This window comes from Malurus melanocephalus, unplaced genomic scaffold (assembly GCF_030028575.1).
Source record: "Malurus melanocephalus ecotype Western Australia unplaced genomic scaffold, MMel_1.1 scaffold_226, whole genome shotgun sequence".
NCBI lineage: Eukaryota > Metazoa > Chordata > Aves > Passeriformes > Maluridae > Malurus > Malurus melanocephalus.
This window is the reverse complement of record NW_026623458.1, coordinates 1,057,927-1,129,319: the sequence shown is the minus strand read 5'-3', so window position 1 is coordinate 1,129,319 and position 71,393 is coordinate 1,057,927. Positions and strand designations below refer to the sequence as shown.

Here is a 71,393-nt window from a genome sequence, read left to right as displayed (position 1 = left end):
ACACTTCTCCATCATCAGAAGTGCCAGGGGGATTCCAAACAGCCACCAGCAGTGCCAACCTGTAGAATGGGAAGGAGGTAATGTCCCAAATGRATGTGCTTGGGATGGCCCAGAAAATGGCAATTTTTGTGGTGGTGCAGCAGCTCAGGTGACTCTGCAGCAGCCACCCCTCCCAGCCCCTGTGTGTCACAGGACACTGCTCTGGGCCATAATTCAGCTCACCACGGACCCTCTCACTGCTGGGCTCATGGCACAGTGGGGATCTGAYTTCAGCAGCTGCCAATYCCTGCTTCTCCTGCCCTAAATCCWGGGAAWCTCTGCTCTGGGACAGCATCACCAGTGGAACAGACAGGCTTGACAAAGAGAAACAGCGTGAGAAGTCCTGACAGAGATCAGGGGACAAAACAAACTCCATCCCCAGAATCAGTTAACTCCCACGATGTTTTCCAGTATCAATTTCCTACATTCCAGGGTTTCCCACTGATGAAAGCTGCAGAATTCCTCCTCATGGTGTTTCCCAGTGCCAGCCAGGATGGGGCCACCAGCACTCAGGTGTTTGCAGCATAATGACCCCAAACTCAGCTCTGGGCATCAATGGGAGACCTCACTGCCAAAGAGAAAACACAACTCAAAGCACCTGTGGTGGTGCCCTGCATCCCTTTGTCCTTTATGGGTTTGTTGAAGTGTTCCTGCATCCACAGGGACCACATGGGGGATGGCTGAGTGTAAGGGCTGGCACTTCAGAGAGCTGGCCTTGTCCTAAGAATACTTAAAACCCCMAAAATATCMCAAAAATATACAATCCTAAGTATGCAAGCCAAGTCAGCCTCATGTCACTCTGCTGTTCTTCAGGTAGGAATAAAAAAATCTGTCAAGACCATCAAATCTGCATAGGAAGGTGACCAGCTGGCCCCTCACAGACCCTTGGGCAAGCACAGGAGAGCTCGAGGTTGCCTCATTCCTAAATTACTTGCTCTTCCCTCACTGTGAGGAAAATCTGAGCAGCAGCTGCCTGCAATGTCTCCACCATTGCTCCCCAGCAGATCCAGTTTAACATCTGAACGCTGCTGCTGAGAATCCAACGAAGATTTTGCTCTCATCCTTCAAGGTTTGGGAGGRAGGTTGTGCAAGAGCTTTAAAGACCCCAGCCCAGCCTGCAGCTCAGGAGGGCACTGACCAAAAAAAAACCATTTAACTCTCTCTAGAAGAGCAGGACATTGCTGTTGTTTTGATTTGTGATATGACTGGACTGCAGCACAGGCTGTGCATCCACCCATTAGTGCAAAATGTTCATCTTCTTCTGGCGTGAGGATGGGTCTCATCATTTTGGCCTCAGGACACCATCAACAGCCAAGGCAAACTGAGGAAGACCAATGAGTCATTTGCTTCTCTGTTATCCAGGAACTTTTTAACTTTTTTTTCTTTTTTTTCTTTTTTTTCTTTTTTTTCTTTTTTTTTCCATCTGAATTGAAGCATTATGATTCTTACTGCAAGATAACCAAATGGGACCAGCAGAGAAATTAGGGAACATGATGTAACAGTCCTTTAGGATATGATCTAAAAGCCTTTTCTCGCCACAAAATCCAAGGCAGCCAAACCACAGGACAAAAACAGCTCAGAGCCTATTGTCTACTTTTCTTACACTGACAAGATGCTGATGATCTTCTCTCTGTGGAAAAACAACTCCAGAGGGTTGCCCCTCAAGCATGCTTTTTATATTCCATTTTCCAAATTTCTATATTCATTTCCCCAAGTATGTCCTAAAAAACATCTACTCATGTACCACACTGCMATGGAAGCAATTGGTTTTAGAAATTAACCACAATGCACATTTAAATCTATATTGCACTTGTGTCCAAATCATCACCACGTTGTTATGGTCATATTATTTATTATGATTTAACTGCTACCAGCCTGCTTAGAAGGAAAACAACTCTTGCAGAGGACCCAAACATTCCTTAAGTCATACTTGTAGTTTCCTTCCTGTGAGTGAAACAGCTGCAGCATAGCTCAATGTCAGACATGAGGCTCTTATATGCAAGAACAGAGTTAAAAAAAGGAGTTCAAAAACCTCAAAGTGACATTTCCAGGCAAGACATTGTTACCTCTGACATCATCTTTATCAGGATGAATGTGTGTCCTCCAAGACGTGTGCCAGGTAAATCTGGTGCTTCTCAAAGCTGACAAAGATGGAAGGATTTTTTTCATTATCTACACAGSTGTTCAGAAGTCTGCTCGAAATCTCAGGTCTGGTTGGAAGGCAATAGCAGTCGTGGTTTCCCTGAACAAAATCTCCAACAAGAATTTCACTTACAAAAGTGCTGTGGTGGATGGACAGCACTGATGGGAACAAGTGGCATCTCCAGCAAAGCAGCTGCCTAGGAACCAGAAAAAAAAAAWGGGTGAGAAAATGCATAATCAATATCTGCTATCAGCATTTGGGCAGCAACTCTTCAACAAGAACCTTCCTCTCCTCTACAGACCTTTTGTAAGAAATAAAACAATAGGACTGTCTGATCCTACCTCTACAGAACTTTTGTAAGAAATAAAACAATAAAAACCAGTGGTGAAAGCTGCTAGATCAGCCCCACACACACAGTAAGAATCACAGCATTTTCCCTGCACTCTGAAAACCCCCCAAGAATTTTGATGCAGACCCAGCCCATTCCCTTGTACCTTTTCCACACACTCCCACGAGTCTCACAGACATCCTGCAGTTGAAATTCTGTAYAACAGGAGCTGATGCAGAAATAAAAGATTGTCTTGATGTGGAACAAAAGTATTAAAAGAATATGCTAAAGTTAATCACATCTCATCCAGGGATAAAGAAAATAGATCACAGGTCAAACACTGCACTCTCGTGCTCTTCTGCAGTCCTGAACTCAAAGTCTCAATAGAAATAACACTCCAGGTTTTGGTTTCAGACCCCAGTTTTTCTGACAAAACACTGGCCAGCAAGCAGACCATGTTTTCTCCAAATTCACTAMGTTTGTTTCCAGAGAAAAACTGCAGCTGTCACTTGTTTGTATTGAAACATTTTCAGCTCCTCTCTCTATGAGAGGGGTAAAATTCATTTAGCCAGTTATACCAATCCCATCAGTGGCCTTTAAATCAAACCTGTCTRCTAATTTCTCATGTTCTGTTCAGTAATGACCACGTCTGACACAAGAAAATGTGTAAAACAACACATTACAACTACAAAACAAAGAGCCAATCCACCAGGGTTTTGACTAAATGCTTTTTCTGAATTTGTAGAAAATGCTCATGCCAACTGGAACCACTTCGTTATTTCCCAGGAACATTCAGTTTTGGTGCTGTTTTTTCCTTGGAAAGCTTCAGCTCTGGATTGGCATCTCTGGTTTCTACCCTTGAGCCCAAGTGATCCTACTCTGTTCTCTCTCCATTTGTGAAATGATAGTGGCAGGCACCCAAAACAGGGAGCTTTAGGTTCAGTTCAAGGTTATGATTAAATGTAGGTCTTCCATACCCTGGGGAAACAGTCCACTCACTCCTCTGGCTGTGGTTAATCAACCTCTCAGATTTCATGGCAAAAAAAAAAAAAAAAAAAGAAAAAGTTCTGGCCTTCTCCATTGTGAATGAGAACATTACAGCTGCAAGAAGCCAAGCAGTAAAGAAAACATTCCCCCAACTCATGTTGTTCTACCAACAGGGAGGGTATGTACAGCTTGAACTTTAAATGGTTTGCTGGTCTTTTTTTTTTCCTAAAAAAGGTCATAGAATCGAATAGTTTGAAAAATGGCTTATGTAAAGCCAGACTTACAAAACAAAATTTGAATGCACCCCAAGTAGAAACCCCAGGTTTATAATAGCCATCATTACAATTAAAATCTTTTCAGCTGCTGGGTTTTCCTAATTAAAACATAAATTTTCTACAAACCAGAGYTAATTCCACAGAGCCCCAACCCCTTTTCTTCATCTGCCCTCCCACTCTTGGATTTGGTTGTTTTTCCACCATAAATCAGGGAGCTGGAGCTCCCGGGGAATGCGCCTGGGATATGGGGCAGTGCAGAACGGGCTTCACCCTCTGCCAAGGGGGAACCACCCAAGGATGGGATGGGGACCCAGCCAGCCTCGGAACAGCTCCACTGCCACCCGGGGAAATGAGGCAAAGTGGATACAAACAGCTGGGAATATTGCCAAAGTGTCAGGCTTCGAGTCCTCCGGACCCCGCGGGTTCTGCAATCCTCTGAAGGCTGAAGCTCGGTTTCAATTTGCCTCAATTTGCTGCTGGCTGGGAAAAGGTTGATGCAACACAGATGGAGCTGTCACAACACCTTTGGTTACACCTCCCTGRTCACTCCCAAAGGACCTGGCCAAGGGATGCAATCGTGTCCAGGGATTTTTCAGAGCCCTCTCTCACTCCCTCACACTCACTCCCGTCCCAGTGAGCTCTAAACTCCTCTGAGCACTTGTCCATTAATGCACAGGAGCTGTTGGGCTCTGAGGAGCACATTTCTTCCACCCAGAGAACACCTGCAGTCCTCAGCAAAGCTGTGCACAGACACTGAGACTCCAGAACAGGTGTCCAGGAGGGAAAGAGAAGGTGAAGTTGTTGTTCGAGATCAAGTGMACATTTATCTTTCCTGTGCACTGACTCATCCTCATAGACAAGCCCTGGTGTTACTGCAGTGAGTCATCAAAGCAACTTTATTTATAATCTCTCTGCCTGATGTTTCAGAAACAAGCAGGACCTAAACCTTATTATAGCAATGCTAAACGAGCTGATGGTCCCCCAAAGCTCACGCTTCGATTTGAAATTCAAGAGCGTGACAGAGTTTTAAAGGAGAAACAGTCCTGGGAATAGTGAGCACTGAGGGCTCAACCTCCAGATCAGATCATCAGCTGTCATTTAGCTCGAAATAAAAGCACAATGGAGAAACAAACACTTCTGTGCACTGGCCATTTAAATGCACAGTACTGTGGTTTGAATGGACAAAACCATGTCCCTTACAAAGCTTCTTCTTCTTCTCCTCCTCCTTTCTTCTTCTTCTTTTCATTCTTTCTTCTCCTCCTCCTTCTTTCTTCTTCTTTCCTCTTCGTCTCCTTCTTTCTTCTTCCTCCTTCTTTCTTCTTCTTTCTCTTCTTTCTTCTCCTTTCTTTCTTCTCTTTCTTCTTCCTCCTTCTTCTTTCTCTTCTTTCTTCTTCTCCTTTCTTGTTTTTTCTCTTCTTTCTTCTTCTCCTTTTGTTTTTTCTCTTCTTTCTCTTCTTTCTTCTTCTCCTTTCTTGTTTTTTCTCTTCTTTCTTCTTCTCCTTTCTTGTTTTTTCTCTTCTTTCTTCTTCTCCTTTCTTGTTTTTTCTCTTCTTTCTTCTTCTCCTTTCTTGTTTTTTCTCTTCTTTCTTCTTCTCCTTTCTTGTTTTTTCTCTTCTTTCTCTTCTTTCTTCTTTCTCGTCTTTCTCTTCTTTCTTTTTTCTTTTCTTCTTATTTCTCTTCTTTCTTCTTTCTCTTCTTCTTCCTTCTTCTTTCTATTCTTCCTTCTTCCTCTTCTTCCTTCTTCTTCCTCTTCTTCTTCCTTATCTTCTTCCTAATTCTTTCTCTTCTTCTTCTCCTTTTTCTCAACCATCCTTTTCCGTCTTGTAGCTGCACATTTTGAAGACACACACCTTGACAAACTAACAAAACCAGTTCCTGGCAGATATATCTTTTAGATTTACCTGATGTAAGCTGCTGCAGACTCACTTTTCCCAAAGTAGCGAGCAGGTATGAGCAGACATTTATTGATCTCCTCTCCAGATATTTACTGATCTCCTATCCAGTTCCAGGCTGAACAGTCCCAGTCTGAGTGAAACAGTCTGTGTGTGAAGGAGCATTGATTGACTGTTTCGAAACAAATATGACCAAGATGAACAAACTCAAGGGATTTCCACAAGGAGTCTCCTGGTCACGTTTCAGGGACTGCCTTAAGAAAACTTTCTGTCTTTATATCCTATAGAAACTGTTCTCTCTGACCAAAGCAAGCTACAAGTAAATGTCCATTGTTAAGTGAAGCTCTGCAGAGAGGCTTTTCCCTCCTAACATGGCTACCTGCCCATAAATAGGGCTAATAATAATATAACCCAGACTTGTCTACAGAAATTACCAACAGCTCTTCAAGCATGATCCCTGCATTACCTCTCCTTACCACAGTCAGGCCATATTGGCCTCTCCTGGCCAAAAAAAAAAGAAAATTAGTTCGCACAAATTGTTCACACAATGCCCGTTGAGACCCTAAGAAATTATTAAAACTCTAAAGCTCTCCCTTTCCTGAGCTGGGAGAGGAATCAGAGAATGAAAAGATCACCAAAACCACAGCAGATTATCAACATCTGCTTTTGSTCCCATCAGAACATTGACTTTCTTTTTTCTCTTTTATTTTTCTTTATTGTTACACAACTCCACCCATCCCTGCTCCAACAACACTGCACAAATTCCCCCTAACTGATGTCTCTACTTTTCCAGCCCCACTCTTCCTCCTGCTCCAGGCTACAGCATCCAAAAAACAGGAGGCCAGCCTTATTCCCTGATCTTCCCAGCTCACCAGCAGGCTGTGTGGAAAACCAAAATCATGTTTTCTCTATGGCTGTGCATGCTYCAGTCAGACCTGCTCTTCCACCTTGCCACCAGCACCAACTTTAACAGAAGAACGTAAAACACAACTCTAGAAATTCCATCATGGTGTTTTTCCATCCCTATCAAACTTTTCTGAACAACCCCAGCCGTGTCACTCGTCACCAGCACCAAGTGGGAAGCTGCCCTGGCAGTCCCCAGGCGGCTGGGATGTCTCCTCAGTGCACTCCCCTCGCAGCATCCCTGCCACAGTGACAGCCTGCCAACGCTGTCAAACCCACCACCCAGCCTACCTGCACCCAGTCGACATCAGCAGATCAGTGAGTCACCCTGGAGCACSAGAGGACTCAATAAACACGTTATTTTCCACTGGCAGGAAAATAATGAGCATAACACCCCATACCTTTCCTKGTTCTGCTTCCTGCTGCCACTTCCTGCAGTGCAAGGACTTCTGCAGATTGTTGTCACACACTGAGGATCCAGGTGTGTCTGGAGCATTTTTTGAAATGTGCTATGAATGAGAAAGGAGGTTTTTGTGCCCTGGGAATGCTGCAGGAGGGTGGGTGTCATTGTGAAGCACAGAGGGATAGGCTCCTGTGCTGCCTCCAGCCTCTCCTGTGCTGCCCCCTGCTCCTGTCTCAGGCCCTTTGCCATCAGTGAGGAATATCTGAGGTACCTGTGCACTTTTTGTGCTGCAGTGACTGCCTGAGGAGCTGACAATCCCAGCTCCACRTTTCCTTCCCTTCACACAGAATCTCCAAAGCCACAGAGCCACAGAGRGTTGCTGSCCTGCCYTCCAASCAGCACCAGCTCCTCTTGTGGTGCKGAAAGAAGAGACCCTCTCCTTTCACCTCGTGATGGCAACACAGGGAAAACACTCACAGGCACCTGTGAAAGTTTTGGGGAGGTTTGTGGGCATCTTTTTAACTGCGACACAGAGAAAACATTTAGCTCCAATTGTAGTGCTGTGGTGTCTATCACCAAATCAGGTCTCGCTGAACTGCTGAGTCCTTCTAGACTGCCTTACTCACACCACACCTTTTTCTGTTTTCCACACCTCACATTCCAGTCCCCATCCCAGCTGCTCTCACCGTTTCACCGCCTGCCTGAGCGGCTCAGGAAAATTCCTGCCTCTGCTCACAAGCTGGCAGCTGGTGCTGCCCACCAGACAGTGGCAGCAGATGATGCTTCAGAGGCTGGAGGAGCCCAGAACCCACAGAGGGCTCAGCTCCTGGCAGCCCCTGGGGTGAGCATTGGCTCCATCAGCTCCTGGATTATGTCGGGTGACTCAGGCTCAGCTCCATCCCCGGGGAAGGTGTGAGGATGAGAGCTCCACACCCTCACTCACCAGAGATCAGCAATGGAACGGAGCTCTGGGAAGGTAAAAGGCAGAAGGAGCTGCAGAGGCAGTGCTTGGTCACTGTCTGAGCACTGATTTCATTGTCTGAGCACTGATTCCACTGCCTGAGCACTGATTTCATTGTCTGAGCATTGATTCCACTCTCTCAGCACTGATTCCACTCTCTCAGCACTGATTCCACTGCCTGAGCACTGATTCCACTCTCTCAGCATTGATTCCACTCTCTCAGCACTGATTCCACTCTCTCAGCACTGATTCCACTCTCTGAGCGTTGATTCCACTCTCTCAGCACTGATTCCACTGCCTGAGTACTGATTCCACTCTCTCAGCACTGATTCCACATTCTCTGGGCACTGATTTAATTGTCTGAGCGCTGATACCTCTCCCTCAGCACTGATTCCACTCTCTGAGCATTGATTTCACTCACTCAGCACTGATTTCACTCCCCCAGCACTGATTCCACTCTCTGAGCACTGATTCCACTGTCAGAGCACTGATTTCACTCCCTCAGCACTGGTTCCACTCTCTGAGCATTGATTCCACTCTCTGAGCACTGATTCCACTCTCTGAGCCCTAATTAATTAATGAATTAATTTCCTAATTATAAATGTAAGGAAGGTTCACCTATTTGCAATCTCATCTCAGCGGTGGTGCCAAGGAGACAGAGACATTCAAACTCTCTACTCAGACCAGAGCCACCAGTTTTGATCAGCTCACAAAAATTGCTTCCAGTCTCTTCATTTCATGTTTCACTCCCTTCCCTTCTTCCTGAGCTAACAGAAGCTGCTTGTACTCCATGGAATGTCACCTCATTTCTTTCACACCGAAGCAGAAAAGGATTTTTCAATGGCATTTTGGAAAAGAAGCTGCATAACAGTTTGCTCCCCCATGAGTACATCAAGAAGTAAGTACACAGATTTTTTTTTTTTTAACCTTTGATGTCTATCTCGTATTTCTGTGAACCTGWACTTGAAATTCAGGTTGAATTGATGAATCTGAAACCATGGCACCACATCTGCAGGAGTCACAGGGGCAGCACCTTGTGGACAAAGGGGAGAGATATTTGTTAGCTTGGGCCACACTGGTTGGATTTATTTCCAGGTAAGCTTATAGATGGGGATGGATCCTAGGGGTTTTGATAGGAAAAGCAGGTGATTTTCTGGGATTCGTACTTTCAGCGAAGTACAGAGAAAGAGAGCTCTTCTCACACACACAGAACTTTCAAATTAAAACGAGTTTTCAACGAATTCCCAAGCCGTCTGTAAAGGCAGCCTGTTTCCAGAGCTGAGTTTCCTGGGAACATTGAGGAAAATCAGAAAAAAAAATCCGCAAAAAAATGTGTGAGGTGATGAAGAAAGCACTGGGAGAATATCTGCATCCCTTTTATTAAACAAAGCTGGCATGTGCTGAGTTCAAAGCAAGGCAAAGGAGAGCCTCCCTCAAGCAATAACCCGCTCAGCTGTGGGAATATTTGCTACAAGATATTGTGGAGGGTAAAACTTTATGCAGGTTTAAAAAGTGATGGAATAATTACTGAAAGAAAAGCACATCCAGAAAACACATCCAAAAAACATATCCAAAAACATGTAATGTTTTTATGCATAAATACCAACTCAGATGCAGGGGATCTCCGAGCAAAATTTGGTGAAGTCAGGCAGAGCAATTTGTAAAATAGTGCTACAATTCTTCCTTTTAATTTTGTTTGGGCACCCCTCTCATCCAGTGATAGGGACGGGTTCTGGTGCACCTCTTGTCGGGATGTGATGCAGCTTTTCCTACAGTTTGGGATAAGAAGAGCAGGAAGGGAGTGACCAGCTTGGGATGCTGGGCTTGGGAGGGAGATGCTCGTTTGCTTTCCGTGTTCAACGCAGTGGCTGTGCACAGCATCGGGCAGCTTTTTATCCTGCCCAGTGATGGACAGACGGTGCAGAACCACGAGCACGGCCCGTGAAAGAGTCAGGCGAGGCTCTGGCAGCGCCCAAAGCCTTTGCAGTGACCCCGCATCCCTCCGGTGCGCTCCGCAGCACTCGCTGCCTCTCTCAGCCTCCTCCAGCTCTGCCGGCTGCGGGTCCCGCSATGAACCCGTGCCTTTCCGGGCAGGGGGCACCGAGCTGGGCTGCCCGTGAAGGACAGCATCCCTCAAACCCTGCTGTGCTTTGGAGCGCGATGTTCCCCCTGCCAGGGCTGGCTCCCGGGGCTGCCACCGCCGGGGCTCCCGGGGCGGGCGGGCACCGCCACCTAGGGACAGCGACAGGGCTCTGGGAATCGTCCYGACAGCGTTCCGTGGACACCTTCTCCGCCCGGCACCGCCGGGTCACCTTCTTTCGGGGCTACACTTAGTTTGTATTCCCCTTTTATCCGGTGCCGTTTCCACTTTCAGCGTCAATCACAGCAAACACACGCACCAACACCCGTCTGGCAGCGCAAGAAATGATCGTCATCCCATTTTTGCCCTGTTTCAAGGAGCAATTTTCGTCTGGGAGATATCCAGACCAAGATATCAAGAGACCTGGCACAGCCAGTCCTGCAGATCCATCTGCCAGTCCTGAATCCATCAGGTTCAGGAGCTTCCCAGAACCCATCCCTTGCATCTCCCTGTGCTCGGGCCGTCTCCTTCCTTGTCCCGATATCCGCATTGTCCTTGTGCCAGCTCCGTGGACAATCCCTTTTCCCACATTCCCCTCCATGCTGCTGTTCCACTCGCTGCTTAAAATCGATATAAAGAGTTTCTCACCCCTTCCATGTCCCTGCCTGTGAGCCTTGCCACTACAGGACACTCTGTGTTGCAGCATCAGTCACATCYCACCTGTGTTAGACATCAAGCAAACGGATATTTCACCTTTGAAGTTGATCTCATACTGCTAAAAACCTGCTTAAAACTGGGGAGCGCCAGCCTGGATCACCTCTTCTGACTGTAGAGAGGTTAAAGCACAGTCATTTGGAGACTAGAAAAAAAAGAAGAATGATCCATCAGGAAAAAAAAAATGGATTAAAGGACCTGCAGAATAGCATTTTAATCGCTAACCAGGGGGTAATTACCTAAAACTTGGAGTTTCCCAGTGCATTCCCACCTCCCACCAGGAGCCATTTCCTGGACACTGCTCCATCCTCATCACAGCTTTGCATCCCCAAAGTCCCACCCAACTCTGCAGTCTGTGGTGAGACTGCCTTCTTGCTGCCTTCTCATCCCTTCCACTCAGAGTTAGAGAACAACTCCACAGCTCCCAAAATGGTCCAGTTGTCAGCACCTGGGATAGCTTTCTGGCATTGTCTTCTACTGTAAATTGCTAGGATTTCCAAAAGAAAAGAGCACTCTCCTCACAGATACACACACAACATTAAAAAAAAAAAAGAAAAAAAAGTAGATTAAAGTAGTTTTGAAAGGCTCCGGTTTGGTTAAGAAAATAAACAACATTCAGACCTCAACCTCTCATGAGTGATRTAAGTAAAATTATGAGATGCTGCTGAATACATCAAAATTAATGTGGGGAGACTCCGAGGCAAGTGGGAGAGCACATGGACAGGGAGGGAGAAGAAAAACATYCTCAGCTTCTGGCAGTTTGCTTAACGGTAGTCTTGAGAGGGAAACCCAAACTCTGCAGGAATTCCTGGACTGTTGTCATCATTTCACAGCCCAGAAAATTGTCCMGCTTCCAGATCCTCAGGGAAGAAAACAAGTCCTAAAAGGTTTGGATTTTCTTGTTGCCTGTGCTCGAAGCCAGGCATGCCATTTTCTGCCCTCTGAGTGTGCCAGCCCAGGGAATGTGCACTGAGCRGGCACCTGAGCCTGGTTAGACAACAATGGCATTATTTGATTATTATCCACACCTCACCTGTAGGAGTCAACACTCCTGAACTCACCTGGGTTCCACAAATTCCAAAATAACCAATAAAACCTCCACAGGTGTGGGAACAGATCACCTGGTTACCCAGTCCATGTCCCTCATGCCACAGCAAGGAGCTGCTTCTCCTGATGAACAACAACTTTCACAATCACTTTGAATTCACAGCCGTTAGAGGATTATGTTAATTTTAACGTCAGTTGATGGCATTTAGATACAGAGGAGCCCTGAACGTTTTCTTCCTGTTATGTAATGAAGTTTTGCATTATTTACCAGTGTCATTAATTATGGTTCAGTTCAGGAAGCAGCCTCGATGTTCCATGGTAACAGAAACACGTAGAACTAAAAGTTGAGGGGGAAAAAACAAAACAAAACAAAACAAAACAATCCAAAGGTCAATCTGGGAAGGAAAAGAAAAGCCAGTGAGCAGGACACATAATAGAGTTACTCAGACTGTTCAGGTACAGCAGCAGCTGGAGGAAATCCTGATGGGAAAAACAGATTTTGATGGTGTTGTCACAAAGTTTAGGTTTAGTTAGTATTCTACAGTTTCATGCAGTGAAACTAATCACATCTCTGACAAAAGAAATGTACAGAGGGTATTGTGTTAGTAAGGAATTTGACTTGCTCAGGGGAAAGAAAAAAACCCAAACACAACAAATCAAACAAACAAAAAAACCCACAAAACAAGCAAAAACTCCAAAACAAACAAACAAGGAAAAAAAAAACACCAAGGGGAAAAAAAAGAGTATTTTTTTAAAGACATTAGGATAGGTGTGAGAACCTTCAGTCAAATAAGTTATGTGAAGGCAGAGGTTGTGTTATTGCTAAAGTGAAGTCAGTTTGTATGAGGATCAAAGAGGAAAAAGGATATGAGAAAAGGCTCTTAGAAGAACTTGCTTGAGCTGAGAGACAAAATACAGGTCAGCAGAATGTGTCACAATTTGAGGTGGATGCCACAGAACATAGTGAAAAAGCCCAATGAAGCTACAGGAATTTTTAAAAGAAAAATAAACTRGAAGTTGCTTGGGTCTATCTGCAAAATGCAGTCAGAAAGAGCCTGCAAGAAGGAAGAATCAAAGTGTGAACAAATTGTTCACGCAGAGGCCAATGTGACTTCCAACACCTCCTTTGGGCTTAGTAAACAGAAAATGATATTGAAAATAAAATATGGTTAAGGAGACMAAAGCTGAAGATACAGACCAAGAAAAAATATCCACAGAGCACACATTGAAATAAAACTTTTCCTTGGGAGTGGGTAAAGATAAAAGCTTCTTCCAATGGTGGGGATATCATGTGTAGACATTTCCCAAGTATTTCTRAGCTGAGCATTGGCACACCAATTAACGGGCCCTCTGACATTGSTGCAAGCCATCTGGAAGGAAAATCTAAACTTATTAAGAACAGATGGATAAGAACCAGGTCAGTCTTCCCTGTTGCTCCTATTTGTAAGTCAGATATAAAAGAAACCTTGTAAAGACAGTTTGAGCAGCTCTGGGAAATGAGGGACTCAACATGCCCTGAGAAAGAACAGGACAAATAGAAAAAAGCTGTTCCCTGAGATCTGTCTCCTCCCCCAAACCCTCAGCCCCTCATTACCCCGTGATTTGGGATCATTATTCCCTCTATATCTAGAAACAGCCTTGTTAAATAATGCAATTGTCGAGCATGCTATGCCAAGAACAATATCTGTGTTTTCTTCACCTGGCACCCATACAGTGGTCATGCCAGGTTATGGGGCTCAGGTTGATTTTTAAAGGTCTGAATGTTTTGGAAAATAATGTGTCATTCAGCACGCCCAATCAAGCATTAGGTTTCTGCAGTTTAATCATCCTGTAATAAATTCTGTCAAAATAGTTTAAAAGGTTCCTTAAAAATGCTGAGAAGTCAAACTCAGTAAATTAAACCCTTTCTCAACAGGGTAGGGAAATCTTAATTTTTTTTGCAGGACAAGAAAAAGTGAATGAAAAGCCARCAGATCCATGCTTGGTGCCTGCCAACTATTGCACATGTTGCTGTTGGTTTGCAAGCATTTCTCATCCAAAAGGGTGCTGAGGAATGTTTTCTGATCAGTGCTTGGAAGGCACCCAGGTACTCCAGAGGCACCAAGAGTTCAGGTTGGGAAGAAGCTTTAACAAATATATGATATTAAACAAAAGTCCCATGAAGAAATATCCACATATTAAGTTGATTTTCACTTTTACTAGCAGCTTCTGCTCTCAGTGCCTTACTGGCTGAAATATTCCCAAGTCTTTTAACTTTAGATTCCCAAATCTGTTTGGGCTASAGGTTCAGGATCCTCTTATGCCAGTTAAAAATCATGCTGCAGCCTGCTCAGCTCTTTGCTGGTGGCAACACAAGCAGAACGAGAAACCTCTCATGCTGAACCATATTTTGGGTTTTGTGGGGTTTTTGGCCAGGTCAGTTTTTAAGCAGGTGAATGCCCTACATCTGCTTCCCCTCACCCCAGCAGTGGTGTGGGGGAAACAGCAGCAGCAATTCCCTGGAGACAGGACTGCTCCTTCAGGCAGTGGCACAAAGRGAGTGACCCTGGGAGAGTGAGGGCTCCTCGGGGAGAATTTCCACAGCAGATCTGGTGCTCCAGCACCTGCAAAGCCCSCAGCAGTCCCACACCACTGTCACAGCTGCTCACACCAGACCCTGCCTGATCCCCTCAATCCAACACCCAGCACCTCATTCTGGAGGCAGCTGGAGGCTGTGAGAAACCCTCCCTGCAGTCAGAAACGGTTCTGACTTACTGGAAAACCTCATTTTCTTCCAAACTCTGCATGTTTGCACCTGTCCTCTGTTCTCTGCCTGGTTTTCTCTTTTTCAGATCAACAACCCCCCTCCTTTTCCACTGGCTCCTCAGCAGACTCTCCCTCACCTTCTCATGCTTCTGATGAGTTTGGCAATCATGCTCTGAAGCCCACCTTGCTGGAAAATTCTCCCACATGATCAGTGCTTTCTTCTGCCATGGAGGAGAATGGGAGATAATTTATGCAAGGGCATCACTTTTCTTACTGAGAAAAGTGTGTGGCAGATAACTTGCTGCTATTTTGGGGTTTTTTTTGGTTTTTTTTTTTTAATATACCATATATTATATATTCACTTTAAGTGACTTTTTTTTACTTCCTGCATGGAAAGTTCTCTGCTCACCTGTGGCTGACAGGACTAGATAATCAATTTGCAAAAGAACAGGCTTTAAGGTTCTGCAAAAGCAGTGAGACATGGCAGTGCATGAGTTAGTGCAGCTCAGGGACTTACAGCTGTCTTTCTGAATTTTCCAAGGGCACAGACTGTGCCTGAAGATAGCAGGTTTTAGGAAAGCAGATGAGATCCTTGACACACCCCTCCTCTTGGTTCCTCCCACCAAGTGAACCACTTGGGGCTCCTCTCCTGAATTGCAACTTATACATCAATGTTTTAAAATAAACCATTCTTTTTTTTTTTTTTTTTTTTTTTTTTTTTTTTTTTTTTTTTTTTTTTTTTTTTTTTTTTTTTTTTTTTTTTTTTTTTTTTTTGTTTTTAACACTTTTTTTTTTTTTTTTTTTTTTTTCTATGCTATCAGTCATCCTAGATATTATCCCATTATCCATCAAGTACCATGACCACAATTCAAGCTCTCCCCACTGGAGCACACACTACTGGGACACTTCTCAGTCCCCCAGGGAAGCAGTAATTCAGAACAGCAGCAGGATGATTTAAAACAGCCACCAGCAGGGTGGGAAGGAGGTGGCCCTGCCAGCAGCCACCCCTCCCCATGCCCCTGTCTGTCACCACTCCCTGCTGCAGGTCCTGGCTCTGCAGCCCTGCTGGGACACTGCTCTGGGCCATTATTCAGCTCACCACGGACTTCCTCACTGTCACATCCCTGCTTCTCCTGCCCTAAATCCAGTGGGGACAGATGAAGGATAGGGTGCCACAGGGACAGGCTGACTTGACACAGCAGAACAGGGTAAGAGCTGTCAGCAATGTAACCAGGAAACAAGGAAATGTTCTTTGCCACCATTAATTACAAGATTCCTGCCATTTACTGGAAAGACAGGCCGTGATTCCTCTCTTGTGCACCATGATGCAGGTACTTTCACTTTTCCTTCTTTCACATTCCCTGCCCAGTGTCCCTTGGGCATATCAGCACCATCACAGGCAGGAATCAAYCCAAAGTGACCACAGCAGTGGACCAAGTTAATTATAACTCAGATGGTGTCACTGCATGAGGGTACACCTGCCAGGCAGGTAGGAATCTGTTCCAGGTTAGAGATATGGTCAATGATAAGATTTAGTACTTTTTCTGGGGAAAGAATAGCCCAACAAAGAACAAATGCCCCCAAAACCATCAGGGGATTGATACTAGTTCATTGCATTACAAAGTATCCTAAACCTACAACTAAAATTGTTCAAACATTTTTTTTTAAAAAAGTGTACTAAAGAGTAATTTATTCCGTGTGAACTGAAAGGAGATTGCACCGCTCGTTACAGGAGCACACAGCGGCTCTCAACACTGTACTCCAAAATGTAGGCAGGGTAAATCTGCTGCTTCTCRAAGATGACAAAGATGGAAGGGTCTGTGGGGTCGTCYACGCAGCTGTCATAGAGTCTGTTGGAATTGCTGGCTCTGGCTGGGGGGCGGCAGAACTCGGGGTGTCCCTGCACAAAGTCCCCAACRAGGACCTGAGCCACGAACATGCTGTAGCGCCCGCTGCGGGACGAGCAGTACTCGTGGGAATAGCTGGCATCCCGGGCAAAGTAGCTCCCTAGGGACAGGAAAAGGCACAGGTAAGGCAATGCACCAGCTAAACAGGGACAAACACGTGCCAGCAGCCCTTTGGCAGCCAGCCATTCAACAGCCCCAGCTAGCCCTACATGCATTCTTGCCAGGTGCTCCCATACTGGCTTATGGTAAAGCACTGGCAAATTCCAGCCACATCTCATAGTCAGCCTCCCAATCCCACCTGTCCAAAAGCAGGTACCTGAGGCAAGGAGAGGGTTTTAGCCCTTTSTGGAATGGGATTGTAGCAATGCAGCTGCACACAGGTGACAGTGCCCCCATGGCTGGAGTGCATGGCTCAGGAACCATCTGTCATTGCACACGCCCATCCCTCAGCCTGGCTGGGGTCTGCAGCCCCTGCTGCTACAGCCCCTACACCTTCTGCACTTGTACCTTTCCCATACAACGTCCCATGAGTCCCACAGAGTCTCCAGTCAAAGTTCTGCTCACAGATGGCAGGCACGTGGGATGGATTTGTGCCATGGAACAGGAGCCGCTCRTCCACCGTTTTCAATTTATTGATCTTCTTCATCTTCTCTTTTTGCCTGGAGACAAAGGAAAAAAAAAAAAGAGAATGACTTGTTATCCTGGTTCAAACAAGGACAATTTCCCAACTCAACCCCTTCTACTTTTGGGTCATGGAAGAACAGTGACACAAACCACTCTCAGTGGGGTTACTGCCTGCTTTGCACTTCTGCTGGTACCCTGCAGCACAGCTGGCTCCTGCCAGCAAACAAAAAGCTCTCAGCATCACTCTGGACTGTGTCACCCACAACTTCATACCAGATGAGAGAGTAAAGAGACAAACATCTCTTGACTGGAAATTGGTCAGTTCCCATGTTAYATAAATCCTGAAAACATAAATATGATTATAAAACTGAGCTGTATGAAGCCACAGTGAAGATTGTATAATCTCTGCCTCTATCACCAAAAAATGTCCCTCTTTTTTTTTTTAACTCTATATCAAAGAGACTAAAACCAAAAGAATGAACCTGAAACACCAAAGCTCAATTATGATGAAGGAAAAGAATTTACTTTTTGGATAACACTAGCACATACCACAGATACATCCTGCTAGGCATAAAAGCTTCATTTCTACACACACAAAAGAAGACAGATGCAACCCCAACAACCAAGTCATAGAGAGAGGAATCCCAGTCCCCCAGAGAGAGGAATCCCAGTCCCCCAGAGAGAGGAATCCCAGTCCCCCAGAGAGAGGAATCCCAGTCCCCCAGAAAGAGGAATCCCAGTCCCCTTCCAGGGAAGCCTCAGCCCCAGGGATCAGAGGAATACACAGCACTGTGAACAGTGGAAAGGGTCCAGAGCAGTTCAGAGACAAAAAGAAAGTTCTGCCCATGAGAATACAGATTTTGTTATGGGGAAGAGAGAAAGAGCTTTCAGAGACTGCACAGGACTTGAATGTTTAACAAAGGAACTGCAGGTGGGAGGAGGGAGGGATCAAGACACTCTGAGCAGGACAAACAGCAAAATAGATGGATAAAGGGGTAAAAAGGACTGGTGGTGTAAAAACAGGGCACAGCCTGCTTAGTAGGCTTGTCTGGCCATGTCTGCCCTGTCTTCTCCTTAAACTCCATTTCTAACTCTCACCTTGGTGACAGAGCCCCAGCCTATACACAAGCAGTACACGGTGCTGAAGGCACCATGGTGTGGGAATGTAGGTTTGGGAAAGTGARGATTTGTTTGTTTTGGTGACTAGAAAAAWTTTGGGAGAATAGTTATAAATAAATATAGGAAGGTTACTTTATAGGGAATTGAAAGTTATGGGAAAAAAACAGAGAAGGAATGAGAAAGGGAATACAGAAAAAATAAGCTTTACTTATTTTATACATTGTATGCCAATAAAGATTGATTGTTAATCGTTTGAATTCTTATAAAATACAAGGCTTCTTTATGATAAATGGCTTTGCATGCAAAAAAAACCCAAAACAAAGTCCATGTGTCAATTACTGGCACCGTGGAGTCCACAGAGACCCATCTGCAYGTGTGTGTCTGTGCAGAACACAGCTCTGCTGGGCTGCTCCAAATTGGGCAGATCCAAATGTGGAGGACAACAGACCAGGAAATATCAGTTTTATCATACAGTAAGGATAATGAAATAAAATAAGAGACAAACCACTGAAAAATGTCCCAAAGTGTTGGGTTCTGGATCCTCTGCAGTTGGTTGATGCAGTAATTTTTCATTGTCTTCTCAAACAGAGTCTTGATTTTTTCATATTCTTGGGAATCGTAGCTGAGCTGTATCAACTGAAAATGTTTGAAACACCGAAAATAAGGTATTAGTGAAAATAAGGTATTTTCCCATCTGCTGAAAAGCCCTACCACAAAAATTACCAGCTGCCTGGTGGAGGTTTTACCTTAATCTGATACCCTACAGGGGTYTCCTTCCCTACAGGGCTAAGCTGCAGTTTCACCACAGCAAATAACATTCTGCCTCAAATGGACAGGGGAAAAAGCCCCTTCAGATGCAATTCATCTGGTTTGGCAGAGGATGAAGTGCCTTGGGAGYGTGCAGAGCACAGGCAGGGGCAGCAATGGCCTTTCTTATTCTGTGTGGTATCACAGGGGTTCTCAGTGAGCCTCCCAGGAAATACATAAATATGAAATTGTCAATCTTCTTCCACACTGTGGCTGCTTATTTTATAAACATTTAAAATCTGGCAACATCTCAATTGCCATGAATCATGCTCTTGGAAAAAACCAGCACAGGATACAACTCTCCCCACCCACTGGAGAGCTGAAAAGTCCTACCTTGAAACCGATATCAGGGAGTGCAGTTTGGTCCCACTGTGGAGGATAGACAGGATGTGACAGAGTTGTGTTTTGGCTRCAGAACAGAAAAAGGAGCAAGTCAGACAATGATTCCCCTAACCAAATCCAAGTATGGGCTCTAAAGCAGCCTTCAGGCATCCATTCAGGAGCTGTAGTTTCCATTCAGGTGCTATTTTATATTTTATTACTTTATATTTTATTACTTTATATTTTATTACTTTATATTTTATTATTTTATATTTTATTATTTTATATTGTATATATTCAGGAGTTTGTTTTCTTTTTGAGTGAACACACCTTTGGTTGAACTTACACTTTAATTGAACCCTCAGCTTCATGTTCACCGTCAGCTGGTGAGTTTCTAAAGCAAAGACAGATTATTAAAATCAATCAGTAGCAMAAATAACATTTATAGCAGAGATGTCCAAATTCTGTTAAGCTGAAGTAGCTTTAGAAAAGATAGGTTATCTCAAGAAAGTGCTTCTAGTTCATTTAAGTGGATTTGCCTGTTCTGTTTTAATTTATCCCCAGCTTTCCAAGGGATGACATCCAGATGCACCACAGCTCTTGGGACTGGCAGTCCCTTGCTCCTACTCACTGCACAGTTTATTTATTAATGTTGGGGCATAAATGAAGGCACAAAAATCCCTGGCACGGTCGTGCCAGCCCAATGTGGCCTTGTCTCTCACTGAGAGAACAAATCCACTCCAGTGGTCCCTCACAGCTGCCAGACTGCCACCCAAAGTCCCTCCAGAGAGCTTCATGGAAGCGTTGCATAATTCACAAATACTGTCACTGCAAAATGTACCGTTAAATCAGCAACAGGTATCTAAAAATGAATTTAAGAAATACRAAATTGCATTCTAGGCAGGGAAGARGAACTTCTTAGCAGAAAGGTGATGYCCTCCAGAGACAYTGTTAAGCAATGAATTTAATTACCTTCCATCTTGTCCACCTTCAGACTGTTTTGGCAGCCGAATGACAYTTCTTCGAGTTTGAAAGACCACATTTGTTTGGACCATGTCTTGAAAGAAAAACACAGTAACTCAATAATGACATAATTCATTTTCTAGGGACAGRCTCTTAAACATGAAGTAAAAACAAGTGGTGCTCTCTCTACCCCACCCACCCCAGTCCAAACCCCATAACCATTCCCATTTGCACCACTCCTGCTTGGAGATCAGCAAGGTTCCTGACAGCACAGCCTGTCAAACTGTTGAAGACAACCAACTGCACCTGCACAAGTATTCACACCCAGGCTGCTGGCCAGAGAAAACCCCATCTGATGGCATTCCTACAGCAGGAAAGGGTTTTCAGTGCAATGGGGTGACAAACTCAGCTTTCCTGGCAGCACAGGGCTGCTCCGTGGTGCCAAAAGTAAAGCCTGCACTCTTTTCTCAGTCCTCTAACAACATCACAGAGCACACGCTGTGTAACATGGCTAATTATCCATTGTTTCCTCCTTTAAACACCACTTTTATTCATGCCAGGAAACATTTAAAGTTTGGAAAGCCAACAGGAGTTTTAAGAAGGGTAAAGAAATTAGAAACAGAAAAGCATTTTTAATTTTCCCATTTCTCTCTCTCTGTGCAACCAGTCCTAAATTTTTGTTTGCTGCACTCTGGGCTTTATCTCCCCATAAGAAGCTTACAAAATGTTTACCATGGGCTCACTTTCCTTTTTTTTTTGTTTTCTGATTTCTCATTTCTCCTTTTCAGTCATATAAACCCAAATGCATGAGCCAAGGTGCCATGAAGCATTTACTCTCAACTCTTCTTCTGAATGCACAATATTGTCAAGGATGTTTTTTTTAACTACAGATGCCCAAGTGAGGCATCTCGAAACTGCAGAAAAAATTRCCTACTGCTCAAGTTCTGCTTGGAGAAAATTTGCAGGAGGAAAAAGACCTGTTCAAAGAGATGCAGACATAGCATGAAAACTTTTAAGCCAGCTGCACTGTGCAATGAACTTTAAACAGGAGATACTTCACCTGCAAAGTCTAATTTATACTGCTGAGAGCCAGCCCTGAAGTAAATAACACCATTCTTGTCAGTTTGATACTCRTTCTCCAGAAATTCAGATGTCACAGTGGCAGAGACATGAACTGGGTGCTGCAGAAAGAACGAGGAGATTGTTAGAAACCACCCTTTGGTTTAGGTGTCCCTGTGGGGAAATACCAAAGTTTCCCCAGGTCCTGATCACAGRATGATGTTTTGAAGTCTCCAAGGGTTCAATAATTTTGCTCTGCACCCCACAGAGTACAGTCCTTGTAACAACGGCAACAAAGCAACCCCTCAGCCTGTGTGGTCAGCTCCAGCCAAAAGATATCTGTCAGCTCTGGAAAATGCACCAGGCTTCCAAAGCCTTGAAAGCCTTCACAGAGTTCCAGCCACGCTTTGAGGGRCAATTAATAAGACAATTCCAGCCAGGCAGCGGAGCAGCACCACAAGGGCACCCAGCGGTGCGTGCAGGACACGCCAGCTGCAGAACAACGCGCTCTAAACAACTCTCCAAAGATGGCTCAACAAAAGATTCTGGCATGARCAGCAGATGGATCTCACCTCTTTCCCATACTCAATCAACTGGCCAGAATCATCGAGCCAATACCAGACGTACTCCATTTCAGGGGCAGTACCAGATGGATGAGACGGGAGACAGCACAAGTGAGGAAAACCTGGGTGCYTGCTCTACCCTGTGTCAGAAAAGAAATCCAGATTAAAGCAGAAGCTGTCAAACTCTCCAATATCTCTGGTTTGATCAGAACTGTATACAATTCTAAAAAAATAAAACCCCCTCCAGCTGGGAAGTGCAGGTTTGCCCAGAACTGGCACAGTAAACACCACAGAAAGGACCCTGACCCCTCTGGCTTGCACCTGTGCTACTAATTTTCCCTAAAATGCATCTTCCTAAAAAACACATTGAAAGGAAATACATTTGGCACAGAGATGCCCCTGCAGGCCTCAGAGAAGGCCACAGTGAGACAGCCTGGGGAGGAGCATGGAGCAGAGATCCACACTGCAGCCCATGGAGAGGAACCTGTGCTACAGAAGGTTTATCCTGAAGGACTGCAGCCCATGGGAAATGAACCACACTGGAGCATGGGAATTTTCTGAGAATGATGGAGGGGAAGAGGGCAAGTCTTACAGACTGAGGACATGGATTCCCCTTCCCCTCTGCGTTGCTTTGGTAGGAGAAGGTAGAAAAATCAGGGACAAAGGAGTGAAGTTGAAACTGGGRACACATGAAAGGGGGAACAGGCAATCTAATTTTTTTTTTTCTCACCATCTAAAACTATTTTAATTGGCAATAAATTAACTTCCCCAAGCCAAGTCTGTTTTGCCCAGTGATCACCTGGTCTTTATGTCAGATCATGATTTTTTCCACCTTGTTTTCCCCCTCCTGTCCTGTTGAGGATGGGGAGTGAGAGAGCACTTTCACTTGGAGGAGGGAATATTGCAACTTACCAGCAAAGYCTCAGCTCTGCTCTCTACCTCAGAGACACAACCTACAAAGAGAAGAAGATGAAACAAGTAGCCATTAATAATTCAAATTCACGGGATTTTACTCTGCCTCCTGTTGTGCTTCACCCTCCAGAAAGTTTTGGATCCAGACAACACTTACTGTATGTATCTCATCACTTTACTGCTCCTACAGCATTGCCTGTCGTGGATCACATATCCATAGCCAAAAGCTGCTCACCTGCCAGCTGTGGAGCTTGCAAGGGTCTGTGACAGAGCTACWCTGAGCTGCCTGAAGAATCTGAACACGATATTGAAACAGAAACTGGAAATGATCACGTCTCTGACGCCCTTCGTGCTTTGGCAGGGATCACTGCTATTCAAAGCAGGCCAGTGAGAGGAAATCATCGCAGGAGCAGCTCCCCCACAGAGCTGTTTGCGGTGCAAAGGTCCACAAAACAAAGGCTTGGCAGCCCCTGGAGTGCCGGAACAAAGAGCAAGGAAGAGCCCGGGTCTCCGGCTCTTGTTCGAGCGCTGCCTGCGGACCACGGTCACGCTGTGTGTGCAGTGACACYGGCCAGGCCTGTTCCTGGAAAAATGCCTCAAATTCTTCCTTCTCTCTCATTGCAGGGCGTTCAAGGGGTCCAGCACTACCAGGAGATCTTTATGGATGTGGCAGTCTCTTTTCTCCCCTCTGCACAGCACCATGATGCTGCTGCTGGCACGGCTGAAGAACTTAAATTTGCGGATTTGATGTGTGGAATTTGAGGGGGGAAGTGGGGAGAGGGGAAATGAAGAGGAAAGCAGGGGAGTGAGGTGGGATGACATTTTCAAGCAGCTTTTCTCCACTGCTGCCCCCTCTCTGTTCCTTTATCCCCACTCCAGAGATAGGTGCTTACCCTGCCGGCTCTCCTGCCAAAATTCGGGGCTCCSAGCCTGCCCTAATCACATGAGCTTACAAAAATGTCCCCTTGTGCCCTACTTTCCCTTTCACTTTCCAGCAGCATTTCTGCTCCGTGCTGGGATTTTCCACCCACCAACTAACCCCAACTAGAAACAGACAGAGGTGAAACACTTAAAAAGCAGAAATATTTCGCTGGCAAGACAGGCAGTTCACGTTTTGCTGAAGATTTTGCTACAYGGTCTTGCTACAACTGCAAACTTGCTTTTTATATCTTAACAGGAATAACTTCATACAGAGGAAATTTTATAGTTAGAAACCTCAAACCTCATGCTACCTTTTCCCTTACACGAGACGAACGAAGGTACGAACGCAACTTACAGCAGGACAAAGTGCAAGCAGGTATTCATTCCTCCGGCAGAGCTTAAAGCCGAGCCCACAAGCCATGAACTTCCTGTGTGTCCGGCCCTCCCCGCTCAGCCCCACCYTGGGAAGGCTGTCCGAGCACAGCACGCTGCCCTTCCCTGGCACTGCTGTCCCCAGTGCCCACCCTGGCGAGCTGAGGSCATCATCCCTGTGCCCACCGGGCTGGATGAGCTGCCCCACCCTTGTTCCGCACGGTGAAAGCGCCCTGGCTGCAGCATCTCCTTGGAAAGGGACACACAGCTGTCCTGGGAGAGCTCYCTCCCTGCGAGCTCCCCACCGCCCATCTGTACCTGGCTGTCTCCCTGGCAGTCCCTACCGTGGGCTCACGGGTGTCTCTTCGCCACCGAGCCTTGGGAAGCGGGGCTGGGTGACATTTCCCCCCGGTTGTTGCGACAGACAAGGGCGAGCGGGCCAGGCACAGCCCAGGGCTTTGGCAGCTGCGGCTGCAAAATCAACATCAGCCCGAGCCAGCAGTGCTTATCCCTGCTCCTGGGGTCCTGTCATTGCACACCAGCACTTCCTAAAGCCAGCTCTTCCCAGCTTTCCAGTGGAGTGGGATATTCAGGACCTTCTCCTTTCTGCAAGGAGCAGTTCTGCTGAGCACCATTCTCAGAAAGCCAAAAGTTGATGTCACCTTGCAAAGCCACCCCCAAACCTCAGTGCAGAAGGTGGGTGCATCGCTGATCCCACTGTCCCCAGGGTCACAGATGGCTCTGCTGAGGTTGGAGATGGTTCTCTTTGAGCCACACAACCCCACGGAGCCCTGCCAGACGGGCTGGCTCGGCCCCCACAGCTCTGCACAGCCCCAGGCAGGGGATTCCTGTACYCTGATCCTCCTCTCTGCTCCTCCCCACAGGGATCAGGCAAGGCTTAGGAGCTTTCCAGCCTGACCTCCAACCTTCCAGAAGCTGACAGCGTTTCCCAGCAGAGCACTGAGGCATAAAGCTTAACAACAGGTCAAGGGGACTTTCTTGACTATGCAAACTTGTTCAGATGCAAGCATTCCTTTAACTCTTTTTCCCTCCTGATTGTGTTCAGCTGAATTGCCCAGAACATTTTTATTTCCTGGTGATCCAGTCACACCAGATCAGCAGTGGCTGAAGCACATAGATCTCTGAGTTTCCTGAAAGGGTGCACTCTGAGTGCATTTTATAGACATAGCATTTAAAAAAACAAACATAGCAACAAAACCCTAGCACACACACACACAAAAAAACCCCCACAAACCCCCCCAAAAAAACACAACAAAACAAAAAACAATACCACAAATGGGATTATTAAACTGAACTTACTTTCTTTTGCTTCTGGCCATTCTTGAAGCTCCAAGACCTTCAGTAGGCATGAGATAGCAGCGTTAGGAAGAGCATTCTGATGGAAAATGTTTATAATCTTTGCTGGGAGCAGCACACCATCCTCCTTAAAAACAAACAACTCTCCACAAACTGGAAACTTGAGCTCACCGTAAACTGATACCTTCTGAACATCATCCTTTTTATTTTTATCCCCTTTAATTGCAACGTCATCCATGGAGCTGTTAAACATCTGATTTCCCAGCCATGGCATTATATCTGCCTGCATTCCCAGAGTCTGACAGGTCTTGGAGCAGACATCCTATGCATAGCCCTGCAAGATCCTATTCCTGCACACTCAGCAAAGGCACCCAAGTGTGGTTTCCCTGCATATGTCAAACGATTTATCCTTTATAAAGAAACCACGGTCCAGCAGGTAGCATTACTTATCTTCCTCACAGAAATTTCAATTCGTGTTCACTTCTTCTGTTGCCTTTTTTAACCTAGCAATGAAACTCGAGATAATTTCAATATAGGAGGTAACATAAAAGCAGGCCTTTATTGGAGAAAAAAAGGCAAAAATCACTCTGGCATTGTTTCTCTTCAGAAGGAACAGACAAAGAAGGGACATTTCACCCCTCCTCTGTGCCTTTGTGACACAGCAGCTCTGTTGCCATTTCAGACTGCTCTCCAAGGTGTGCTGTGGGAGTCATGATGCTACAGCATGTGCACACTGTGGGTGGGCTCAGGAAATTTTGGGGTGATGGGCTTACCTGGTGCTGCAAGGTCCTCTTCAGGTTGGTTCCCCAGACACCCACTCTGGGTCCTGACAGAGAGGTGCTGTGGGAAGTTGTGCCAGGGGGTTTAGCTTCAGTAAAACCTGGCCCAAGGAGGGACTGGCTCTTTCCTGGGAGCCTGGAAGCATTTCCAGACCTTATTTGAAATCATTCTATCACTTAAACCCAGAATCTTCTCCTGTGGGTTGTGATGGTTTCCCCAGTGAGGATTTTCCCAGTGGGACTGTGTTTCCTGGTGGACAATGTCCAGCAGTTTGTAAATTAAATTATGGGAAAGTAAGGGGGGAACAAGCCCTGCAGCCACACTGCTGCTGTCCCAATTTAATTCAGCAGAGGAATATGAAACAGTCATTACAAGACTCATAATTCTCAATTGCTTTGAAAAAAACCCCAACTTTAGCTCCAAAATTTTACACATTTCAGTAGTTTACATTGGATTTGTAAATGGTACTTTGTTTTTATTTTAAGTACRTAAATGTTTGATACACCAGGATTTAAAAATGCTCCAAGTTCTGCTGCTCCTCTTTCCAGCAGTTATTAGAGAAGCTCAGCATGCTACTTTCCCATCTTTTAGGAACTGATTAACAATTACATGATTGTAAATAACTAATTGCTGTTTTATCTGGACATAACATTGCCACATTAATAATGTAAACCAAAGTAATCCAATAAAGGAAACCTTTCTTAGGCCATTAGTTCAAATGAGCATTTATGGATTGAATCAGCAAGTCATGTGCAATCAGCAAGTTAAAGCTTGGACATGAAGTCACTCATGTCTTCATACAGCACCAAAAGATGCACTTATTCAGGAATGTGCCMAAGTCTCATCCATGGTCCTGTCTAATTAAAGGAGGAATTGTATTTCACTGGAGTTGGGCCAAATTCTGAGTTTTCAACTTCACTGGTGAGGAGTGCGTGTGGGAAGTTGGGAGMGGGACCAGGATCTATTCTGTCATTTTCTAGTTGGTATGTARCTGATTTTTTWAAAAAATCATTTGTACATTAAAAAATGTCATTTAAGAAAGGTAAAATTCAAAGTTGAAAGATTATTTCAAAGCTAAAAAACCTCATTCTGCTTATACAAAAATCCAAGCAAAACATTCTGACCTTACCTCGTTAATACTTGAATTTCAAATATCTTCTCATTAGCTGAATCTGCACTTTCTGATGAATCAGATTTTATCCCCCTGCCTTCTTCTTTCTGATTCATCTGCCTCATCTCTAATTTGCTCTCCCCAACCCTTCCCCTTGTCCACAGACAGGCCACTACAGAAAGTTTAAAACTTGCATTTGGCTTCCATGTATTGGATTCTAAGTTCTGCAACATGCCCCCTTCCTCTATTTGCCAAGTTAGGAAAACAAAATATAGTCTCTGCCACACACACACACACACACACACACACTCAATTTTACTCAGGACTGGGCAAGGATGCAAAATCAAGATCTTGGTTTCAAAGACACTCTGCAAGGCAAAGCAAGCTTGTGTCAGAGAATTAGTTTGCTCTTCTGAAAAAGGAAAAAGGGCAGGAACAGATCCCAACTGGCAAGCTTAGGAACACTTGCAGCAAGGTTTTGGCTCAGTCATCTTCATTTGCACTGACTAAAAAGAATAAAAGCATGGCCTGCTTTTGGTAGAATCAAAGGTGTCAAAAATGGAGTAAGTCAGTTTTATTGTCTTCTGTGAGTTCTGATGGTTTTCTCAGTAAGTCTTGATTTCTTGTTGGACAACTTCCAGCAGTAACTGTAGCTTGTGTGTAAGATAATCTGAAAGGGTGGAAAAAAAGGAAGGAAGCTTAATCCAGAGGAAATCCTGAGATATGGCTGAAAATCAGAGCATCAGCACCAATGGCTGGACAACTTTATGTTGGCAGATCACTGTATCTGTTTTCTTTCTTGCTGTATGTTTTCTTCTATTCAGTGGTTACTGATGCACCTCCATACAACATCAAATCAAAAGAAAACAAGACTTGTAACAAAAATGATAAATTTAACTCAAACCAGGCTCTCATTTCTGAGAAGAACATTGTTCCGCCATGCCTACATCCAAAGGAAATCTGTGCTAGACACCGCACGGAGTGGAGGTGTACTTCATTTATATGGCCACGTTTSTGCCCAAACCATCCTGGCCTCTTCCCCCAAGCTGACAGACCTCTGACCAACCTTTCAGCAAATAACTCTGTGCATGGGGTTACAGGGTCTGCCTACAGTCTCTCCATCCTAACTTTTGGTCTTGTTGCTCTGTGTCAGACAAATTTGACCCAGACCTGGTGATCCCAAAGATATGATAAAATTTAGTAGGAATCAGAGCTGTTTCTCCCTGTTGGTAGACCTCAGCCTYGTCTTTGTTAAAACAAATTTGGCTGTGGAGTCTGTGCCGAGGGGAAAACATCCCAGGGGTCATGATTTAGGTTTCATGAGGTCTGTTGGTCAAGGAGCAGTTTGCATTAGTGCTGAGCACAGGGARCAAACCAGCACCCCCATCCCTGAGCGTGTTTAGGTCTGCATTACTGAAAGTCAAATGYGTACTTACAAAAAAGGTTACGGCAGCGGTCTGACATCTGCCTGTGAATTATGAGGTAGTAGACTGGAAAGCCACTCAAAACCATGGTGCATCCAATGCTAATGTTCACAGGGTCTGAGTAGAAAGACATTGCCACTGTGAAGAGGCAGATGATGGTAAAAGAGAYAGGAACAAACAGGGGAACCTGGGGGAAAGAGAACAGAGGATGATCAGGAAAAACTGGTGGCCAATCAGCACACACTGTATTCACTCCTCCATCTAAAGATGAGGAGAATCATATCCTGTCCTGACAAGTGCTTCTGTAKAATAAACTGCAAACAATCCCACCAGCTTCAGAGCCCAGTGCCCTGTGAGGTTCATGCCTCCTATATTCATGTGCACCAAAATCTAAACCTCACTTGCAACTGGAAGCCAAGCAGGAGGAGAAGCCGTTCACACCCCACCGCTCTGTGGATGTCCTGCTCCTGTGCATGCACACACACACCTACTTACCACCTAAGRGAACTGCTCAGGGAAAATCTGAAGCCAAGAAAGAAGTGACATTTTGAATCAAACTGTTCTTTGCTTATAAAACTCAGGACTCATTTTGACCTGCCTCCAGCTCGCCTGAGACTTACAAAGACTAAACCAAGACAAAGCAAGCTCCCTATCTCTATAGTACCCTCATCAGGAATATTGAGCTTCAGCGACACCCTGGTGAAAATCAAAGCAGCACTCAGCACTTCAGCCATACCCTACTGGATGAGCCAATTCATCTGGGTTATTTGGAGAGCAAATAGGAACACTGCAATAAATAATAAACCTGTGAAACASTCCCTCTGTCTTTGCATCAGCCAAATAACATCTCGCCATAGCTGATGGAATGAAGGAGCTGCTGTCATCTAGGGTGACAATCTTTACCAGTAATAAAGATTGCATTTTGGATGCTCAACATGCCAAGTCGGAAGACATCAGTTGCTCCAGGTATGGCAGCCCTCCAGCCATCAAACTTAGGCACTCTTTTTGTCTTTCCAGCCAGAGCATTCCCTGCCAGCCACTCCTATATGCACACACTCACGCTGCACATCTGCTGGAGAGGTGTGCGATCAGACTGCTCCCTCCTCTTTCCGGCGTTTTCTCACTGTTTTTAGCCCAAAATGCTGCAGAGAGCGTTGAGTACCAGCAGAGTCAAGCCTATGTCAGCTTTGCTCTCTGCCGGGCAGGGGACRGCTCGTGTGCGGCCACTAGAGCGCAGCACGTCCCCGCGCCACCTGCGCACAGCCCTTCCTTCTTTCACAAAACTGATAAAAACTGGGGGGAAAGCGGGAGAAAGCAGTCAAACTGACCAAAAAGTCGCTATTTCCCTCCCTCGCTTAATCAGCGTTTAGTAGGYGCTGGAAGTATTAATCTCTAAAACAAAACGAAGCAAAACCTCAGCAACTGAAACCATCAACAGTGCTACCTGCTAATAAACCTGTCCTGAGAAGTTTGGTTTGRGAGGAAAAGCAAAAACTTATTTAGYATGGTTCTGGAGGAGGACACRAGTGCCAACCAACAAACTGGGAAGCTTCAAGGTCTCTGCTAAACGCAGAAGAAGAAAAATTACACCAAACTGTCCCCTGGAGCAAGGAGTCTTCCAAGAGATGCATCTGGTGACTCYGTGTGGAACTGGATTTATAGGATTTGCCACATCTGGCTGTTTGGGCATATCAGCTAATTTCAGGATCTCCCCTTATGCATTACTAAGCATCAGGGATTGAGACCCCCTTAGAGCTTAAAGGTGACCATGACCATGTAATGCTGTGATTAACAGCAAATCAGGGAGAGGAGTGACAGACATGTGCTGGCTTTACCTTGAAGGGGCTGTGCASCTCCGGGTGACGGAGACGATGGACGATGAGCCCGAGGGTGGCCAATCCTATGAAGAGCCATCGGGAAAAGCTGAAGAAGTTCAGGAGGTGGTAAATGTCTCCAATGCAGACCATGGCAGTGACCAAAGGGAACTGAGCATTGTGAACATGAAATGCAGACATTAAAGCCTTACTTTAACAGACTAGGTACTCGGACTAGGAAGGGTAATATGGATCAGCTCCTCCAACCCCCCTGACATTTTGGAGGTCAGAGAACTGTACAAAACGGTGTCACAGACTGAAGGCAAAAGACCTAAAGGCTTAGGTAGCTTCTGTTGTGCTGCAGAAAGGAGTGATTATTTCAATTTCAGCAGCATCTTTGGTGTCTCATGTCCAAGCCAAAATTCTGCACTGTTGGTATACAGGCTATCTACAATGACATCTGCTAAGTTTTCAGCAGGTCAGCCAAGCTGCAACAGGCACTGCGGCATGGTTTGGATGGAGCTGGACCACTGCCATTAAAAAAACCCTGAACAAACCAAAACATCAGACCAGACCATCTCTACAAATGCTCATTCCCTRCATTTCCAYCACACCTGGGAATTTTCAGTTTCMARAYAGCCAAAGCCTGGCAGAGGTGTTTYCATATSGCATTATCAAGCAGCAACTGTGGCAGATAGTAGGGACTGCACTTTAAAAAAGGTGTCTAAGGTTATAAGGCAGAGATTTCAAAGCTGTGCATTTGGATACCATGGCTTTCTCAAGGGGACTTAATACTTTGAAGCCATTTCCCGTATCCCACCCTCTTTATTTTTCAGGAGGTAATTTAAACTGCCCTTTAAACCTCTGAATTTATCCAGCCTTTGCTAGAAACYCAACACTGCAAAAGAGCAGAGCATGTCACAGAACCAGATCTCCTTACCATTAACATGACAGCAGGAAGGGGTGTATGCCTTCGGATGTGGATCATGGAGAAGAGAGGAGGCCACTGCCCTTCCCTGGAGGCCACAAACAGAGTCCTAGGAAAAGACAGGGAGCCYTGTGCATTAACATCCTTTATCCAGACTGGAAATGGGATCAGTCACTGCACTGACCTTAGACATCAAGGCACCTGACCCCTTCCCCAGCACAAGTCTGCTATTCAAGGCAACAGTTCTGCCTTTAGCTGCTCTTTCATAGAACCCTTAAATGGTTTGGGTTCAAACCCAATTTCCCTGCCACAGGCAGGGACAGCTTTCACTAGACAAGGTTGTWCAGAGTTCCACTTTGGGGYATTTRGAAGAAAACCCAAGGCTGAATTCCTACAGCTCTCCYAGGACCAGCTCAATGCAATGCAGARCCCACCATCAGAAGAGTCACCATGGCAGTGTCTCCTTGGGTGCCTCATTAGCAGAGACCCCTGGGCAAGTACAAAGTGACCATGAATGAACTCAGGCAGGAAACAGGAGTGAAAAAGTCTCTTGACACCAGAAAAGGAATTAATCTTTCCAGTGAAAAGGAAGTGGAGGGATCACMAACTTCAATCCTTTATAAGAGAAGCTGGTGAGTTTATGAAAGGGGATTGTCAGTTTTGAAGCCTATATTCTTATATATACATATATARAAAAAATAAAGTGCAATCTCCTCAAATGACAGATGATTTCCAATCCTCTGGTCAGCTGTTGGAAAATAGTTTGTCACAGTGCCAAGAGGCCAGCTACACACAAGAACAGCTACAAAATGAGAGCAGAGAGTTCTGTGCTTCCACCCCACTTTGACTCGTGAAAGAGCAATTAGGGAGAAGACAATCACATCCAATTTTATAAATTTAATATCCCCAAACAAACCATGCCAGAGCATCAGCTGGGCTGGAGCAGGGCCCAAAGCAGCTGGGGCACAAGTGTACAACCAGTTTTATTGCTGTCTCTGTGGCTTTGCAGGGGTGTGGCTGGCAGGCAGCCAGGGAGGCCCCATCAGTGTTTATAYGGACATTGTGCAGTGATTATGTTAATGATGCCAGGATGAGGGAGAGAAGGTCACTAGGGGACACAAAGAACCTCTGCTGTCCAGGGACCTCTCATCCTCCAAAAAAAACACTATTGAGAGCAGCTAGTGGGGAAGATCCTCCTCACCTGTATTTAATACAAGATTTCAAGGCAGTGGATCAAATAATTCCTTAACTTTCACGCTAGGAAACATTCCTTTCAGATCAACAGATTTTTTTCCCTTTGCAATAGAAGCTGTGTAGCAGAACCCACAGCAGAAAGTTCACTCAGCTCCACAGGACCAGCACAACATTSCTCTTCACAAGGTCTGCCCTCCTCTCCAATTTCAAGGCTGCCATATGGACACGGAGTGGGGCAGACAGTGAAGCTGGCAAGTTCATTTTTCATGGAACAAAGCTTCTCATATTGCTATTACAAGACTTCTTGAACCTCAGCAATTGTTTTAGGARTAGCCCATCCCAGTGACATTTCACTGACTTCAAAGCAAAGTCCTCAAGGGGAAGTTTGCCTAGAGAGCCTCACAAMAGAGGGACCCCGTGCCCTGCAGCAGCACAGCTGGCTGAACCCAGTGAAAGAAGACTCAGTCTCACTGAGCAGCTGCCAACATCAACAAAGCCTTTAGTTCACCAGAAACATTGACATTTCACTTTCCACTGGGGATTTCAACTGAAGGGTAGGGGAGAGGATAAAAATCTTTGTTTGTGAGCAGAYTGAGGTACCAAAGTCTGGACCTGGCCAGAAACAGAAAGGGTAAACTCTTAGCCAAAAGGGACCATCCTGTCGTTGACCACCTGGGTGTCAAAAGCCTTGTTTTTCCCACAAGAGTGGCTAAAATRCCAGTGGTGTGGATGGGGAGTTCCACAAGTTGTTGCTGCTTTCCTCTGATTCATTAAGCCAAAAGCATAATAAATCCTTCGAGATGTGACCTGGAAAATGTGAAGATTCCTCCATTCATGGTTCCAAAGCAGGACAGTGCAACAAGGACAGGGACCACGGAGATCAGGCTTTTGAAGGCTCGCTGCACAAAGCTCTGGGGGAAGAGCAAACGTGACTTTAGGAACATGTGGTGATCTCTAGGTGATATCAAGGTTAAAAAAAAAAAAACTTCTTCCACTGAAGGAATAATATATAACTCATAATTTCTCCTTTTCTACTGTCATCTGCAGGTTATTTTTCATTATCTTTTAGGCATGACTGTTGCCCAGTAATCCAAAGAAATTACAAAGCAAGGAAGCACTTTATAGGAAAAACACCTCTGAAAGACTTGCTATGGCCACAGCCTCAGCTGGCCACACGGAGGAGACAACAGGGGTGACAACTCACCACAGCCACAGCAGGAGAAGCCAGAACATCTTGTGTTCCCAGAACTGTGTAATAGGAGACGTTGGTGAGCATGTAACCCACAATTACCGTAATCACAGACACGATGACAGCCAGGGGGATATTTCTACAAGAAAGGGCAACACACACACACTAAGAACAAGCTGCTATCCCTCGTTATGCACAGTATCACTGCAGATTTTGTCTGGTAGCACAACTGATGGCMATCAGGTGAACCCACAAACTTATTCCTCCCATCCTGCACTCGGGAAAGCTGCAGGAAACCCAGGACAGCTTCCTCCCAGCCTTACCGTTCAGGTTTGACCAACTCTTCACGCACAAAGCTGGTCTGAAACCTGCACGATGGGAAGAGACGGGGTGAGAGTTTGAGCCACGCTGAGGGCACCCGTGTGCTGCCCTGAAGTGCCCTCCCGGCACCTACCAGCCTGAGTAGGCGAACATGCCTGCATAGAAAGCCAGGGGAAGCTTATCCACGACCAGAGATTGTCTGTCAAAAGCGTCCTGGAAGTTGGCGGTGTGGCCTGCAGAGGAGATAAAAAATGGATACGGAGCAGGAAAATGTCAGAGACAGGCTTCCTTCCTTGTAGGATAACATTCCTTGTACGCCTTGTCCAGACCTGGCAAGAGGGTGATTTCCTMGGAGCCAGGGATTCAGATTGATTTCATTGCTTTAATTTCAGTGCTGCTGTTGATACTTCTACTTTCCTATGCTAACATTAAAAAAAAATCTATCCCTTGTCCAGCTGTGGGAGGTATTTAAGCAAGGGGAACAACAACAATTCGTTGTTTCCAGCAGAGCGTTCTCTGGGAACAGGAGATCATGGAGAAGTGAGGATCTGCATTGTCCTGTTCTCTCTTTTGGCCCAAAATTAATSTGTTGGGTTGACCCCCATGTCCCCTCTCCAGCTGGACACACACTCCCCTTTGATGTGATGCAGCCAGCGAGGCAGCTAACTGGGCTCTCACTGTGCTCCCTCCTATTCCTGCTGCTGGAGCACTGACCCCAGCCCTGWGCTGGCCAGWGCATGGGAACCAGGCTGGAGRAGAGAAGGGGAGCAGGGAACTGMCAGTCTGAYCCACCACCACTCACTCACAGGAAAGGACACAGAGAGCGAATAAAATAAAATTTCCAAAGTAGAGGTGTRTCAGATATTTACCAACTCCTCTAATTTTCCTTCCAGTTCTCTGGTTGAAATAACAAAACAAAACATAACCAAAAAAATCAAAGTCAGGATTTTCTCAGACTGAAAAAAAATAAAATTTAGGGAAGAGAGAAACACTGCATTTGAACACAGTCAAAAGGAGCTGCATTTCCAACATTTTCAAATCCAGGTAACCTGAGGTTTGGTTCCACACCTATGTTTAATTTTCCATAATAAAGTCTCTTCAAAAGTAAGAAGTGCACCAGGCAAGGTGTGACATGCCATGGAGCATGTGGAGAAAGTCAGGCCACTTTCGTGGAGGTGTTTCTGCAAGAAGTYCAGTGACAAGGTTTTGGCTTTGAAATGCTGGCCCAGCAAGTCTCTAAAATAAACCTTAGTCAAAGAGAAGGTAATGGAAGAGGAAAGGACAAAAGTGCAACCAAAAAAAAAAATCAGCATAAGGCAGAGGAATCAGGCAAAATTATTTAAAAGCACAAAACTGATTTTAAGCACAAAAAAATGAAGCTAAATTGAAAATAGGTTTGAAGAAAASTAACCCAAAATATAGGAGGGGGCCTGTTGGGGTACTCTTTTTATGTTCTGAGAAGATGGCTGCTAAGTGATGGTGCATGAAAAGGATTTATTGCCTGCAATGCATTAATGAGCAATTTACAGTCCCCTGTGAGTCACATTAAATACAACCTGTCATACTGGAGTCTCTCAGTGAATTCTCCCTCCAGATGTCACCAGCACTTATCCTCCCCACCACAGGACGGGTGCCAGGGCTCCAGATTGTCATTTGAAGGCATTCCTAACAATAATGGCTGGGGATTTCTAGCTGCAGGGCAGTCCTTTAGTTCAGAAGTGCTGCCAGCCCAAGGGGACCTTTTCATGTTCAAAGAAGCCAGCTCCAGACATCAGAAAGAAACATGAACATGGAGCCCACTGCCTGTGGTGTTTTCTCTGCAGAAGAAGGTAACAGCATGAAGACGGAGCAGGCTTCATCCCTTGAGTGGGAATGCCTTGGGCTTTTCTATAAACTGAGCCTTGGATTAAAGCCAGTACTCTCGTACCGTTTGCAGAACATACTACAGGCAGAGTTTTTCTCCCCCATTCTGGATGTGGGTATGAAATCCCATGCCAAGTTCATTGTAAGTTCACTGAATTACTGCCCATCTTGGCTTAGGGGTAAAAAGCACTAGTTTAAGCCGCAGGAAGGTTAGTGATGACATTACCAGGGCCCAGCTGTGACCAGCTCAGGGAATACTGTCACCCATCCTAAATGTCCATCAAACATGTGCTGCTTTGGAAGATTTTGAGCCACACTGGAAACAGGCAAGTCTGACTCCAAAGAAAGGCCATCAGCAGAGGAAGGTGCCTGCGTGTCTCTGGGTAGGATGACACATCCTGTGGCACTAAGACCCACTCAGTTTTGGGGAAAGCACCACCCAGCCAAGTGCAATGATGCAGCTTGTGCCAGCCAAGCCTATCTCAGCTCCCAGCTCATTCACACCCAGCACACAACAGAGAAAGCTGCGGCACCACACTTGTCACTTGGGACTGATAAAAGCTGTGACAGAGGGGKCCATTGAGCATTGCAGACATGCAGCACCACCTACCCTGGGCCAGCAGCATCATCCCTGGCACGATGATGAGGGCAAGAGCCAGGAGTTTGATAACGGAGAGAGCCGTCTGCAGCCGTGCACTCCAGGTGACACTCCAGGAGTTGAGGGTGAGGACTGTGTCTGGAGAAAAGACCACACTGCTACAGCTGCAGCCTGCTTGACACATGCAGGAAAAAACACAGCGGCTCTCCCTGCCCTAGGGATGCTGGGAGAAGGCCCATCTTTGTGCTTTAGAGAGGATGCTTGGGGTGAGAGGTGTCTTAAAACATTACAGGTGTGGCCCAGCATACAGCATTTACAGGGGAAGCTGAGTTAGGCTCCTAAAAGGGAGCAGGATGATCCACACAGAAAGGTGGATCAGCACCCCACTTCTCAGCATTCCTGTGCCACACCAGGCAGGACAGCTTCACAGGCTGCATGCACCAGGAGAGGAGCCCAAAACCTCAAGCCTTACACTCACAACCCATGAGGCTTTTGCACAATTACACATGGAGAGTAATGTTTTGCTCCCAACCTGGCAAAATTCCCCCACCCAGGACTCCAGCTGTTCAACAGGAAGGCTCATTCCCCTTCCTGGAGAATAGAGTGTCCCAAAACCATCACCTTGAATCAGAACATTTTAGGGAGCTGGGRAGGTAAGACAGGACCCCTATCCCACAGTTTTCCCAGGAAATAACATCCCATAAGTGCTCTTAGTCTAGGGCAGAGAGGCCAGGATGGACAATCCCATGAGTGTCAGTACTCACAGTAGCCCAGGAGAGACACAAGCTTCACTGCAGGGACAGGGGCAGCACAGGGGGCAAAAAACGGCTCCAGCATGTAGCGTCCRAATGCCAAGGAAACCACAGCACTGTTGGCAGGTCTGGAGTGGGGAAAAACCAAGCACAAAGCAGTCTGAGGATGGCTGGAAAATGGCAKGAGATAAAACTGTACAAAACCTGGGAGGGAGAGCAAGATTCCCCACCTGGCTTAATCCTCTCACCCATGCAGATGGTGAATTGCCATCGAGTCTCTCTCACACGTTTTTCTCAGTCAATGGGTTAAAAAGCACATGCTGYAAAATGATTAATTTCCRACTTAAAAGCAAAAGTTGAGATTAATCATACTGAGCAATGCAAGGGTAGTTCATATGTTCTGCTTCATCTCAGCTCACATGAAGGATACAGGTTATTGAGAGGTGAGGACTCATTTTAATGTTAAAAAARGAAGTCGTTCACAATTTTATAAATKATTTAACTTGGAGTTAAGCCAGAAAGTTGTCTCCACTTCCCGAATCTGAAGCAAACAAAAAAGTTTCACCCTGAAAACAGAAGATCTGAAATAAATCTGGCATCTATTGTCAGTCTCTGCAAAATATCATGGCTCTTGGGAGATACCAACTGCCTAAGGAGAAGAGATATTCTTCAAGTACAGAACATTTTTAACATTTTTAACTATTTCCACAATAGCTCTTCTCCCTTTTATCACTAAAAAAAAAATCTTCAAAAATCATTCAGTGTGTTTCTACTTTTTCCTTTACAAACTGCCTGGACTGTTATGTGGCATCATAATTTTTTTTTTTTTTTTTTAAATTATCACTGCATTCAGGAAAGAGGCAAGCAAACAAAATCTGTCACCTGATAGCAAAAAACTCAGCCCACAGGAATAAGAAGCTTGGCAGAGGCCCTAGTGTCTCCAAAATGTAGATATAATGTCCTCCAGACTTRGTGATTCTTGTTCCAAGCTCAGCATAACACAAGGCACCTGGAAAAGTTCAGGTAGAAATGTATCAGGTAAATAATCCCATGGATTTTCCATGTCTGTGCGATTTTTCAGTGATTGAACAAATCCATTTAAAATAAGTAGTGAGTGGGAGGAAGAAAAAGGTGTTTAAAAGAACCACTTTTCCCTGGTTTTGGGTGCTGCAGTGTTTTGAAGTAAGTTTTGAAGTAATTGGCTTACCTGTCAGGTGGGAAGAAATTCTCTGTTTTRTGGTTAATGTTACAACATTCCCATGGAAGCTCTGAAGAAAGGTGTGTGATAGAAATGTTGCTCTAAACTACAAGAGGTTTCCTTTGAAAAATATCCCAGATTCTTGCTTCTCCTCACAGTTAGACTGGCCAAATGCTGCTTACAAAGCAGCTACAGCAGTTCAACCACAAGCCATGGCTGAACTGGTCATTCCAACCACATTTTTGATCCCAGGCCACGTTCTTGAGCCCTTATCTCACATCTTGACATAAATCCCTTCCCTCCTCTGAACCCAGTGGTGACATGGYCATGCCTCCAAGTCCCATGGCAATCATGCCATATTCAGGTCATGCAGGATGGTGACAACCTCAATGTTTCCTGTCTCCCTGGTGGAAAATTCACACAGAATCCCTGTTYAAAGCATCACAGGCAGAGAGTTCATTTCATTTATCCCAGTGGGTCCCTTGGAATGCTTCAAGCATGCATATAAGTGTGTTGCTGAACTCATGCAATGGGACTTGTGTATATGACCCACTTGAAAGGGAAAAAAAAAACATAAAAGAAAGCAGGCCTTTAAAATATACTGCAAAAAAGTGTCAGAGAAATGATCAGGGGAGGTCATCAAGCTGATAAAAGGGAAGAGCAAAGCAACAAATCCATCTACAAAATGCAGTAACTCGATAAAGAGATTCCCAAAGCCCTTCCAGCAGCATGTATCAAAGGATGCTGCAGAGGGAGAAACCTTTGCAAGCGAGAGCTTGGGCTGTGTGATTAGCACACATTATTTAGTGTTCTGCTTGGTTAAAAGAAATGCCGTGTTCATATTATATTGTAAGGTTTTCTTTGAGGAAAAGTGTATGATTCACCAAACAACCACACACAGGTTGCAGTGTGAAATACTGGTACACGTGCTGAGAGCAAGAACAACTTGTTGCCCTACTAACAATTGAATGTCTCGATTTCTAAACTTGCAYGTACATGTCACAGTCTCAATATAGGGTTTCTTTCATGTGGGGTTTCWCCTTTCTTTGCTTTTTTTGTTTCCTAAGTTACAACAGAAGAAAAATGTTGAAGTCACCCACTGTAATAAGCAGATTTCTCTCCTGAGCTAATTTGCAGTTGTCTTAATAGAACCTTCAGAGAGTTTCTAAGATGGTGATTATATACAGCTAATGAAAGAAACTAACAGCTACATGTTTTATCCACTGTAACTGTTAAGAACTATGTTAATTCAGAAGAACTAGAATGAAACTGTCAGCAGAAAGACAACCCTCGGTGAGAAAAGACCAGTATTAAATGACAGAATTCAAGCCAAGAGTGTGACACAAAAAGTGGGGCTGATCTGCTCCATCTCCTGCTCCCAGGCAGTATCAGACATATCCACACCATTTGTGGATAGGGACAAACACCCTAACCCATCCCAGGCTGGAGAATAACCTGCATCTCCCCAGAAAATCTGTTCYAGTGCTTCGCTGTTCTGTCCAACAGAAAGGGGATCCCATGTGGCATTTTGGGACTGTCCTTTCCTGCCCTCTTCAGAGTGCCTGTGAAATCACTGCACAGCCCCCAGACTCCCTTTTAGCTGCCTACATCTCCCTTCCACCTCATAGAAACAGTCCACTCATTCTCTCCCAGCTTTCCTGGCAGAGACCACGCTGTCTCCATTCACAGCCACTGCCTCTCCTTTGCCCCGGACCTGCACATGAATTGATTTTCAGGGACCATAAGTGATGGAATTTGTCCATTACCCCAGTGAAACAATTTGAACTAAAAATGCCAAGTGACCACCCCCTGACTTCTTAAACCTTTGTTTTTCTTACAGTAGGAATCAAGAATTTTGGYTTTCTTCATCTCCCAACTTTCTAAACACAAAAACATGCAGGCTCCCCTCACCTCCCAGGTGCTTAAGCAAAGGCTGCCAAATCTCACCACTCACCAAACATGGAGAGGAGCCCACAGGAGAACCAGACGACCAGGGAGAAGCCCACGCTGCCMGAGTTTTTCAGTACTCCTTTGGGGGAAATAAAGATGCCACTGCCAACCATGCTGCCGATGAGCAGTGAGAAAGCCCGCAGCAAAGTTATCTTTTTCCTCAGGAAGATGGCCTCTTCTTTCTTGTTCTTCCCCATGGTTTCCTTCTAATCACAGGTGAAGTTCACACATTCAGGAGCTACAAGTGTCCTCAAGGCTCACCTGTAAGGCAAGGAGTTAAGGATTTGAGGATCTTCTTTTCTGGAYAAWATTTTTTTCCAGTAACCTGTCAAGWGCTGTTGAATTTGTTCTCCTCATCTGCAGGAAGTGYCAGCCAAACCACGGGTGCACAGAACACCCTTGGTATCACCTCTGTCATCGGTACAGCTCCTGAGWGACACTCTGAGGTTTTTCTGCTTCTTCTGCAAGGCAACACAGGCATTACGTGTTGCATTCCAGCCACACCTCAGGATGATTTCCAAATTTGACTTTGATGCCTTGAACTGGCCAGTTTAGGGTTAATTTAATGGGACCTACTGTGGGGGTACACTCATTTCAGTCGCTGGCAGAAAACATTTAAAGCTGCAAGCCTAACATGCAAGACCTTGWGGATCTCTGGGGTTAGAAAAACATCGAGCTGCATCAATTGGTGCACAGAGATGATTTAGGCTTTTTTAACTTCCTGTTCATCCTAGCTGAATGAACTAGCCCCGATGCTCTCATTAGAGATCCGTTTTATGAGTGTTTTTTAATAGTGTCAAGCCTTTTTGCTTTCAAAGTATCGAGGAGTCAGGAATAAGTACTGTTTACAACTCTAAGACGGAGCTTAGTCATTATTAACAGATGTGTGTCATTTCTTCTATTAATATAAAAACTTTCTTGGTAATAACAGCAGCAGTGAAGCTTTTCCTAGAAAAGAAGGAACTTCAGACACTTCAGGGATCACAAGCTGATCCAGATTTAGCTCTCGCAAACTGCGGCAACCTCCCACTTCCCCGCCTTGTCTCTCCCGTCTCTCTCTGTCACTCCTAAGTTGGCAACTTCACCAAAACGCACCTTTTTTTTGGGTAGGTGAGTCGAATTCAGGTCAGTTAACACAGCCTAATTTGCTGCAGTGAACCTGGCTGCAGTTTTACACTGCTAATTATCCCTGGTAGAGCAGGCAAGACAAGTCTGGAGTAGATAATTTGGCTCTTGTCCAGCCTCCCGCCACACATCCCCAACAATGCTRACACCTCGGCTTCTGTGCTCTTTTTTTTATTATTCTAACTCAGTAAATTGCATTATGGTGAATATTTGCCCCAGCCCCATGGCTGTATATTATTGCAGAGTTAACCCTTTACAGGAGACCCTATTTTAGGGATTTCTTGAATAATTTAGTAATTGCAGCAGTGTGTCCACAAGGAGACAGCAGTCACCTCTAGAAGCCGACTTAAGCAGCCAGAAATTAATTTCTTGGTAGAGAGATGAAAACATTCCCCTAACTTTGAGGGGACAATTCTTGTTAGCACTCACCCACAATACATCTTTGCATGCCCTGTGTAAGCTCAGGGGAACCAAGGTCTGTTTTCCCCCATCCCCAGCTGTTTTCCCACCTGGAAGTCTGCAGGAGGAAGTGAGTTATCACTTTCTCTGGGCACATATGACAAACACATGCAGAAAGCCCTTTCTCCTGCCAGCAGCACGAGCTGGTTTCTCTGAGACTGAGCCAAGCCTGCACAAGCATCTTCTCAATCAAATCAGCCAAGTTTAGTTATTAAACCTCTAATGAGTCCCGGAGGACTCTTTAAGGCTCAGATGGGTCACATCAGCCTGGTCTGCTCCCACAGAGCTGATCCTCAGAGTCCCAAAMCCTCACAGGGTTGCTGGAGACAGCGGCTCTGGAAGAGCAGGGAGAGACCCCTGGGAGCCTCCCAAGCCCTCAGCTGCAGTTCCCTCAGACACCAGTTAATTACCTTAACGTGAAATACCAAYATCATCTGGTATTTCTCAGCTGAAATGAGACCCACACTGCGTTCATTTGCAGGGGTGAAACAGCCCCACCAGGCTGAAACAAAGCTGAAGAGAGGAGCTGTGCACAGCTATGTCTAAAGCACTGGTTGGAGATAATTAAAAGGGCACTTATCTGTTTGGCTGGGTTTTAAACAAAGCAGGTGCATTGACAATCCATCAGACTCCCATTTCTTGCTGGGATCCCGAAGCAGCAGAAGACGGCGTTTCTTTGCAGGCTCTGAAATTACACAGAGAGARGAGGGGAGGAACCAAAAAAAGGAGAGATCAAATCAAATTTACAGACCAGGTTAATGATCCAAAGTAAACACCAAACTCTGTACTTCTGTCCACATGCTTTTTTTTTTTTGCTTTTTTTTTTTAAAATACTACTGAACAGTCCGCTAAATTTGAGAAACATGAAATCTAGCCGTACTTGTTCCCAAAGTGGCTGAAGGAGAAAGAAAAAGGTGGAAAAGGAAAAAAAATATAAAGAGTAATAGAAAGCTATTGAATAGGACTTCAAAGAGTCACCTAGCGGAGTCTACAGCCTGGAGACACCATTCCTGCCTGCTCTGCTTTCCAGCTACATTCCAGCACCAGGCACRTTAAAATGCAGGGGTGTTAATCCTYGTGGCAATGCTTAAGAATATYCACAATGTGCTTAGCACAAAGGAAACAGGCAAAGCTGCTTTTTGTGCACCCCCTTGACTTACACGATAGGCTCAAATCCTTCTCGTCCCAAAATGCAGTACCTTTTCGTGAGAGACATCATCAGCTAGTAGGGCTGGAGAAAAAAACATTTCTCAAACCTATTCCACACCACTTATCACACAGGCTGGATCTTTCCTCCCTCATTCTTCATCTACACTGATTTGATTGTTGTTTTGGGGTTTTTGAGCTGTTAATCTTACCTCACAAGCACCGCAGCCTGGACRGAGAGGGAGGAGACAGGCTTAAAGAGGGAATCATGTTATTTGTAGTGGTGTCTAGAAGCCCCAGCCAAGAGCAGGACCCCATGTGCTCAGCACAGAGGCAGAGTGGATGTTAYTCTGATGAAAAGCTAGTGAGATAAACAAGCGAGTTGGAAAGGAGAGGAGGGAGACAGCATCACTCTCAGCTGGGGAGCTGAGACCTAGGACAAGGAGTGACCTTCCTCCGCCTGTCACGCAGGAAGCGGGTGGCATCCCTGGGAAAACACACTGCACTTCCAGAGTCCACTTCAATCACCTGCATCCCCCMAAAAAACAGCCCAGCTACTAGGGAATAGTCCTAAATATTTGCAGCTGTATTTTCCTCGTGTCCTCAATCAATACCATGTAGCCAAGAACAGGTTAACCCTTTCCTTTTCAAAATGCAAAAGATGCAGGCGTCAAACTATTCCTTGCAGTCTCATTACCTTTTTCTTTTTTGGTGCCAAAAATGTCACTCTGCTTCAATGTCTACCACAAGGCACAGAATCTAACWAAATAAAATCAGCAGTGAATGGGAGCTTTTTTATTCATGCATGAAAGCAACATAAATAAGCTTTAATGAGGCTGGTGGTGGTCTGTTCTGGGAACTCAGTCAGAAAATCTATTTAGGAGACCTGAGAGATGTTTGTTTATAGACCAAAATGAACACAAGAAACAGGCTGAAAGGACGAAACATGCAGCTCAACTTCTTTTCAGCCTTCTACAGCTGGTTTGCCACCCTGGATAAGAAACCAGAAGGGACAGTAGTTAATAAATCAGGCTCAGGCTCGCAGCCCCAGATGTAGTAATAAATCCATGCAATTGCCTTAGGTGTAAATGTAAAAAATAATTTCCACTGGCTTCTCTTTCTACAGAGTTTCACAAATATCATCTTGTGAACTGYCTGTCAAAAGACTACTATTTCCTAATAATTCTGTCTTAATGAATTTTTTTTTGCCTTGACAGCAAAATTGCTCTTGGTCACAGCACTTCTGTCATCTCATTTAGGCATTTCCAGTTATCCTTCATACAAGGGTAACCTTTTCTGGAAAACAGGCTGCTGGCATTGTTAGTCTGGACTCTTGGTGATTATGAAGATGACCTTTTAACTGAGAACTTAAAAAGTGTTGAATCCACACTTTGGACTCAACACTTTGGCTAAAAATTGGACTAAACCAATTTATGACCAAGGTTTTTTAAGCAATTAAATTTCTGTTGGTTTCAGAGTTCCTTCCTACCAGGATTTATATTCTACACCAAGTTTAAAATTCTTCATTATGCTCAGTCTGACAGAGCAGACGCTCCAAATGGAGATGTTCTATAATCTTATTGTTRATTGATTTTCACAGGATGCACAGATCATATAACATCATCTCACTTTTCTAAGCATCTGATTMTAACTCTCCACTCAACTGCCACAAGGAACTTGCACATTAATGTTGTGCAGGAACATTGGCCCTTTTGTGAGTATTTCTTCCTCACATGCTGCCAGTGATACGCAAAACACGAATTTGGAGAGATGCACACCTGATGAAGAAAGACTCCAATCTTCTTCTACAGCAACAGCAGTTAAAGACTGTAGAAAAGTGCACCAACATCCCTGTATGATGAACTAACACTATTCCTCTTTCTWACAAGCAGGAGCAGGGAATACCCAAGGATTTGCCTCCCAGCCCATCAGATCCAAACGAGCAACAACACCCAAAGGACCAGGCACTGGAGAACATGAATCCTAGGGGAAAAAGAAAACCCCATAAAAACACTTAACAAGAGACTGTCTCACATAGTTGTKCTTTCTGAGGCCAACATCTTGGCTCAACATTATCTCTTGTGGGGCACAGTGCAGGGAAGTGTCCTTAGAGCTTTGTTCTTTTGTGGACGGCTCTCCAAGTAGCAAGCTGTTTTTGCTCTCCAGATCAGACCTCCTCCCTGGAACAAGACAATTTGTCCTACTTGAAACTGTTTTCTTAGCTGCGTAAGACAGAACACAAACAAAAATAAATCTAAACATTTCTAGCAGAAGACACCCAGCAGAGAAGTCTAATGTTGTACCAAAGTACGGCCAAACTTTCCCCAAATGAGAATTCTTCTCAAGCACTTCAAATTAAAAAAAAAAAATAATAATAATCCCATAATAGAGCAACATCCCCCCTGATTCCAATGGTTTGTGGTCTCAGGATTTGTCTGCCTTTGACCTGGAGCTGGGCAGTGCCAGTGCTCAACAGCTCTGGCTCCTGCAGGGAAAATTCCTCCATGAACCAGGTCTTTGTTTTACCTCAGGCCATGGCTGAGGGCTGTAAAAGGCTCTGCTTCCTAACCACTGCTTGGTGATTTAGCAAAAAAAAAGAAAAAAAAACAAAAAAAAACAAAAAAAAAACCCCAAAAAAACCAAGTTGAAGAGCCTCAGGCTGCTCCATGGAGAGTTGTTTATCACCCTTGGGGTTTGCATGGTGGGGTCTCCATCAAGGCAACTATTCCCATGCAGGTTAATCCCCAAACCTCTCCAGAAATATCCTGCAAGAACAAAACRCATTTCCTGAATGGGGAAAAGCACCAGAATGGCCATGCTCATCACCAGCTTTCCTCACAAAGAGGTARTTCCTCATTATTTCATCCTGCCATGGAGACAGCTCTTTGCTGGAGTCAGAAGAAACCCTCAGCTGCTTTTGCTGTTGTCAGATGGCCGGCCCCATCCATGGGGGTTCCTGACCTACCCTGCTTCAACCATCTGGAATGGAATCCTTCGAGAGCTGACTGAAGTAATAAATTCCCCTTTCCACATTGCTTCGTATATTACTTTAGTTTCCCCCTTAATCGCGCTGATGATTTATCACCTCAAGCCTCCCAGCTCCCCTCAGACTCGACTGYGTTTGCTCCTTCCCTTCCCACCTTCGAGGAATTCCAAAGAAAATTTAAACATTAAAAAACAACCACCCATTTTACACCTGCATTAGGCACTGGCTTTGATTGCTACTCACAGTCAGTGTTTTGTCCTCAATGTCCCAACTCTGGCACCTCACACATGGCCCAACCCCTGCCTCAAACATACCTCAGGGTGGGGGRATCTCTCCTTTTGGCCTCTCTGCTCAGCTGTTACTCATTTATTAAAACATAAGCCAAACACACAATTATGCTGGAAGGAACATGTTTCCATGTTAGGCCCTTTTTGGCTCTTATCCAGTGCTTTTCAGGCAATGAGGATTTATATTTTACTATGYGAAGTTTGAGATTAATTCCTTACCATTCCCCAGGCCTCCGATGGAAGGAAGGGGAACGAGAAGGGTTTTCTGTGAGCTCTGCCTCATCCCCCAGGGGACAGCAAAGGAACACAMGTCCTGCTCTGTCCTGGGCAACAGGGAGCAGTGACTTGGAAAAAAACAGCATTTGTCTTTTTATATGATATATACCATATTATCCCAGCCCCTGCCAGCTTCCCAGAGCCATGGGGATGGCTCAAGAGGCTAATCAAACACCAAACTCATGTTTTTTTCAGGTAACACACAGGCCAACCCCCATTTTCACTCGTATTTAGTGAGAATCGGATTCTAGGAACAAGCCTGTCAACAAAACCAGATCAACAGGCTCACTGGGAAGGTTAAGTCAACACAAGGGCATGTTTATTCAATTTTAATGTAAGTACAGTCATGGAAGTATGTGCTGGGAAGGATCTCTGGGTGCCTCTGGCGCTGTCTCACATAAGAAGCAAGATTATTGCCAACACTGTCTCACATCATCCATTGCTTTGTCTTAAACCCCSTCAAGAGCCCCTGACCTCTCTGGATAACCTGTTCCAGTGCTGCACCACCATCCTTTGGAAAAGCTTCTCCCAAGGCCACTCTGAACATCCCAACCACTGCTTGCATTTCCACAGCTATCACTGCAGAGGTCACCAGGAGCTCACCCTCACAGATCAGCTCACAGTGGCCTTTGGTGATGGTCCTTGCCACCCCTCCTCCTCCAGCCCCAGAGYCTCACTTCTCTTCAGCTTTCCCTGAAGCCTGTGGACTCACACTGCTATGATGGCTTAAGAGCAGAGAAGCAATAAAAGGCAGCAAGTGGATTCTCCCCTCCAATCTGGAGGCTCCAGCATAASTCTGATACCCCGAGCTCCACACTGAAAAGACCTCCAGCCTTGGAAACTCTATTTTTGGCAGGTTTTTTTTTCCCCTCATCTTTTTCCATCCTGGACTTTGAGCCCGCCTGTGATCTCGTCCGCATGATTGCATCACTGCTGGCAGGTAAGGTCAGCAGGAATAGGAGGAAGTACAAACAGCACTTCACACAGCAGGCCAGCAGCTGGGAGAACCTGCAGCCAGCAGAGGTTACGGACCCAGTCAGCTCTAATAAAGACCTGCATCAGTGGAGGGGCAGCAACAACAATCAGGATTATTCACGTTGAAAGAGAGGTCACTGCGCCTCCTGCTCCAGAGGCAGAGCTAAGCTTTGCGGGGTGTCTCGGGAGGAGATTTCCTTTGTGCACAGCACTGAGCCAGGACAGCCCAGCAAGGCTCTGCTGCGGGCTGCACAAAGGAACAAATACCGTGTGTTTTCTGTTCCTTGTCACTGGAGCTCAGCACGGATGCAGAATACAAATGGAAAGAGGAAGGGAGGGCTTTTCCTTACAGGATTGGGCTGTAGCCCTGCAAGGCACTCAGATTTGGGGTCACTGTGGCCAGTACCGGGGAGTCACTGTGCTGAATGTGGAAGATCTGAATTCAGCCTCCCTCCTGGATGCCTTAGAACAGTCCCAGCAGTGCATCCCCAGCCCCTGGCATCTCCACGTGGCTCAGTATTGGCAGTCCTTGCCGTGCAGGCATCAGCAGTCCAGACCTTTGTTTGCCCCTGTCCCCGAGGGACTCACCATGTGGGACAAGGAGAACAAGGAAGCTGTGCAGGGCAGCTGCTGCTCACCTGGGAGAGGTGGCACAAGGAGATTGTTTGCCTGAGGGAGATCTCTGCTCTGGCAGGGGCTGCAGCACCATCAGCAGTGCTGGCTGCAATGTGGGACACCCTCTCCATGGCGTCAGTGCATGGTGAGAGGTGCCCCACGCAAGTGAGAACATTGAAAAATCCAGGACATCTGTGCAAATTCCAGAGTGGTGCAGCTGCTCAAATGTAAWTATGAAAAATATTACCAATTGAATTGAGAAGGCATTACAAAACATCTAAGGAGAAACAAAATAAACTGGCACGCTGTGATTGATGCAAGCATGGCACAGCCTCTAAATGTCACTGGGACTGGCCCAGTCTGCACCACCAGAGATGGAAAAACACTTCCAAGAGGAGCAACTGCACAGCTGGGGCCAAGCCCTTGTTCTCTGACACAGGGCTGGTGAACCATGGGGGCCTCCCCTGCCACACAGAGATGAGTTTTCAGGGAAACAAGGCCTCTGGCCACAGTTTGGGCTTCTGCTCTTGTCAAAGCTTGGGACTGAAACAATCAGCTGGGATGAGTTAACTCAGGAACAGTCCTCAGCCCTGTTCAGAATCAGACCTCTGGGCCACCAGGAGTGCTTGCTTTCAACCAGCAGATGCTGAGCATCCCCAGAGCTCACCACCACTACCAGGAGCTGCCAATCCCAGTGCAGCCTCTGATAACAGCTGAGTCTGGAGAGGCACAGGGACAAAGAAGGAGGAGATGGTCAGTGCAGCTCACTGCCCTCACCAACAAGGCCAAGGCTGTGCAATAATCACCCTGGTGTCTCTAGCTGCCAGCTGACACCAGCATGGTGCAAAACRCTGGGGGAAAGTTACCATTCCAGATCAGACAGCTCAGATCCAAACTCCAGATCAATGGAGCATTCATTGTGCAACTGTACTCATGTGCAAACCACATCCAGCCTCTWGCTGCACTTTCATAAACCACATCCAGAAAGAAAATGCAATACATCCTGCATGTCAGTGGAGACAAGGCAGGAGGAGCAGCATTAAGAGATTTTCCCACATGCATTCAACTGTTTCTACTTAACAGGTGCTTACTCAGCAGCAGGTACAGATATCACTGAGTTCTGGCAATTCCTGTTACTTTGTCATTTCTGCCCAGCCACCTAGTGCTCTTTTAGGTGAAGGAAAAGGTTCATTGTGTTATTTTGCCCCTTCCTCCCCTAAACTCTTCTTGTTTTATCCTGAGAACTGTAATTTAAAAAGGCACCAGCAGAATGCTGCACACATGCAGCCTCAAGATGGAAAAGCAAGCTGGAATTTCAGTCTCAAGACACAGGAAAGCCAACAAACCTTTCCACAGGTTTCAGCAAGATTCAGGTAAAAACATCCAGGCTAAGGAAGGAAGGAAAACACAAACCCTTGTACTTTGCTCACACCCTCAAGCAGCAAGGAGCCTGGGATCCCTGAGGTGAAGCCTTTGGGGGTGCCCTATCCCCACACTGTGCAAAGACAAGAGTGAATCAGCAGGTACAACCAGCAGTGACTGTTSCCACCCAAATGGGATGCCTGCAGATGGTTTTTCCAGGAGGCCTTGGAGACAGCTCGAGGATTTTGCTGTGGAATGAGGCTTTCTGCAGCCCAGGCAGAGCCCCTGCTGCTGACACCGAGCTGTCGCTGCCCCTCTCAATTCCMTTTGCAGAGCTGCTCTTACTTKTGTCTCCCCTGCCTTTGCTTCTGAAGAAGCTTTACCTGCCCACCCCTGCTGTCCAYCAAAAGGGAGGAGCTGCTCTGGAAACACAGATAAGGAATATACCACCACAAAGGTCCTGCCCTTCCCTCAGCATTCCTGAGAGCCAGACATTAAACACATGGGGCTCTTCAGGAGACACCAAAACCTGGTGGGAGCATCGTACCCAGGCTTGCCCTGAGTTCTGTGTGAGACAACTCMCACCAAAGCAAAGGAAGGAGAATGTACAGGYATGCATTGATGTAGCWTGSCAAGAGCTTGGCCAAGGTCCGTGCCACCCTTGTGCTCAACAAGTTACTGCTCTGAAGAACCTGCAGCAAAGCAGGAAGAAAAATTGCCCTGGCTGCTTGCTTTGCAGAGATGGAATGTCAGTGGCAGCTGAAAATGAGGCTTTCGGTGATGAGGCTGTCTTTCCCTGCAGGTGGAAACTGTCTGGGAGGAAGGACCAAGGCGTGCTGCATTTGAAGGCCTCCTAGAAAAGCCTGACCATTACATATTTCAGAACATGTTCTCCTAGATGAATAACCAAAATATTTAAGGCTAAGGCAGCCAGTGATGTGGCACAGCAGGGACACAGTGTTTGCACTCCAGTGCCAAATCTCCWCTGTGTTCCCATGTATATGGCACATGCTGTACAGCAAGTCCTTTCTGCCCCAGACAGGGACATGTTTCCTGTGGTTTGTCGTCTGGTGCCTATTTTTTAGCTTTTCCTGCTGAAAGATGCAGGCCCTTGGTGATGCCATTGGCTGGAAGCGAGTGAGTGGCTGTGGTGGGCCAGCATCACCCCAGGACTGTTGCTGACACCGAGCCCTGCAGCTGCACAACGCCTGGCACACAACACTGATGAGGACAGTCCTGGGRTGATGCTGGCCCACCACAGCCACTCACTCGCTTCCAGCCAACGGCATCACCGAGGGCCTGCATCTTTCAGCAGGAAAAGCTAAAAAATAGGCACCAGACGACAAACCACAGGAAACATGTCCCTGTCTGGGGCAGAAAGGACTTGCTGTACAGCATGTGCCATATACATGGGAACACAGWGGAGATTTGGCACTGGAGTGCAAACACTGTGTCCCTGCTGTGCCACATCACTGGCTGCCTTAGCCTTAAATATTTTGGTTATTCATCTAGGAGAACATGTTCTGAAATATGTAATGGTCAGGCTTTTCTAGGAGGCCTTCAAATGCAGCACGCCTTGGTCCTTCCTCCCAGACAGTTTCCACCTGCAGGGAAAGACAGCCTCATCACCGAAAGCCTCATTTTCAGCTGCCACTGACATTCATCTCTGCAAAGCAAGCAGCCAGGGCAATTTTTCTTCCTGCTTTGCTGCAGGTTCTTCAGAGCAGTAACTTGTTGAGCACAAGGGTGGCACGGACCTTGGCCAAGCTCTTGSCAWGCTACATCAAYGCATRCCTGTACATTCTCCTTCCTTTGCTTTGGTGKGAGTTGTCTCACACAGAACTCAGGGCAAGCCTGGGTACGATGCTCCCACCAGGTTTTGGTGTCTCCTGAAGAGCCCCATGTGTTTAATGTCTGGCTCTCAGGAATGCTGAGGGAAGGGCAGGACCTTTGTGRTGGTATATTCCTTATCTGTGTTTCCAGAGCAGCTCCTCCCTTTTGRTGGACAGCARGGGTGGGCAGGTAAAGYTTCTTCAGAAGCAAAGGCAGGGGAGACACAAGTAAGAGCAGCTCTGMAAAGGGAATCAAGAGGAGCAGCGACAGGAGGACAGGGGAAATGGAGATTAAACCTCAGATTGAAAAGGAACAATAAATCCCTGTTGGGGAATATAACTGGGGGGCAGAGCAGGAACAGAATGTGGCTCAGTAATGARGCAGATGGTGTTTTCTTTGGGATCTGCAAATCCATTTGGGCTTTCAAACAGACAAAGATGCCACACTATCCAGAAATCAGCTTGACACATGACCTGCCTCCCTCTGCCTTCAGTGGCAATTGCTGCTGGAATAAGCAGCTCTGGCACAGCCCAYCTGGTCCAGCAGCACAGGCTGAGGCCAATCTGCTCCCACAGCCGAGTCCCTGCAGCAGCCCTGCYCTGCTTGGGCCACAAAGATGAGGTGACAGCCAGGCTCAGTGTCCCCAACATGAGGGGCCGTCTAGAACCATTAAAGGCTGTTTTGGCATCTGCCAAAACACCGTCTCACTGCACAGGTCCTTGTGGCTCCTCTGTCAGGCAGGAAGGCTCCAGCCACGTGGTTTCCATCTGTCCGAGCTGCAGGCAGACATGCAGAGCATTCCAGGATATGACACCGTTGGAGCAGGGATGTTCCTACTGGCCATCAGCACTCGTGTTCTGGCAGTGCTGAGGCATTCCTGCAGGACTCYTCCAGGGAAGGAGAGGGAGGAAAAGCAGCGAGTTGCAGATGCTCCCAGCTAGCTCCCACCCCTCAGTTCCCTGTATTTCATTAGGCAAACAACACTCAGGGTCAACAGCTCTTTCCTGGAAATGAAATAACTGCAGCCAGCTCTCAGGCTGCCAAGCTGGGGACCTGGGGGTGCAGGCAGAGGTCCCTGCTCTGCAGTCAGCTTCTTTTGGTGTCTTTAGCACAGTGTTGCTTCCGTGTCTCTCCTTCGCTGTGTTTTGGGTAACACACCTGTATGAAACAGGGCAAGAGCTCCCACCCACACCCTTGGTTTCCTCATGGAAGCCTTGRCAGAAGTGCTCAGGAATAAATGGGTATCAAGGGGTGAATCAGTTCTTTGAAACCCACCCTTCCCATCAGCTGGCACAGGCTCCCCTTGGCCAGCAGTCAGCTCACACCATAGTTTGACAAACAGGTACAGACCTCACCTAACAGCATTTACAACACTCCTTCTGTTGCAGAAAAGTCAAAACTGTGCCACGTGGAACCATTGTAAACGGGTCTTGTGTTGCACTGGGCTTGCAAATGCACAAATACACTTACATCCTTCTTGGCTGCACAYCCATTTATGTGTTAGCACCAGTTTATCATGGACCATCACATTTAGTTCTTGCATTTTCCTCTCTTGTAGAAGTTTTCATCGTGTWTTGGGCTCAAGCTCTGTGACTCTTTACAAGCCATCTCTGGCCCTTCATTGCAGGCTGTGTTTCTGGCTGGAGCAGTGTTAAAGAAAAGCCCATCTGTAAGTCTGTGAGGTCGGCGTTTTCTGAAAAGTAGTAACAAATAGGCAGGCACTGTTTAAAAYGCACCTCAGATCTTCAGTCACTGAGGTTCTCTGCTTTATCAGTCTTGCTTAAAAGGAGTGAGTGCCAGCCCCTGTGCTTTGTCAAAGTGATATTCCTGCCTTATACGAAAAGATGCTTCCAAACACCTCTATTTCCCAACTTTAAAAAAAAAAAAAAAAGCAAATGAAACAAACTAAAAAAAATAGTGYTCCAGTTACAGGAACACAATGCAAACCACCATGAGCTGATTTTTTCCAGGGAGCTTCCTTACCTCTAACGCTGCTGATAGAAAGTCAATATTTAACAGAACAGATGCCACAGAGATACACTTCTGTTTCTGGAAATAAGCCTGAAGGCCATATGGAACATGCCTTCACATCCCCAATATGACAAACTTACCACATGGCCCCAAGGACAGCCAGGAGCTGGATCTCAGAAAACTGCCTGTGTTTATATGCTGAGGAGACATAAGGGAGAATAATCCAGTAAGTTGCAGTCCTGAAAAGCTGCAGTAATTCCAGGGYCTACATAAAGATTCTTCCAAAAGTCACTGCAAACCCCAAGGGACAAGTGCAGCATCAACCTTCTCCAAGCACTTTCAGTTAGGAAAGCAAGTTGCAGAGCAGAGGTTTTTCATAGTTTAAAGTGGCAATAAAGTGCTTTCAGTGGTAACATTTCCTCAGCCCTGCTGAGCAGCACATGRTTTTCTAGAATAGTTGAGGCATGGTGTATGTAGATTTCACTGGGATCCCTTTTTGTTTCTTCTCTTCTTTCAAATTTCCTCCATTCTTTTCATTTCAGTGACAGATACATTGCAAGATGGATCCCAACAGAGACACTTGAAGGTTTTCTTTCTTCCCTGTGACACTCAAGAACCTTTAACCAATAACCACAAACTCACAGAGAAGACCATATTGGATTCTCACCTAACCTTCCTCAAGGAATGAATGCCTAAAATTGGGTGACCACTCTAAAATCCTTCTGAATGTTTTACTGCATGCACAAACACCTATGGAGCAAAGCCTGTGGGAACACTGTCAGGAACTTGGTGCTGGGAAGCTGCAGGGAACATCAAAGAACCAAGGAAAAAGTAAAAGRTTAGAAGACATTACACAAGAAAACCCAGCAACAAGATGCATTTGCTTTGCCTACGATTGCTCTGGACTACAATGTTGGTTTTCTGGTAGAGAATACCACTGAAAATTCCAAGCCTAACAGAGTAGCACAAATTCCCCACAGATCCAAGCCACAAAAACTGTCACAACCTCTTCCAGGGAAGGAGAGGGAGGAAAAGCAGCGAGTTGCAGATGCTCCCAGCTAGCCCCCACCCCTCAGTTCCCTGTATTTCATTAGGCAAACAACACTCAGGGTCCTGTCTCCTTCAGCCTTCTCCCCAAAAAAGCTATTGAGTTAAAAAAAAAAATATTGTTTTAAGGCAGTGGTTGTTTTAAGTCTAAGTTGCTTTGAAATAAAAATAGAATTGTTGGGGTTTTTTTCCCCACTGAAGAAAAACAGTATTAAAACCTGATCTCCTTTCACAAACAATGAAGGTGCAAGGAATTTGCATTTTCCCTGCTGAAGAACGCTGTGGGAAAGACATCCCATACACATCTCCTGGGTTCATGGGAACTGGAGGTAAACTTGAGGACCAGCTGAGAGATGCAATAAAAAGATTGGCTTTATTCTATTGTAGGAACATCCCTTTGACTGTGACCCTGCCGTTTTAGTCATGGTTTCTCAGGGGTGCATCATGCCTAACATCTCCCACTGTACATCCCTGAGAGCACAGGAAGTGCTGGCCTCCAAAGCAGTGACTGGGGTGAGTACAGCCCTTTGTTTTTACCGGATATTTTCAGGGCAGCACAGAAAAAGCAATCACATCTGGGACCACCTCAAGGGGCTGCTGGCAGAAATCCAGAGGCTCCAYAGAAGAAGCAGCAGATTGCGGATTTCGATGCCTTGGGCAGGATGTCTGTTTCCACAATGGCTGGGGAAGGAAGCAATATAAAGGGAGATGGTCTGATAAGAGCACGGCTATGATAAAAAGGCTCTGTTCAGTATTAATTTATTTCAGCGAGAAGAAAGGTACCCACAGTCCCTGTGTTATAGACATTACTGCCTTGCYTCAGTAAAAAGGGAGCTGGTTAGTCTTGAGGCAATGTTGAATAGTAGATTTTTTTAAAAGCACAAAAATAGAGAGCAGAGCAAATGTGACAGACAGTGGGTTCTTCTCATTCAGCCTGCTGTTTTGCAGAAAGCTGTTAAAATAATTTCTTCATCAATGTCAACGCTGGTGGCTCTGTGCTGCTTTGTCCTGGACAGAGGAACTTAGCAGCTGTAAGGTGAAGCTCTGTGTTTTGTGGAATCGAGCAGCATTTCCACAATAAAAACTAACAGCCTTTAACTTACAAATTTGTTCTGTCACCCTTAGCTGGGAACATTCACACCARTGAGCAGGCTGGCGTTACTGACTCGCCTAAAAAGGGCTTTACTAAAACTTTTAAAAACACTGTACCACGGGAGCACTCCCCTCTTCTGGCTGCCAGCTGGTCTTTAGGCCACCTCGCCTTATTTTWTTTTTTTTTTTTTTTTWTTACCAAGGGTTAAAAAAGACTTTGGAAGTAAAGTTTCACTTACTTAAAGGATACTTTGCATAAACCAAGCCGTTCTCATGATGGATAATTATTCTCTCACTTCCCAGCATTTGCCCGTGGCACATTGTCCCGCCTGTCGGTTTTGGCTGTTTCACCTTTTCCAGGTGCAGTTTTATTTTGTGCATTCCTATGTCAGCTGCAAGGGGRTGGCTGCCCCTGCGCTGCTCGGACTTGGAAGTTCCCCCTTTGGAGGAATTCTCGCAGGCTCGGAACAGGAGGAGACGGCCGCAGGCTGTGTCATGAGCTCCTCCTGGTGGTCACAAATACTGGATTAACCTCCCTGGGTTAAGAGCTCAGCGATAAAAATACAGCTTTCGAATAAAAACACAGCTTTCTGTCTCTATTCTTCTCTTCTATACTCAAGGAATKGACAAAGTGGAAACATAAAACGATCCACGTGTCCTGTGAGTGATGTAAAGGCTTTCATTCCTCACTGTTCGCAGATGTGGCTAAAGGGAATTAACACATCCTTATCCCTCACTTTTGGGGTTTTTTTTTTCCCTAAAAATCACAAATTTCACATTTTATTCCTAGCAGAAGACATAACTTAATTTGCTGTGYTTTCCACTGTTGTATGACCCACAGCCAAAGAAATGTATCCTTCCTATGTATTTATTTCTGTTGAAGCATTCTCTATGCTGCAGGGTCTGCAGGGCAGCAAAAGGGAAAGAGGAAGGAGTCATCCCCATTTTCAGAGACTGGAATGGATGGAATGTGAAATTCTATTCTACTCAAATATAAAGGGTAAAAATAATATAGAAAGTTTAATTATAACTAATCCTGGCCCAAGGTGTTAATGAAATCCCTTTGTCAGGCACTGCACAAGCACCCAACAGCTGCCATCCCAGACAGGACACATCACAAAGGACAAACAGGAACCCCCAAGTGAAACAAGGAGGAAAGAAAACAAGCTAAGAGTTTTTGCAAAGACTGTCATGAGCAATGGGCTCCACTCTCCTTCTGGCTGGCCATTAGATTATGACATTACAGCATGGCAGAATAGCTTCTGATTTCTTCAGAAAGGTAAGTAATTTRAATATATAAATACGTAAATAGATCTAGAAATGAATTTATAATAATTAGACACACTCTACCAGCCAGGTAATAGAAACATAACCTTGGCACCCCATCTGCCTTTGCTCAGAGCCTTGCCATTAAAAACTGACTTGACCTACWGGGAAKTTTCAGAAGGAGGCATCAGGAGGTTTCATCASGGCGTGYTAGTAGAAATCTTTGTTTATCCTGYCCATTTTCCATATACACCAAGATGCCTCACATCAGAGCTATTAAACCCAGCATCCTGCACTAGAAAGGCTCCTTTTAGCAAAGTTTTGTCCAGGATATCCCTCTGATGACTTGGCACAGATTTGTTCAACAGCCGACCTTAGTAAATCAGAGGATTAATTTTTCCCCACAATCTTCAGCATCCCCTTTTTTTTTTTTTTTTCTGCTTGATAATTGCTGTCCCTTATCCCACATAGAAGGTGCAAACCAAAACTTTTTTTTTGCTCTGGTTCTGTCCCAGAGAGAGGAGTGGATTGTACCCTAGATCAGAGGCACAGCCTGGCCCTGTGTCCAGCTGCATTCCKGTGCAGACAGGATTTACCTCAGAAGTCAATCCCGGGAAAAGCTTGTGGGAAAAGTAGGATCAAATGAAACATAAATACCCATCTTTTCTTCTGCACACCTCTAAGATACCTCGTAAAATAAAAGTTATGCAGATTCTGTGTTTGAAAGTGATCTAAAAGTTCCTTGCCAGAATATCTGCAAGAGAGAAAAACCTCTTTTTCTAAATTTTACTGTTACACCTTTTTAATTTTGCAGCTATTGACCCTACTGATGATCTTGTTGGTGTTTATTTGAAAGTTCTTTGAGCTGTTTTTACCAGCTGTTCACAGGGATGGCAARCTTTGGGCTCACACTGCATCATTAATTAGCACCTTAGAGTATCAATAGGATTTGAGGAGACARGAAAATCAGCCAGCAAGAGCTGCACTCAGAAACATCCCAGAAGATTTGGGGAATTTGAAAAATGTACAAGGGAAGCCCAGAGATGTCTTAGTTTACAGATGAAAATCACATCAGTGAAAAGGACTCAGTACTTCAGAGCACAAACACTGCAATGCATAGCCAAAAAACTAAGTGGAGGAAAAGTAAAAATCAATATCAATCTCTAAAATACTCATTGAGATTCTGTAGCCTCTACCTATAAAACTAAAAATCTATAGAAGTAATCCATTTAAGAGTTTTCAGATTTGTGATTTTTAACATGTATCAAACTTGCTTGCAACAGCGTACAAGTCAAAACATACAAAGTTAAATAGACAAGAAAAAAAAATAGTCAGTAAATATACCCCAGTTCAGATCCTTTGCAGAACCAGCCAGAATCTGGATCCTTTATAGCACAATCTTCTTGGCAGCTGATAAATTCAAGCAGAGGGATCCAGAGTTCAATTCTCCAATAGAAGCTTGGGTTAGATATTTTTATACAAAAATGAAATGGGTGCACCCCTTCCATCCCATTACTGCAGTRACAGAAATGCCAACAATTCAGTGCCACTACCACAGCTTCTAGCTGGAAACCAACCCTATTTTGGCCCTGTTACTTGCAGTGATTTCTATCACCTTAGTCTTTCAGGCATTAAGCCTATTTAGTTCAAATCCTTCATGAAGGTGAAACAGTGAAAAATCTAATATTCCTGTAGCTAATTAAAAAAAAATATTTTATATACATGGTTTCCTTTCTATTCTCTACCACTATGTACATTTTGATGTGATTAATCGACATGACACCTTTGAGATATCAAGTTATACCACAACCTGAGCTCTGGTGATTCAGCTGATGACTGGAGGTACGGGCTCCACAGAATGTTTTAACAGATCAGTCACTCMTTTTTTGTGTTGTTCCCAATCTTTTAGTCCTTTTCTGTGACCTACAACAGTGCAGCAYAGAATAGGAACTCAGCTTTTTCTTCAAGACATTACAGTTGTTTTCCCAACTGTAAAATATACTGGGAATTTGCATCAGTGCAGAGAAAAAAAATACAGAAATGGCTGAATGTCCCAACCAAAGGGGAAAGAATTAAAGTATCTTAAGAGTACTGACAGCACTATTTTGTTGTCTACAGAAAAGTGAAATAAAAGGATTAGTGAAGACATTCCTTTCATCATAGCTAATATTACTGGAGTTTAGTAGCTGACATTTTATACTTCAAAATTCTTTGAGATGGGAGGCAACTGAAAATTTATGGTGGCATTACTGAAAACAGTCTATAAGCTATCAGGGCATAGCAGGGGCCCTGTGTGATGAGTACATGAGGTTGGTGTGGAGGAAATGTCTTCCACCTGAACCCCGGGTGCTCCACAGGAATTCCCACTCTCCAAACACATCAGTTGTTGCAATACAGATCATTTCCCCTCAAAAACCTCATTTATAAGGAAACTGTGGGATGTACAAAACGAAATACCTTTCAGTGTTCTGTACAAACTGAACTTCTCAAAGTGAAATCCTCTTAACAATGAAGAAAATGGACTGACAGTGCCTAAAATAGCTCTTCTGGTGCTCCAGGAAGTTAAGTTATACACTGTGCATTTTCTCAAAGCATCTCACCAAATCCTCTTTTCTGAGCTGCTGTAAAAGCCTGAGGAAAAAGGGATCCTTCACATGGCACATCCCATTTAATGCTTGGCCTCCCTCCCAGGAATACAACAATTCAGCATCACTCAATGACAGGCACAGCTGTCCAGCAGCCTCTGCAATAACATCAGCTCAATTTGCAGCAGTGCACTGCCCAGCTCACAGATTCCTCTTCTCCCCATTCCCAACAGTCCTGGGTTGAACAGGAACACACCTGGAAGGAAAATGGTTCCCCTCATCTGACCAACCAGTTCTGACATTACTTTCAGGACAGCTGGCATGGCAAATACACTCGGAATGCTCTCCTTCAAGCAGAGCAATGCTTTAACACATGGGAACAGCTCTGTTCAGCAGCATCATGATGGAATTTAAAACCATTTCTACACATGCTGATTGAGCACAGGAAAATCGTTACTGGGCCAGACCTGTAACAGGACTATTCAAAGACCTTTTGTAAAAAAGTAAAAAACCCTTTGTAACTAGAAATCAACAACTGAAGAATACAGCACAAGATTTGGTATCTTCTTGAAATTAATACTAGGATGCAACTGCTGCCAAGTTAAACCAAATTTCCACAGCTCACATCCCATTTTAGGAGACCAGAGTAGCAGTTTCTAGAGGTTTTTTAGCTTTTAGCTTAACCAGAACAAAAAGCGAAGGTGTATGGTTCATGGGCAAATGTTTCTTCCAGATAAATACCACAKTCTCCAAGTATGGATGGGAACTTTACTCTTTGCAGCAAAAATTTCTTACAAGAAATAGACTTTTGGGGCGAAGCATCACAAACGAGCAGATTCTTTGTATACTGWTTTTTTAGTTGACTTATATGTTCCAAAGTAGAGTATTTTTTCCAAGACCAAAGCAAATACAGCAGAAGCAGTACAGATAAATAGATCTATTATGCCAAACACAATTCTTTTAAAAAATTTGCAGTAGTTATTCTAAAGATTGAATATAATTGGCTTTAGAGAAATCAGACCTTAGTCTAGACAAAGCAAACTGTGCTACTAGCCAGCTGTTAGGTGGAATACTATGGGCTCTGGCAATGGCAAATTTTATTCACTGTCTTGATCACCAGCTGGTTTTTCTGCAGGTAAAATTTCAGTCACTGAGCACTGTAGAAACAAAGGTGTTGAACAATCCTGGTTGTATCAGGAGTAACARGAACATTCTGGTTTTACAGTTTCAGTTCTCATTAACTTTTGGCTTGAGACAGCTGACATTACTTACCAGCACTAAAGTGTAATTTCAAGGGCTCCCAGGACAAACACTTCTATACAAAGAAAAAAGTTTCTACAGAAACTAACAGTTAGCATGATTGACTTCACTGTATTCATATTAGTCAGGTTTCCATTGTCAATCCAAAGTTCCACCCAACTAAACCAACTGGAAGAGGTTTGGTTAAACGTGTTAACKGATGAGCCATCACTACAAAAGCTTCACAACTTCAGCAGGTCAGGACAAACCCTCTGGAGAAGGAGCTGAACTTCACTAAATGTACAGAAATGAAAAGCAAGTCTGTAGGCACTTTACAAGGGGGTACTTTACCTCAAATGCAGTAGAATACTGTTGACTAAAAACCAGAATCACTAACTTTAGTCTTCAGATACTGATGAGGGTATCTTGTCCATTCCCTGACTTTAGAAATTCAATTCTTTTGCTGGATTTGGTAGCATTAAAATCTTAAARATCCATCTGTCCCTTAGGAAAGAACAATACAGGTAAGTATTTGCCCATCCTCTGCAAACAGAAAGGCAGAAGACCAGAAACTCTGACTTTTAAAGAAAATATGGCTCCAGCTGCTGAAAGCTATCCAGTAGCATTTAAAGCAGCACTTGAAATATTTCCCATGTTTTCCAGTGTATTATCCTATTATCCACTAAACAGCTGTCACAGAAAAACATCTCTGAAGTGTAGCAGGCAAAAAAACAAGGGGGCAAATAGTGAAATTGTAAATGTAAGTTTTTATATAGGTAAGAAACTCATATTTGTCRCCCACTGAGGAGCTCTCCAAAGTCTATCACTTTGAGACCAAAACTTTACTATGAGCAGTGAGTTGAGTGTGACAAATCCAGATGAGTGTTTGATGGAAATGCATAGGCTGTAGCATTGCTCTTCAATCACAGTGATTTAAGACCTTTTCAAAACAGACAGTTGCTCTGACAGACAAACAGCTCCTTCAGATCTTTGGCAAATCTTGGGCTAATCAAATTTAAAATCTGTTTTAACACATTAATTGATAATATGGAAAGGCATGTCAAAACACAACGGGAACAGATTTATGGACGTATAAATATTTCATTTTCAACCCCTGTACTTGATTAATGACTTTTCCTCACGATTTCTTACTCCACTCAAACGAAATTTGTTTTTGAAACAGCACAGAAGTTTCTGCTCCCAAAATCTACAACACTATCGTGTCTTAAACCTTAGGCCACAAAACTTCCAGTTTGTCATGTTTTTTTTCAACTTTCATTAAGCATGGTTTGACGAGATCAGCATTCCTGTTCTTTGTCTGTAAAGCACCTGGCACAATTAAGTCAATGAACAATTCTCCAAGTCATTACAAATATAAATTGTAAACTAAGAAGCAAACCTGAACAGCTGAACAGGATGCTGYATCAAACCCCTTCTGCCACCTGGTTCTTCCAATGCCACTGGTGCATCACTGATCTGAGGCTCCCAAAAATGACCCTCAGGACAGCCCTGAAGCAGCTCAGTGGCACGGAGCATGCGGTGCAGCAGAAAATGTGTGACACCAAACTGCAGGGTGGGACAGCAACGCTGTCACCATCCCCAGCACAGCACCCACACTGCCACCAGAGCCAAAACAGGGAACACTGGCAGATTCTGATGTCTGGTGGGAAAAACCTGCAGGGAATTCCTCCAGGACAAAAGCAAGTGTGACTAGGGATATCTAAGTGTGCAAGGGAAAGCTCTTCTTCCAGAAACTGCACACACTTCAAGAAAAAAACAAAACAACCAATTAATTAAGAGATCAGTCAGCCATCAGTAGCATGAGACAAACCTGAACAAAAACCAAGAGCAAGAATAGGAAAATACCATTTGACACCCTTCTTACAGATCTAGACCTGATGATATGATGAATCACAAACACTGCCATCTCCTTTTTATATCAGGATTCAAAAAGAATATACACATCTTCACAAAATGCATTTAGTTGCCATATAATATACTTGGACTGAAATTTGCACTTGGAAAAAATTCAGGAAAAGAAATTGGTATGAGAATATTCCCTCGTATTTCTCCACAAAATTTCTTCTTTAAAATGTGACAAGCAAAGGGCACAGAGACTGGACCTAGAAAAGCATTTTTTCTCCTGACAATATTCTGTACATTTTACTGTATTTACACTGAAGGAAATGAGCAGAAGTCTGAAGAAATTAAACGCTTTCGAGTGCTAAAATCAAAACATAAGCATACAATTTTTTAATTTCAGTATTTTTAAAGTACAGAAAGTGGAAACTATGAATATCAAATACAAATTTAAACAAAGCCACTTGTCCTCCCCTAGAATAATCAATGTGAACTACTTATAGAAACTTACAAATTTAAAGTAAAATCAAAACAAAATAAATACTGTACATACACTTTCCCTGCCTGCAGGCAAAAGAGGATGGGAAATACTGTTATGAATTGAAAAAAATGCTCTTAAAGCTGCAGCATCCCATTTCCCAGCCAAATACTTAACACAGTAGTGCGTTTCTGTAAAAAGGAAGACACACATACACCGACCCCTACTGAGCAGACAAGCTAATATTTTCAGAAACATTAAGAAGGAAAGATAGAAATTAGACTATGAGAGTAGAAAAAGGAGAGGAAAAGACAAATGGGCCAGCAAAACATTACTACAAAACTAGTAAATATAGCCAAGAACTAGCCCCTTTTTTTTTTCAAATTCCATGTTTGCTTTTTTTCTAAAAAAAAAAGATTCACCAAAGCATTGGCAGCAATAGACATTTCCCAGCAGAAGTGACAATACATATCAATATAATCTCTTAAAGTGATCCCTTTCATTCCCTTCCCACAGCATGAAACTCTTATGGCTTAATTTATATTAAAAGTAGAAAAAGTCTTTTTTTTTCTTCCAAACAGAAATGCAGCCTGTGAAGAACGTGCATTTCCTTATCAGTGCTACTTTTATTTCCCATCCACTGCTTGACTTACCATTCATACTCTCCCACAAAGAGGGTTACCAGGGTGGTTTTTTTGTTGGGTTTATTTTTTGGAAAAATGGATGTTGCAGCTTTTCATCAACTTGTTTAAGAATAAACAGTAAGGCCCTTGGTTCAATTTATATTTCTTCTGTCAGAGTAGCTCTGGGCTCACTCAGCCCCAGARCTACAAACAGCTTTGAATGGTCTGGAAGTTTTGATGTGAATGACACTCTGGAAAGACTCGAGGCTTGGGGGTCAGGGTGGGAGTGTGAAGGGGCACGTGGAGCCTGGAGAGGGCACAAGTCACTAATTTCATCCTAATTTCAGTTCTGCTTAAGTCTCCACAGCTACCAAAAAGGGGGCAGGCAAGATTCCCACCAGCTTGGAAATCCTGCAAAATTTTCAACACTTGCAACTTCATGGCCTCGTGAATGAGGGCAGCTTGTGCCTTAGAGCAAAGCCCAGGGAAAGCTGAAGCATCTAAAATGTGACTGTGACACTGTGCTCTCTTACATCTCTACCAAAGGTAACACAAGCACTTCAACCACCAGCAAAAAAAAAAAAAAAAAAATCAAAACCCCAAAACCCCCCATGTGATCAGAAAACAATGATTTTAACTCTCAACATCTAACCCTTCCAAAATTGTCTTTAAGAATGAATTCATGTAGGTTGCATAGGTAATCTACCTCAGAGGTCAACAAAGGCTACCCTGTAGCCAGGGTTTATTAGCAAGTATAGTAGGAGAAGAAAAGGGAAAGTTGCTGGAAGAGTGTCTTTGATATAGTTTCTAGGTGATCTTTCCATTTTCATGTTTGTTTCTTTTTTTGCAATTGTAGGAACGTGAGAAGAGAGTGGGAAACCCCCTACAATATTTCATTTCCTATTGTTCCGCCTATAAAAAATTGCTAAAAAAAAAAATTGAGTTTTATGCCAAATCCAAGTTCTCTGACTATTCAAAACAGATTACCCTTGAAAACGAGTTACCATGGCAGGCTTAACTCGCTGTTGTCCAGCCAGTGTTCCCTACTCCCTCCCTCTTCCACCCCAAGTGAGACAGCAAGGAAAAAAAATTGGGCTTTTTCTCTCCACTACAACAACACGAGGTTCAGTCCATCTACAGAAAGATTGGTGCAGAAGTGATTTCAGCTAGAACACAATAACTACATCTCTACATACAAGTACACAAAACAAGTGAGGTCACCACATCCTCTTCATGAGCTACCAGAAGACTTCTCTTTTCCCCTTTGTTGTTTTTCTTTTTTTTAATACTGCTCAACATGGCAATTTCTTTTAAATTACTTGTTCTGAGTTGGAACATCAGATTTAACTTCTGCTGGAAGCATGGATATCTGAAGAAAATGGGAATGAACCCCTGCCTGTTGACAGCCTGTGAAGAGACTATTACATAAACTCATGACAGTGGAGAGCCACTTAGAAAAAAAGGTAGAAAATAAGAGTAAAAGAAAGGATAAAACCAAGAAGAAATAATATATATGGGTCCAGCCATATCTATGTTTCAACAGTAAGATACAGATAAATAGCGTGGATGGTCAGAAAAGAGACTCTGTATAAACTAGTCACATGTACAAGAAAGTATACTCCATATTTTAAAATTCCTTACTCCAGATTCTATTCTGGCATATTTTTACTTCAGATAAAAATCTGTCTTTAAGGAGAGAAAACTCATTCTTCATTCTGCTCTGAATCTGATTGCTGCCCTGAACTGGAATTTTCTACCATTAGAAATTGTACAGCCAGGAAGGAAACAGTTTGGTTCAATATGCTAAAGCTAAAACAATTTCCAAAGCCTGGCAGGCATTAAACCATTTGCTCWAGTTTAAACAAAGAGAAAATTTATATGGGTAATAATTTTAATTAATATTGACAACATAGTGTATTTCTTTGTCTTACTTTGGTGAGRACATATTAGAAGACAGTTAAAATATTCTTTTAACTATTTCCATCTAGAAAATATAGCACCTGAGAACAGCAAGTCCTTAGAGTCACTTTCAGCACCTGTATAGTACTTCTTAGCTTATCTTCTGCTTCTTAAAAATCCTTTACTACCTCCATTCCCAATATTCTAAAGGCTGGTATCTTGCTTTTGTGAAACAAGTGAAACAATTAATTAGCAAACAAAAAAGGTTAAAAATTTCACCCATACAAGTCACAAGTCAAGTCTTTATAATGTAAAAGTAGGGCTGCAAAATACACTCCTAAACTATCATTTTCAAGCTCCAGATAAAGTAAAGCTATGAAAGGTACCTGACTTTTTTGCAGTGGCACTGTATTTTGATGATTTTTCATTTCAAAACGGGGTAACAATAGTGCTGACTGGTTCTGACCCTGCAGCAACAAAGAACACCTGACATCAGAACTATTTCCACAAATTTCTGAAGGCTTCATAATCTAGCCTAAATCAAAGTAACTGCATGAATATTCTGGAAAATAAAACTGAGTTTGKTTTTAAACCACAAGACAAAATTATTCCAGTATAGAATATGGAGAAAGGAAAAACTGGTGCTGAAAATTAAATCAATTTGATGACTTGGACAGTTATGCAGGAGTATTTTTAGTCTTACCAATCAAAAAAAACCCCAACCAACCAACAATATCGTTGTCACTAGCATGTTAATGTTTACATTTTGGCTGGACCCCGCAAAATGCCCTTTTTCCAGAATCAAGTAAAAGTATTCCCCTCTCCGCCTTCATCCCCGTCCCTCTAAAGTTAAATATTTCATTTTATATTACAGAAAAATACAGATTTTAAATCAAAATTATTTACAATAATTCAGAACTGGCATTTGCTATCAGCTCTGTCTGAAGCCTGACATAAATGCTCATTCTGATACCAGTAAGCTACTTAAATGCTTATGTATATGGACCAGTTAAGACTTTTAATTTGCTGTCTCGCCCAGCTTTGAAAGCAACACAGTTCTCCCACTTTTGTGACTCTTCAGTAAAATGTGTTTAACTTACAATAAAAACATTTAAATGCTTCTTCCATGCTACATTAAGTGAAAAGCCTAATCTTATGACTGCAATGTGTATCTTACGAATTATTTGAGAGCAACTGTTCTGAAGAAACGTTGAACTTAAGTGATGTCCTCGTTCCTCCAAAAGATGTATTGGGTTTTCCTCCTTTGTACCAACTCTTAAATAACTTGTACAAATGCARTTTCAGGGAGTMTTTTTACAGAAGAAAATTATCACAGACAGATCATCAGGAGGAAAAGTATGCACTCAGATTTGGAGGAAAGAGGTACAGTTTAAAACAAGTTACTACTGGACTGACGTAAGAAGATTTTTCATCTTCAGGAGTCTCTTCTAGTCCRTTAAATAAATAAATCTGATATTAAAAAGGACAGGTCAAAAAATAATCAAGCTGGCAGAGAATATGCAACTTGCAAGTCAACAGAAGCCCAGCCAACAGCTTACAAAAAGCAGGAAAAAAAAAATAAGATTCCTTATGCCTTAATTTAAAAAATAATTAATAATGCATCTCACCCCTATTTAAGACTACAACCTGAATATCAAATTTAGGAGTCCAGACTAATCACAATTAATGTGGCTCTCCACTGCACCAAACACACATTATCAAAACAATTTAAAACTTTCACATTATTAAATCTAAATTAATAACCCCCACAGAAAAAGTCTTCCAAATAAATAGCTTCTTAAATGAATTTAAAAGTTGCGAAAATCTATCAGAAATAAATTATTGATAAACCACCTTCATCATCTTCCCCTCATTAATTTAGRTCAGAAACTACCAGCAACAAATGATATTCAAGCCCTGATGAGAGACTATTTCTCACAGTCCGTGTCTCTCTGAAGATTTCCCCATTCCCGTATGGTTATTGCTGAGCAGGTGTGGCACAGTGAAAATGCAGCATTGGGTTGGTTTTTTTTCCGTGTGGTTTTTTTTCCTTTTTCTTTTTTTTTTTCTTTTTTTCCTTTTTTCTTTTGTTCATCAGGCAGTGTTTTCTATGGTACATGCAAGTCTGCTTCGAGCAGAGGAATAACAGCAGCTCCAGGCTCTGTTGTCCTCAATACTGGTCTGTGTAGGAAAGACAGCAGTAGTACAAGTAGCAGCTACATTAAACGAAGAAACGTGCATGGCCATTCCTGTTCAGCTTCAGGATCTTCCCAAGGCGCTGTTTTGCAGTTGCCATTCCTTTCTTTGGACGTTTGCCTGAAAAACCAAAGCCAGGAAATTTCAGAACAAATTGTAATCACTGTAGAGCAACRGTGAAAYGCAGCTTTCAAGCTGAAGCAGGTAAAATTTTCAGCAGTTTGAAAAATAAAAAGGGAACCAGAATTGTAAGAAAAAAAACCAAACCAGGAATTGTTTTCCCTTAACTCTGGCTAGCACTACCATAAATAAAATTAGTATATTCTGAGCCAAAGTCTGAGTGTCCACAGCATGGACARKAATTTCAGAACAAATTGTAATCACTGTAGAGCAACAGTGAAACACAGCTTTCAAACTGAAGCAGSCAAAACTTTCCAGGCAAAATTTTCACCAGAATCAGTTTGAAAAATAAATATGGAATCAGAATAATTTAAAACCAAAATTAGGAACTGTTTTCTCTTAATTCTGGTTAGCACTATCATAAATAAAAGTATTTACAAACATTTCCAGTCTATGAAGGGCAGTGGGTGTAGTAGAGAAGAACTTGAACTGAGCTTCCTAAATTTTACTCAACTTACTCCCTTGAGTAAATTCCAGAATATAAACTAKAAAGTAAAAACTAAACAGTAAGCTCATCAGACTATTTCTAAAGTGATAGAGCTTTTTAAACCTTTATTTCAATACGCAAATCTGATTCAGGCCAGTTAGGTCTCTCTTAATTCCACCTCCCACATTCTGAGACAAAGTCTGAGTGTCCACTCAGACAAATTTCAGAATTTCAGAACAAAYTGWAATCACTGCAGAGCAAYGGTGAAACGCAGCTTTCAAGCTGAAGCAGRYAAAATTTTCACYGGAATCAGTTTGAAAAACAAACAGAGAATCAGAATAGTTTAAAAGCAAAATTAGGAAYTRTTTTCTCTTAACTCTGGCTAGCACTATCATAAATAAATAAAGTAAGTATATTATTTACAAACGTTTCCAGTCTATCAAGGGCAGTGGGTGTAGGAGGGGAGAACCTAAACTGAGCTTCCTGAATTTTACTCAATTTGCTTGAGTAAATTATACAATATAAACTAGAGACAAAAACTAAATAGTAAGCTYATCAGACTAACTCTGAAGTGTTAGAGCTTTTAAACATTTCAATAAGCAAATMTGATTCAGGCCAGTTAGGTCTCTCCTAATTGGACAATCCCACATTCTGTGCCAAAAYCTGAGTGTCCACAGCATGCCTGACTTTGTATTTTTCCTCCAGGTTATTGCTGTCCTTCACTCATTTTTTTGCATCCAACAGCTCTTTTTGCYCCTTTTGCCAGACTTTTCCTTCCCCACCCTGGCAGAAGGACAGAGCTCAGCGTTACCTTTCGTTGCCTGGTTGCTGATGGGGGGTGGGTTTGAGGCTGGCCTCTTTGTAGGGTGCAGTGGCACAGACAAGGACGTTTCCCCRTAGGGTCTGTCAGGGCTGAGGCTGCCATCACTCAGCTGACACTCTCCTTGCATGAGGCTCGAGTCTCGTGGGTATTTGCCATGCTGAAAACTCAAGCTGCTGCTGTGGACTATGCTTCTGTTCTCCTGAACCTTAAGGTTGGCTTCTGATGCGCCCTCTTTCTTTATGTATTTCGGAGTTTTATTTGCATCCTAATATGGACATGAGAAGAAAAAATGTAAAAGTTAGAAGCTTCTGACTACAGGTTTACTCCAATTTTTCCAATTATCCTGCTGTGTTATTTCAGTTCCACCAGTAGCTGGCCACTTTATGATTCCATCATTTCTTTTAGCACAGRTACCTCTTGAAGATAACACACAAAAGTCTCTGTGCAAGCTTTTCCATCTGCACCCAGGGGCAATGTTACAGTTTAATTAYATGTACTGATGTACTCCATTTCTATACTTCTCATTTTCAGTTTGAAGTGGCCAAAACAAAYGCAATTGTTCTTGATTAAACCAGCCACTATAACAAGCCATACCATAACCACCTAATTACCTATTAATAACCAGTTAATAAGTACCTATTACTTAAATAGGTGCTTTGTTTTCAATATTCAGCTGATGAGAGAACAAATGCTAAATTGGGAATTGCAAACTGCAAAGGAGCACCACATAATCAGATACTCTTACAAAGCAAACACTACTTAACACTATTTAATGGCTGTAATTTTACAACTTTAGTTGTTCTATTTAATTAATACTTCTAATACTGACAAGTTCAGAAACACTAAAATAGAGTGTAAAGCACACAACCTTTCATTCCTTGCTGGATTCCATCTGGACATCAGCAAAACATTCCTACCTGCTGGTTGTTGAAAAGTTCTATTGGTTTGGCAATACCAATTTCCTAAGCAAGAATCTTTACTATACATACTACCAACATGTTCCACTTGTTCTGATGTTCTGGTTGGGAATAACAATGAATAAACAACAAAGTGCTTCTCCAGTTACAATGAMTATAAATTCATGCATTTTTAATGCAGTGTTATTTATTTTTCAAGATACTGCCCTGAATACCTTAATATTAGGCACTTTGGGTGAATTTGAAAGGAAAATACCCAAMACAACAGTAGAAAAAATGCATGACAGAAATACCCAGTTACCAGAAGTATCTATCAAATAAGCAGTGTGTAAAGACCTGCCCACTGTGCCTTCTGTACTTAAAACTTCATGATCTCTTCTCCTATGAAATGTGCTCAAAGTGTTTAAAGTGCTGTACCTGAGGGGCAATCCTCGAAGCTTCCTTCAGGTGTYTAGTCCATGCTGAAGTTCCTAAGTCTCCTTCCTCCTCCTTCACAGACCTACCTGAAGAGAAGTTCAACAAGTTCAGACTTTAATACTTTCAATCTAGCCACAACTTTGCCATTGTTGTCAGGATGGCACAAAGCTTTCAAGATGGAAATATTTACAAAGGGTGTTCTGCTGACAAGCTATGTTTGCCCCAGTTTTTAGAAGCAATATTTACTTTCTATAGAAAACAAAACAACTAAGCAAAACCAAAGAACACACCTTTMTAACTGTCAGTCTGATTTACTTAAAAGCTACTAATCTAATGACTGCAAAKCTAAAAATGTAGCTTTAAGTGATTATTCTGAGCACTCTGCTCAAAAGCAGGGAGCAGCAGTRTCATTAGTTCAGATACCTACCACATTCTATTGTTTTGTGGCTCTGAGATGGCTGTCTGTCTTTATGCCGACTCCTGGGGTAGCTTCTGTGTTCCTGAAGAGAGGTTCTTTTATTTGTGCAGTCTGTGCTTTGAGTATGACCTGGTAAACATGTAGTATAGTGCAATCCTGCCATAGAAAGCATGCCCTGAATAGCTTCTTCTTCTGTACTTGTCGAGGTAGGACATTCCCTAGGAAAATCAAAGAAGCAGCGAGCATTTCAGAACAGAATCCTCTGAAGGACTGATTTTCACATTGCTATGAAGTAGAACCATAAATACATGCTAAAAGGTCGAGCAATTTAWAAAAAATGCCCACAGTGTGCTTACTTTTTACTGGG

At 44.1% G+C, this 71,393-nt stretch overlaps 3 protein-coding genes across 5 annotated transcripts in view; all 3 read right to left on the bottom strand.

Annotated features, from left to right (window-relative positions):
• Positions 1-15,313: 15,313 nt before the first annotated feature.
• PARP12 (poly(ADP-ribose) polymerase family member 12) lies at positions 15,314-22,043 on the bottom strand. Of its 2 annotated transcripts, XM_057374468.1 has the most exons (8): positions 21,890-22,043; positions 21,319-21,439; positions 20,268-20,352; positions 19,642-19,689; positions 19,308-19,383; positions 18,673-18,803; positions 16,932-17,083; positions 15,314-16,524 (listed from the first exon to the last, which is right to left on the bottom strand). In XM_057374468.1, the coding sequence occupies exons 1-8, from the start codon at positions 21,947-21,949 to the stop codon at positions 16,244-16,246; spliced, it is 954 nt and encodes a 317-aa protein (XP_057230451.1). In that variant the 5' UTR covers positions 21,950-22,043; the 3' UTR covers positions 15,314-16,243. The 2 variants fall into 2 exon arrangements, with proteins under 2 accessions (XP_057230451.1, XP_057230452.1); XM_057374469.1 differs by lacking the exon at positions 19,642-19,689.
• Positions 22,044-25,942: 3,899 nt separating this feature from the next.
• LOC130578404 (cystine/glutamate transporter-like) lies at positions 25,943-42,682 on the bottom strand. Its single transcript, XM_057374467.1, has 12 exons — positions 40,529-42,682; positions 38,259-38,385; positions 37,389-37,504; positions 36,637-36,762; positions 34,297-34,396; positions 34,166-34,210; positions 33,858-33,981; positions 33,461-33,564; positions 31,472-31,568; positions 30,553-30,702; positions 28,730-28,904; positions 25,943-27,963 (listed from the first exon to the last, which is right to left on the bottom strand). Exons 1-12 carry the CDS (start codon positions 40,719-40,721, stop codon positions 27,899-27,901), a joined length of 1,422 nt encoding a protein of 473 aa, XP_057230450.1. The 5' UTR covers positions 40,722-42,682; the 3' UTR covers positions 25,943-27,898.
• Positions 42,683-63,013: 20,331 nt separating this feature from the next.
• Positions 63,014-71,393, bottom strand: part of KDM7A (lysine demethylase 7A) — a 61,071-nt gene continuing 52,691 nt past the window's right edge. For both annotated transcript variants that reach the window (XM_057374493.1, XM_057374494.1), the window contains exons 16-20: positions 71,383-71,393; positions 71,036-71,244; positions 70,609-70,694; positions 69,263-69,539; positions 63,014-67,964 (exon numbers count right to left, since the gene is read on the bottom strand). The exon at positions 71,383-71,393 is cut by the window's right edge. In XM_057374493.1, coding sequence (XP_057230476.1) covers positions 67,870-67,964; positions 69,263-69,539; positions 70,609-70,694; positions 71,036-71,244; positions 71,383-71,393 — 678 coding nt within the window. In that variant the 3' untranslated portion in view covers positions 63,014-67,869. The remainder of the gene's footprint in view (positions 67,965-69,262; positions 69,540-70,608; positions 70,695-71,035; positions 71,245-71,382) is intronic.